Here is a 72,089-nt window from a genome sequence, read left to right as displayed (position 1 = left end):
TGAGTATATCTGTTCTACAGGAAAGATGTTGTAAACTAATTTACTGAAGATTAAAGTTCCTGAATTTGTTCTGTTTATTTATTTGTTTTCTTACAGACTGCTGTTAATAGGAAGTCACAGTATTGCTTCATAACAAATTCATGCAATGCAATGCCTTTATTTTCAGGCATGGCTTGCACTACATCCACAGGGTAACAAGTACAGAAGGTTCCGTGTTAATTCTTAATCAAAGCTTTAATAAGTCTAAAGCAGCTGCCTTTTCTTAGAAAAAGGGCAGTCTGCAATCCAACACTTAGGTTGTCCTGTTGAGAAGGAGATCAGAAACAGAGATGCAAACCCAAATCCCTGAAACGTGCATCTATTAATAATAATAATAATAAAAAAAAATTAAAATTAAAAGTACATGATAGCTGACATATTACTTTCCTCTCCCAAGTGAAAGATAATAGGCTGGATTACTCCTACAGTTAACAAAGGAAACTACTGCTTTTACAGATTAGGAAAACTTTGCAGTTCATTGCAGGCTTCTATTCTGTGAACACATGGACTGTAGATGCTTTATTACATGGGCAGCTTCCTTGCCTTTAAGTTCAAGCATGTATGTTTCAGTGAAATAATACGCATATATTTAGGCAAATAAATTAGGATTGACTGGAGTCTACCATTGGCTACTAGAGAAATAGTAGTTTGCATTGACAGCAATTCATTTTGACCATGTAGTTAGATAAACTGCATGACCATCACAACTAGCTTGGTTTCCACAGGTGTTTATGTTTTAAATGTATTTCATTTTAAAAATCTGAACAAAGATCTGATAGAAGTTATGGTTAAGAAAATAATAGCAGCAACTAAGATTTATCATGATAACATCATACTTTGAGATGTGGGTTTAAATCCATCCTTCATTGGCAGATAGATCTTCCTGAATTTCAGATCTACTGCTATAATGTCACAGTCTGATGCAATGGTAGCTTGATGCTTGATCTAAGATGAACTCTCACCATCAGTTCCCTATAGCTCTGTCCTATGTATTAGCATAAAAAAAAAAAAAAAGCAGAGGAAGGATTTAAACCAGCAGTTATCAAACTCTTGATATCAATAGGCTGATCTGAAATGTTAGCATTTCTCAGACAGCTATGCAACTTTAGCCTCAAACATCTAATTAAAAATACTATAAAGGACATGTATGTTTCATTAATATGGTTAAATGTGATTTACCATGAACTTCAGTATAAGAACTAAGTCCTAAGCTACCATGATATCTCAAGTGAAAAGTGAGTTGCAGCAAATGCACATGGGTACGTGACATGTATATAACAACTAGATGTATAAAATATGACTTAGTGCCATAATGAGTCAAGAGCTTCTCTGAAATAAAAACAGCAGTAAGTTTTCTCCAGTTGTACTTCTGTTATCCCAAGAAGATTTCTGTCTTAGAGTTGGGCAGCTGTATGCACTCCAAAAGTTGCATGCTGAACCACCCATACATCTGAGAGCCATTAAGCCAGAAATACTACATACCTAAGCCATCCATTCCAGCCCAAATAACCCCTGATCTCTTCCTTCTCACAGCCAGGCAGCCCCTGTACTTACTGCCCTGCCAGTGCCTGTGGCACAGCTTTAGCAAAGTAACCACGTATTTGACCTAATCGCAGGGCTCTGTTTTGCTCAAAAGCTTGAGCAAAAGTTAGGCTTTTTTTTTTTTTTTTTTTTTTGTAATTTTTTACAATTGCCTTGTAACTTGACAGAGTATTGCAGTATAACTGAGAACCTGCCCAAGGGTGTTACAGTGAAACCATTTCTGTAGTCTGGGGCTCTCTATTTGCACCAGGATATGGCTGTGATTAGAAGATCAAAGCCCAACACTGTAAAAGGCTTTTGTACTGCCAAAGCTAACAGGTATAGAATTACCACGCATATTTTTTGTAATCCTGATACTTTCCCCCTGTAAATAATTATATTTCCTGTTCGCTTATTCATATCCTTTAAAAATTCAGTTTTATTTATTATATTCAAATTTATTTGTGTGCACTGTGCCCTCTCAACTACTCAAATGTTAATAAAGATTCTGTTTACCATTTGCAATAATAATCATATTTTCATTCTTCCATCTTTATTTGTAGAGGCAGCTTTGTCTACTAGAATATACATATGATTCTCCTCTAGGCTTACCAGCAAGAGACTATGGTATGATGAAACTAATATATTTATGAAAATGTAATTTGCACTCTTTGTGTTAGCGAAAGTCAGTCACATTAAGTAATGTGCATTTTAGGGGATTTATTAGGTACCAGGAAAGTTATTCATGACAGAGAACTCCCCACTGATGAGGTGTAAAAGATTATTTTGTATCATTTGCAGAATGCCAATGCCTGGGACTGGGATCTCACTTCTGCTGTATCTATCATTTAAATTACAGTAAAGGAAGAAAGGAAATGATGGTTGGTGTGGAGGAATGGGGCCAGGTGATGGGCCCATTGGTGGGGATGGATTTATTATGATAATATCAGAGATTTGTCTTAGCTGTGATTTTTATTATTATTATTTTTTTTTTTCTACAGAAAAGTAATATGCATTAATGTATTCATTTCTGCTCCACATGATGACACTGGCAGCACAGTTTCTGCATGTGACAGCAACATTAACTTCAACAAAAGGAGTCTCCGTTTCAAATTCAGTTAGCCTGCCATGTTATTCTCACTTTAACATTTGTATGGTGAACTGGTGATACAGAAACCAAAAACAAGGAAATTGAACAGAAAATTCCTGCTCTTTTCATAATAATTGTATATTTCTATGAAATAGCATAGAAAACTAGAAGGTGATCCTCTAGCTGACCTTGAACTCATAAGTGCTGAGAAGCTTGTTACCAGGTTTCCTCATCCTCTGTCCTGAGAGAATGCATCTCCTTTACCACACCTTTTATGGGAAACATGGCTTAGGCTATTAGGCTATGTGTGTGGTGGGTATGATGGATGGAAATTTCAGTTCATGTCTAAAGGACGAGTATAAATACCTCGTGTACATAATAACTTGCAAAAGCTGGACTTCTAAAAAATAATACCCCCTAAATGATAATTTTTTTTTTTTTTTTTTTACCATTTAGAGTATTTTCTCAGTGGAAAAAGAAGTTGGAAGGATTATTTTCCTTATATAAAATTAATTCTGTTTTTAAAAGAATGTTTGTTTTTATATTCTCCAAAATGAGACAAAGGAAATAGGAGAATGGAAAGAAAGAAGGAAAGAAGGAAAGAAGGAAAGGGGAAGGGGAAGGGGAAGGGGAAGGGGAAGGGGAAGGGGAAGGGGAAGGGGAAGGGGAAGGGGAAGGGGAAGGGGAAGGGGAAGGGGAAGGGGGAGGGGAGGGGGAGGGGGAGGGGGGGAGGGGGTGAGGGGGGGAGGGGAGTGGAGGGGAGGGGAGGGGAGGGGAGGGGAGGGGAGGGGAGGGGAGGGGAGGGAAGGGAAGGGAAGGGAAGGGAAGGGAAGGGAAGGGAAGGGAAGGGAAGGGAAGGGAAGGGAAGGGAAGGGAAGGGAAGGGAAGGGAAGGGAAGGGAAGGGAAGGGAAGGGAAGGGAAGGGAAGGGAAGGGAAGGGAAGGGAAGGGAAGGGAAGGGAAGGGAAGGGAAGGGAAGGGAAGGGAAGGGAAGGGAAGGGAAGGGAAGGGAAGGGAAGGGAAGGGAAGGGAAGGGAAGGGAAGGGAAGGGAAGGGAAGGGAAGGGAAGGGAAGGGAAGGGAAGGGAAGGGAAGGGAAGGGAAGGGAAACAGGAGGCTAATAGAGAGTTGCCAGATTCAGAGGAGTAGCTAAAGGGTATGCAACTTTTCAGAACTGCCACCAGTTAAGACAGCCAAACCTTATTTGAGAAATTCAACCACTAGCACAGTTTACAATTAGCTAGAGGTGACCCCTGGTCTTGATGGAAAAGGCAACCTTTACCACCTCTGTGACAAGTTGCATGTACTCTTATGGGGCCTCTATTCCAACCCCCCCCCCCCCCCCCCCTTTCTTACCCTAACACGTCCTTCTTGACCTCTCCCTCCAAACAAGATTTCAGCTTCATCTCCTCACTTATCTCCAGCCTGTCAGTACCCAGCTCATCCTGCACCACTCTCATCCTGCACACTCTGTTATATATCCCTCTATGGGGATGCCTAGCCACTTTCCTCAACCCTAAAATTACTGGAGACATAGGTGTCAAGAAAAGTGAGCTAACAGAGAGGTGTAGGATGGTATAAAGCAAAGCACAGATGATAGATCTTCTAAGAACTTGATGAATACCAACTCTGATTCCTGTACACCCACTCACTTGTCTGCGGGATGAGGTTAGTCAGTCTGTAAGAGCCTACATTAAGGAACCCTAATTTCCACCACCTGCAGCTCACTTAAGAATTTGCAGAACTTCCAGGATATGAAACTCTGCAGAATACACCCTTGGGCAGAATAGGAAGATGGTTTATTTCATAGATCAGAAAGAAGTTTTGGAACTTACTCAAATATCTACCTTTCCTGATGTAGACACATATTGAAAACCCAATGGATAACAAAAAGAAAGACATTTTAAAAGGAGAAATCAATTTGTTCTGCATTCAGCACAGAAAGCCTTGGTTCAGTCCCCAGGCATGGGTGGGGGAGTACAACACTCCATAGGTGTTTCAATGAAGAACAGGCAAAAACAAACAAACAAAAAACAGATGAATGATGCTTTTACACTAATTTATGACCAATACCTTGCCCTTGAGGCCTTGATTCAACTTATATTCTACATAAGCCTTGGTAGTTCTTGTGGCTCTAGGCTTTCAGAGGCATGGAGCCAATAGGAAATGCTAGGCTCAGAGACTTAAGTGGAATTTAGGCTGGGGAAAAATTGGCTGAAGTATATTCATTATAGAATTATTTTTCTGTGATATTTAGATAACTATAAACTGTATCTGCTTTTGCACTTAGAATAAATTTTTTCAGGTTTTCTCTATGCCAACTCAAAAATATTTTCAATCCTTTTCATTTATTATAAAAGTCAGGCAAAACACTGATAATAATGACAAAGCCATGTAATGTATTTGAGTGTGTTTTGAAAGGATACCTTCAAGGTAACAGGAAAGAAGGAGCTAGATTGTGTTTGATTTCACTTCTAATAACATTTCAATGAGTAATAGAAGTTTCCAGGTGATTTTCATGAACTTACAACTAGGCTGCTGAAAAACCCTGATCAACAACAAATGATTAAAAGACATTTGCACTGAACAAACCTGTAAGAGTTGGCTCTAGGAGTCCACTAAATGTTTAGTTCCAGATTTTCCAGTGTATTTTTGATTTGAACATTTCAAAAGCAGTCTCCCCTCTAGTAACACCCTTATTGCAGTACTACTCCAATTTAATGGAAAGTGTATTGGTGAGAAATTTGCAGACAATGCTTTTACTGAAAATTTACAGGTCAAACATTAAGAAACTTAGGAAATTCATTGTGATGTCACTTAATTCTTCAGTATGTGAAAAAAAAAATCATAAAGGAGCATAATTCATCCTTCCCCCCCAAAAAAAATGAGCTTTAATTTAGTGATTCCACATAATCTAATAACAATTATTAGAAATATCTCAAATTTTTCAGACTGTGCTTTCTGTTACAAAAGCATGTTTGAGAAGAGAATGATACAGAGTGGGGAAAAACAAAAGGCTGCAATTCTCCAAAGTCTCAAACAGTGAGTTTAACAATGGCTGAGCTTCCAAGGACATTCATCTTTCATTTCAGTATACATCACAAAATATAGTTAAAGTGTAAACAGAAGAAGCATTTTACCCAGAATTGGAATTATTTCAGAAGCTAAAACCATATCATTTTATTTTAGTAATTGCCTATCTGCTGTAATTACCTATGTTTAAACAGTTGGCCAAGAATTTATAAATGATTATGTGGAGCCCCTCCTAGGACTGGAAAGTGACAATGACTTTAATTTCCTAGGCATTCACAGGGGAAGATGGCTATTGTGTGTCTGGGGAAAGCTTGCCTAACTGCCATATCTCCACAAGCCATGGACAGTGAACACAAATGTTGATGGCCTAGAATGGGGCAAATGGGCATTAACTCTCTTGGGAGAGATTTGATCTTGGCTTGACAAGAGCATGGTCTAATCCCAATGGGATAATTTAGGACACCTTTTTCATTTTTATATTTTCAAGAAAATGATGAACCTAAATTCTGATGAATAAATCACACAAAAGAGGCCACATGCAAACACCTGAGGCAAAATTCCTTACCTTAGACCAACGGATGGATTTCATCTTTCTAAGGATGTTGAAAATGTGTCATTGATGTGATCTCAACCTTACTATGGGTCGTACATGAACTCTGTGCTTTAGACCAGAGTATTTTTAATCAATGTTCTAGACATCTTCCTGAATTTTATTTAGTTTAGAAAAGCTTTTTCAGCTGTTCACTCTGCCACAGTGGAGTTTCATGATCTTTACAGTATACAACAGAATCAGAAGTAGGTGAACAGGAAGATGGGTAGCAAAATTTTGCCCAATCAGCACATCTCAGGACTGTATTTCATGCACATTTATGAATGCTACCTTCTGGGTGTTCGTTCCTATCAGTATTCCTTTGTAAATGACCCACAGTCAGTCTCAAGTGGATGCTTGAAGTACTACTACATCATCGATTGAAGGATTATACGCCCCCCCCTCCACCCCCCGCCTCGAGCAGAATCGAAACAGGTGCTTGAACTAATGCATTCTGGCATAACAGGCATTTTGGACACCATTGGGCCACCCAGAGCACTTCAAAAAGAGAACAGAATGGTAAGAGAAGTATTAGACAAGTGTTCTGTAAGAGCAAATACGTCTTAGTATTTGGTATAATACAGAGCAAAGTATTATGCATCCAAAGATCAGTTTTGAAAAATCCCAGTGTTAAAAACAGTTAAAAATCTTTCGTTCCTTCAGATATGTGAAAATACTGCAGCTACCAACACCAGCCTCCCAGGATTGCAAGGCAGAATCACATACATCTCAGCTTATCCACATGAAGAATTTACCAAGTATTTGCCGTCCTTTATGATGGTTATGAATTGCTGCCTATTTTCTGGTGAAGTTTGTCAGTAAGATCAATTACTGGAATACAGTCCCATTTTAGTGTGACTTCAAATATGCTAATTTTTAATGTGAAATAGTAAACTTGCTGAAGAGTAATTTTTCCTTCCAAAGAGGTTTAATTATTTAGCCTCCCCATTCTCTTTGATTGATGTATATTCCTTTTATTGGCTACCGTGACAATGAAGAAATCCAGGGTAGAATGTGAATAAAAACTGTCTGTTCCCTCAGGTATATAGCTTTTCTCTAAGTTTTCTTTGAAGTAGCTGAAGCAGCAGCAGTAGTCTGCTGAACTACTTAAGCCGACTGTAGAAGTATTTTATTAATAAGTACAGTTTTATTGAATTGTGGGGAATAACTGCTAAATTGACAAGGAACTCTGCCCCTCTTGAGTTATTCTGAACTGCCTCTGTTGATCACTGCATTATTTCCTATTAGCTTTAGACAGAGTGTCAAAGGGGCTGTTGGTCTTGTGAGTGTTGGTGAAAAATCAGGCTGAGTAGGGCTAAGCTGATGCTTCATGCAGTTCGGGATAGCCTCTGTTTTCAGAAGGTTGGTCTTGAGACTCCAGATCCAGATTTTCTTTAAGCAAAGCAGTTCATTTTATGTGATGTTCTCTGACCATTTGAGAAAGTTGAGATGATCTAGTGTAGTGTAATGCAGGAGTTTCCCCACTGCTGGAGTATAGAGAGAGCCAAGTCTTTTATCTTGCATGATGAAGCATATAGAGGTTTTATCTGATTGAGTATTTGGGAGATGGTCCTGGGCACTTTCAAAGATTCAGTAAAGCCAACAACAACAACAACAACAACAACAGAAAGGTTGTAAGAACATTCATTTTTTGTCATTATGATACTACATATCAGGCCATTTAAAATTTCTATCCATACTAGTGCAAGGAGCAATAACACCTGGAGCATTCTGCTTAAAGTGATGTCTGAACCACTTACATTTATTGGCATCACAGATTTAAACCCTTCCAGCTTTATTCCTGCTCTTTCTGTTTCTGGGCAGTACAGGTAAAGACATGTAATTCCACGTCTAGGAAGTGTTCAGCTGAGATCTTTAACCCTAATTCCAACCATCTCAGCATGACAGGATGAGGTAAGACTTTTCTCAGCTTTGGTTTGCATAGTTAAAGTCAGCTAAAGTGAACTTTGTGGTCAGGTACAGCTGCAAGGAAGAGGTTTTCATTTCACACAATGTTGGTTATGTCCAGTTTATCCCGAGACACTTTACAGAGTGATACACTTTTGTGCAGTGCAATGCTCCATACGAAGGTGAATATGGCAGCTATTATGTGCTCAGTAAAAGCTGAAAATTACTGTTAGTTTAGCCCTAGAAATGCTTAAATTATGTTCAGCCCTGAATGCATTAGTTTCCAAAGCTTATGCAAAACTCTGCATTATCTGAATATCCTAGTTTGCAAGCAGTCCTTTGTCTGTCTGAGTTTTGGGACCATACATTGCATTTAACCAAAGGACATTCACTACAGGTTACAGTAATAGAAGCTGGTTTATAACTAGAGTCACCCAAGCAATGGAACACATAGAAAAATGCATATATTTCACTCACCTGCCCCTGTCACCTTCTGGCATTGTGTACCAGAAGGCCGTTCACTCACAGTCCTATTTCACAACAAGATACAAAGGGAGATGTCCTAAAGGACTATATCTGTATCAAGAATTTAAGGAAAGATTCTTGAATGTTTCAGCTCTTCTTTGGTTCATAACTTGGCCTTCATAAGAAAAAAAAAAAAAAGTAGAATGGTTTATACTATTCCACTAAGAGATATTGCTTATCAAAACTGAAAGACTTCAGCTGGAAGTTTTATTTTTTAATTATTTATTATTATTATTATTATTATTTTGGGGGGTGGGGATTAATTTATCCTTTCGACAAAATCTACTTTTTTGGGTCAAAATTTGCTGTTTGGACATTTTCACATGAAATTATTGTTATTATTTCTGTTTCAAATTGCTTTTTTTTTTTTTTTCTCTCAAACATGTAAGCTACTGTGGAACAAAATATTTTTCAAATACTCAACTAAAGGAATTATTTAGATAGTATCAAAAATAAATGCAAAGAATGACTCAGACTGTTTGGGGGGATCTAAAGCTGGTAGGAATGAACCCTTTTGAAATTTTTGCTTTCTCTCAGTGTGCTGAAAAATCTGTATCCCCACTTCATTTATTTGGAAGTGAACTCATGAGCAAACACACAGAGAACATCTCATAACTGGAATTTGCAAACAGTTTGTACTGCAAGAAATGTTATTCTTAATGCAATAAAAATGCATTCTGGGTCCTACTGTGCAGCCATTCATTTCTGTAAGTCTCAGGACACAGCTAGTTTCTACAGTGCAGCCAGATTACTTGGAAAGACTAGTATATAATGATGCTTATTAAAAGTGTGTCCTTGACAGCAGATCAAATTCTAATGCTGTATTTAAAGCATTCAGCCTCCTTTTTACATGTAACAGAGAGCTAGATAATTTCCTACAGTCTCCACTGGCATCTTATGATGAAGGCTATTGACATGCTCAGTGGGTCTATAGGAGATTTGTTTTTCCTCCAAGATAATAGATGTCTGTGGTGTGCTTGAAATCCTTTGCACCTAGACCTGTAACACAGTGCCATGTTTTTGCCATTCACTCCCATATGACAGTTGGAAGTAACAGCAAAGAACTGGATTTCCCACAGAGATGAAAGCTGACTTAAGTGTGTCACACACTCCTGTGTGGACAACTCTCCCTGCTGTCTTCTCTCAACAAAAACACATTCCAGGAGGAAGATACAGCCTAAGTGGCATTCTTTATTCTCTTTAGTTGTCACATAAAAATGTAGATGGATAAAGGACTGTAGAGAAAAAAGTCCATCTTTAGGAAGAAATGGCTTCAGCTGAGGCAGCCTCTGAGGATTCATTTCCCCAAAATCAGATGGAATGAGTAACGTTCCCAAACTTTATTTTTCCAAGAAGCTTACTTATACATTTCATAAGATCTCTGCTAATCAAGCAGAGCAGTACTAGGTCTGTTAAAGTTGTTCTGTAGTCAGTTTCCAGAAAAATCTAACCACAATGTCTTAAATTCTAAAAGCAACTAATGTCATCTGATCACTTTGGGATAACAAGATCCCTAGATGAATCTCCTTAATAAACATAGGATCCTTTATTGCTTCCAAATCTCGGCAGTTTCTCCTTTCTATAATGTGTAACAGTAGAGAGAGGGCTAGGTACAGAATCAGAAAAATCTTCTTCTATGCCCCTGGAGGGACTGACCCATCAGACAAACGTCTGCAGTAGGCAGTCTGAAAACAACTCGGTTCCTTCTGCTACTCCTCCTCTTGTGCTGCATCTGTCAAACACAAAGGACAGACAGCTCAGCTCATGAGGACTGTGGTGGGGCAGCTGAAGAAGTCACAGCCCTGAGCTGCTACTTACTGCTCCTCAGGCAAAGAGGTTTGGAGATCTAGAGGACATTTTCACTGAAGCAGAATAAGCATGCTCACACAATCATTTATCACATCTCGGCTCTTGGGGCTGCCACTTCCATCTGCAGGATAAGAAGCAATGACTGAGAGCTCACCGTTATGGTTACCTGAATTGAGGCATAAACATCTTTATAGACCGGGGCCTGGAGGAGTATCTTTTGCTGACTATTTGAATCGCATAAACTAGTGACAAAATAGGACTCATTATTCAGCAGTGAGCCTGCTGGCAGAGATGCCTTTGTGCCTCAGCATCAGTAGTGCTCAGGGCCTATAATTTGCAGTTAGAGAGTCTCTGTGGTAGTTTTCCCTTGTGTTTCTGTGCTGAAATTTGGGAGTTAATAGCCTCACAACCTTGTGCCTGCCAAACCTTGATGCCAGTGTTATTGCAAGTTCTCATGGGAAGTTACTGCCACTAGCATAAGAAACACCTCTGTTCACTTCTTGCTTTACAGATTTTATTATACACGAAAGAAAAACACAGAAAAAATAACACAGAAGAAAATAGTTACATACTTGACAAATACTACCCAGGGCTACATGTGCCAAGTCTTAACAGCCAATCAACGTACAACATCTATGCATAATTAGCACTCTCCAAACAGTGCTAATAGCTTCACAACCAGAAACGATGAATAAGAAGCTTAAGTAGTTAAGTAGCTCACAACTAAGAACATATAATGCTACAGGAAAAGCATAGTGATTTTTTTTTTTGTCATCATTATCCTCATCATCATCAGTATCTTTGTTGTTGCTACTTGCTGATCTGGAGTGTCCCTAGAGAAGAGGACACTCATCCTGGACGCCCATCACTGTTCTTGCCTGAATAGGTTTTCCCTTTGCCTTTGCTGTTCCCATTCCCTTTCTCTTCTCCGCTCATACTCAATCGTTTGTTTTTTTCCCAGATATTATAACTATCAACATTAGAGTCAATGTATGTCATGTGCTATGGACCCTGCTAATACCTCTTTTTGCAAGTGGACCTCTCTCACCCTCCCTTGTGCAACCAACAGGAAGTATAAATAGTCATAGGCATGTCAGCACAATATGAGTGTGTATCAGCTTAGAATGTATGGCTGAAAATCACAAGCTTCCACCTTACTTATAAAACACCATGATTTATCAGTGTTACAGAATACAGACAACTTTATTATGCCACAGACCATACTGATTTCCAGTCTGTAAATCAAAGCCATCCTGTGTGCACCAAATTCACCTAATGTATTGAGTTATATGGTTAAAATGTTGTACTTGATCATTTATAACCTGCAATTTACAAGACTTTAATTAAGATACCTCTGTTATGTCCTTGCTATTTTTACTGTATCACTGTATAACTTTTTTTTCAGCTGTATCACATTTGTATTTAAAAATTCTCAAGATGCTTTTGAAATAATTGGAATGATTAACATACAGCTTCTCAAGGTTGCAAGGTCTTTTATTATACAGCCCTTTACACATTATGTTCATTGTTAACTCTGATCAAAATCAACTAATTAAGAATATATTTTACAGTTTCTGTAACTCAGGTTTCATTGGGCTCAGAAAATTTGCAACTGTTTTAAAAAAAGGGAGTATGGGAACCTATATAACGATGTGTATTACTTTCAACATAAATATTTGGATGAGTTTTGTGAAGGTTTGTCTGCATTTCATTCTTGAATGAAATGATAATGTTTAGAAGAAAATGTATAGGATCCTCTTCCAGCTGTAGTGTGCACTGCAATGATACATCACTAGTTAGGTACTTAACTCAGGTTTTTGACTGATTTTTCATTACATTGAGACATAGCATAACCAAAAATCAAAATACAGATCCTTCAGATTCTCTCATCTCCTTACTGAACTCTCTCCCTACCTCAGTCTTTACCCCAAATCACTGTTGCTATCTAAGTGAGGACAGGTTCTTGAAGTCAGATTTGATCTCCATCTCTCCCACTCCTTCCCCCCCCCCCCCCCCTTTTTATTTTTTTTAAAGGATGAAGAAGAATTATAGGAATGGCAATAGACAGGTTCAAATCCTGCTACTTGAGAGTTTTATTCATTTTTCATTGTCCTGAAAGGTTTTTTGAAATATTAGAATGGGGTCTATGACTTTGCTACCACAGTGGAATTAAAATGTCATCTTTAATTTCGAAGATATTTAAAGTTCTTTAACTGACTCTTTTCCATCTTTCACTGAATATTTTCACTAGTGGTTTCTACCTCTAACTAGAATTCCAGAGCAGAAAAATAACACCCATCTGATGATTAACAGGCATTTTGAGTATCAGCAAACTCAAAGCATAATCTTGTTCCATTCCCAAGTATTCTATGGCAACTTTGATTGCTGAAGAAGTGGGAGACTGATGAAACACTAGGGAAATCACTTCAATTCTTATTATTGGCTTACCCATCCTGGCTGACTAACGGCAAGCTACTAAAACATTTTTTATTTTTTTATTTTTTTTTACTCATGAGATATTTTCTCGGTTCCATTTTGTCTAAACACAGAGAATGGAAAATTTCTTAAGATATGCAACACATGCAGCACAATAGGTTCCAGTTCTGTCAGCATTCCATAGCTTCATGTTAAAAACATTATGTATACTTACTTATAAGTAAATACTTAGCTTTATGTAGGTTAATATCAGTGTATGATAATCTAAACCATAACAACACCTAAAACATGAAAAGTATTTGCCAAAATAAAAGATGACAGATTCCAACCAAAAATCTGTTCAAATGCATGTAAAACTTACTTTAATAATAGGCTGTTTCTGGTCTGTTAAAATACACATCCTAAAAGCATAGAAAACAGTAGACAGAGAATTATAAAGGAGGCCCTCATTTGCTTTATATTTATTTTTTTAATCTTTTTTCTTTCTGGGGAAAATTTGCAACACTTAACAGGCCCATTACATTACAACAGTGGACAACACGACATATTCCCTTTATCTTAACAAATCCAAAGGTAGAGTTTTCACTGCCCTGGCAGCAAATTGTCTGAGGTACATGATGCTTTGCAGAAAGTCTGGAAGAAATCCTCTTTGGCAGTTCAAAACTGAGTCATGTATTCTACAGAAGATATCATTGTTCCATTTACTTTCTGTTGCATGTAAGAGAAGAGCATTTCTGAGTGATCGTAAACCTATTGTGAATTAATAAAGATACCATTTATGGCAACATAGCAAGATTCTGCACTGGATCTTTCAGTTTTAACTTTTGTCTCCTAGTATCTGCTTCATGCTGTGTGTTTCCATTCATCTCAGCAAGTCACAGTGTCAGTGAAAGGTAAGCTATGGCCTGTGTGTGTATTTATGCTGTGGGAGACCTGTCATCTACAAGAAGCTAAAAGCTGTTTGAGGTACCCTTGCAATTCTTGCTATAATGAGAGCATGGACATTTAGTTCACCAGTGACACCTTCATGCATCCTAAATTTAGGTATCTCAATCTGAAGTAAAATTCACAGACTATTTCTTATGCTGCCATGGGACATCAAAGCACCAGGTGGATAGCAAAATCAATTAAATTGCTTCATTGTTTCATTAGATTTCCTCTCTCTCTCAGCTCTTTTTTTTTTTTTTAAATATTTATTTATTTATTTATTTATTACCCTTATCTTGTAACTTCTGTTGAGTAGCAACCATTTTATTTTGTAAATTAAAAGTACTGGTACTAAATCCATAACTAGGGCTTCTAAATGTGATAATAATACAGTTATATTCTCCACTTTTCTGAACTATTACAAAGTGCAACATAATAGTGCCCTTCAGTCAACTGAACATAATGAGTAGAAGAGAGGTTAGGATGCTTGGATGAGTAAAAACCCTGGTCTGATCTCATGGTCTTTATGCACTCCTATGCATTTTCCAGAAAGTATACAATAACAGCAATGCTAGCAAACATCACTAACTGTAAGTAAATCATGGAATGTATTCACAGAAATATGCCTAATCCCATTTTATGGGGGAAGAAACAAATTGTACAGAATTGAGGGGTTTATGCAAACTCACCCACAGTGCCTAAAGCAGAATTGAGAATAGAGTCAACATCTTCCCTTTCCTGTGACAACTTTAATGTATATTTAAATTACTTATATTCAGAATCTGGATTCTGCCTACTGATGGACACTTAATTGACAACAGTCATGTAGAGCACAGAGCCCCAAATATCCAAGAAAGCAACACAGCTCAGAAGTAATTTTTCCACCAAAAAGGGAAAAAATGAGAGTCTTCATGGGTTCTCAAGTCTCAGTAACCACAACAGCAGACACCTCTCCCTGTAAAAAACAGCAACAGCCCAGAAAATTGATTGTTTGCATCACAAATCTCACAGATTGACAAAAGGAAAACTGCTGAGACAAAGCAAGACCATCTCAGAAAATATGGCAATGGAGCTAAAAAAGTTCAAAATCAAAATGTAATTCTTTGAGTGCTTGGCAAAGAGAACAGTATACTAAATGCAGCATGCAAATAAAAAATCTTTTGGAGCCTGTGGATCTTAGATCAGTCCAACTGCCCCAATAAGAGTAATGATTTCTAAGGTCACATTCTGATCATGATTTTCATAATCAGAAAATCAAGTTCTGAATTAATACCTGCTGATTCAAAAATCAGTAGTAATCTTAAAATAAGTTGGTATTTACATATCCCCAGATACGAAGTTTTGCCCTGAAATTGTTATATCTAGCCTATATCTATATATATCTATAACACACACAAATTTCAGTATTTTAAGCAAAGCATATAAATCTGTATTAGAGAACCGAAGTGCTAAAGAATTGATTATGTCTATATTTAACTATTATATATCATGCGCAAGGACAAATTTTTTTCTGAGTAAATTTATCTTTGTTTACCGTAATTACAGATTTCTATTATTTCTTTTTTCTACGGATATAAGAACTTTCTATCTCAAAAATTTGTTTAGACAGCTATGGAATTTGATTAGAATAAGTCTTTAACTCCTCCGTGGTAACAGATGAAGCATCTTAGAAGGCAGGCTTCCCAAATATCAGACAATTAAATCATATAACTCTTTTATGAGTATTTTCAACATTTTTTAAAACTGCCCATGAAATCTGGGAACCAAGTCATGACATTCCTTTCTGGCAAACATCTGAGTAGCTTTATCTATCCACTTTCTTGAAAAGAGAACTTAAGGAAAACTGATGTTCCTCCCCCCCCCCCCCCAAATACTGTGATTTCCACAGTCTAGAAAGATTCATCAATCTAGCTCCCCCCAACTGAGGATTGTTATTCACTTATTGGAAGTATTCAGCTTGTGGACCACCAAAATCAACACAGTTCTAGCTAGTTAGGTGAATTAAAATTTTGAAATAACTCCCAACCATAGACTTTCTCTATGGAACTATTAGAATTTTGGTCTTGGTCTCCTCTTTAACTTTGTGTGCTTGTCCCTTTCATACTTTACAAATCAGTTGCACATCAAAAAGAGTCTCTTAAAATAATGCATCAGCAGCAAGTCTTTAAATTTTAGGTGAAAATTCTAATAACTTCCTTGAAGAAAAAAAAAAAAAAAAAGGGAAAACAATCCTGTAAAAGTAAATTCTTTACCTGTTTCAGTATAGCCAGTTTAGTCTTCCTCATTTTTTATCAAATATACACATTTCAATAATAAACTCTCCAAAACATACAGCTTTAGAGATTCAAGGTTCTGGCTCAGTTGGGTAGCTCTAGTTATGATGGAATTTCAGGACTTGGGATTGAGGTGGAATTTGCTCCAGTGCAAATGTAAATGTGTATTGTGTCATAAACTCCACTGCTATATTAGCCCTCAGATGGATAAAACAATGGGATTTAATTTCCTTCCAACGTGTCATGACCAAAACAAAGTCAGCTGTTTAAGATAAGAATTAGGGAAGATTAATGCCAAGAATGAAACTAGACTAGATTATTAATCAGTGCCTTTTATAGCCTTGTTTTATGCAGCTTTCAAAAGCCAGTGTTCAAAAGCCAATGGGAGATGATCTCCAAGTGACAGAATTATAGCCATAACATGATAACATGCTCTGGCAGGAAAAAAAAAAAAAAAAGAAAAAAGAAAAAAAAAAGACTTGGGCACTATACTATACTGCAATAACACATGCTCGCAACACCATATAGGGTAGACGTGTTTGACCAGTGTTAACTTGCATTAATGTGAGTAGTGGATGTAGAGACATATGAGTGATACTAAGGATCCTGAATTTGGTCTGGAAGTCTGCTTCCAAATGTGGTTAGGCTCATTTTTAATATGCACAGATACAGTCTCTGTTCCATTTAGCACAAGCACCATCTGAACAGGAGTTGGTTCGATTTTTTTTTTTCCCCTTTGGATTCTTTCAATATTTTAATGAATGTGAGGCTGTCTTGTCTTTACTAGTATTACCTCCTCATAGCTCTAGTTTTCCTTTGCTAGAACACTCATATGGGTATGCATATGAGCTCAGATCAGCAAGTAAAATGTGTCTTTAATTCCTCTAATTTAGTAGAATAAAAGATTTGTCCCCTGCCCTCCCCCCCTTTTTTTTTTATTTATTTTTTATTCTGGTTCATCTTTAAATAACTTGACAGTGGACATTTTCCCTAGATAAGTCCAACAGGATCTTGTTGGAAAGAAAAGAGAGAAAGAGAGAGAGAAAGAGAGAAAGAGAGAAAGAGAGAGAGAAAGAGAGAGAGAAAGAAAGAAAGAAAGAAAGAAAGAAAGAAAGAAAGAAAGAAAGAAAGAAAGAAAAAGAAAGAAAAAGAAAGAAAGAAAGAAAAGAAAGAAAGAAAGAAAGAAAGAAAGAAAGAAAGAAAGAAAGAAAGAAAGAAAGAAAGAAAGAAAGAAAGAAAGAAAGAAAGAAAGAAAGAAAGAAAGAAAGAAAAAGAAAGGAAGGAAGGAAGGAAGGAAGGAAGGAAGGAAACATGGAGGAAACTCAGGAGGGATTTATTAGGACAAAATTTTGAACCACTGTACTGCAGAGACATAGCTTTGTACATTCTTGTACAGCATCTTACCTTTAATCAAGATCAGACTATACTAACTGTAATGTGGTCAGGACTTGATAGGTAATTTGAGGCAATGCTACAATGCATATATCTAATAACCACATTAATAAAATATAAAATCAGAAGTCAATGTTTCCTTCCTTCTGTGGGGTTAGGTTTCATATGTTCCTCTTTGTCTGTATCCTTTAGGTTAAAAGGTCTCTAAGGGAAAGATTTTTTTCCCCTGAATGTATAAAATAATAGTACAGGCAAGCACAACTTCAGTTCCCTTTGAGGCTTTTGTGTTTTCTTTATCATTTTAGAAATGGTTGGAAATACTGGTATTGATTCTTTTCTCCAAGAGTTTCTTTTAATAAAGTTGAGATTTTTACGCACTTTTTTATGGCAGTCTGTAAAGGTTACAGCTTTAAAACTGATCTTTTTTATTTTATATTTTTTTTGTATTAATAGAAATCATTTTCTAATTTTTGTAACTCATCACAATTTTTAAGGAAAGAAATTAAGATTTCTTTCACTCAAAAAAGCAAATTGAAGTTTAATATTAAGGTATTGTATTTCCTCTAGTATGAAAAAAAATAGTTGGGAAAGTATATTCCTTCTCAAACCTTTATAGCTTTTTAAAAATAATATTTTCCCTTTACTCCCTGTTCTGTTCTGACATCTTTAATGGAGATTAACAAGAACATTATTTTTTTTTTTCAGATTTCAAAATTCTGATTTTTTTTCTTTCCTTTTAGAAACCGATTGAAATTAAATTTAAAAAAAAATCAAAAATTTCTGTGACACAACATTTCAAAGAATTTTTTGGGTCTAATCAAAACTTTCATGTTTTGCTTTCATTCCTGTAAGACATTTCAAAATGAAAAATCAAAAGATTCTTTTAAAACCACCAAAATGGTGGTTTTCAGCACTTCTGAAGCCTGTCGTTGTTGGTTTTGATTCTCAAAATTAATTTCATCAACCAACAGAATCAAGCATTACAGAACTGATGCACATTGGTGCCACCGGAGGGAGCAGTATGTGTAAACAGATTTTACACTTTAATTTCATAGTTAGAATGTTTCTCCTGCAATTTCATTCATATTAAATGGGACAAAGTTGCTAAGCGCAAAATTAACTTTAAATTCATGTTTAAGTGTCCCTACAAAGTAAATATTTAAGCGTGCACTTACCCTCTTTTGACCCCAGGAAAACATATGTTTCAATTCTTTGCTGAATAGAAATACACTCAAATTCCTCACCAGCATGTTACAGAGCTGTGGCCTCAAGCTTTTAATGAGGGATGCCTGGATATAAGAAGAAAGAGCATCAACCATCATCAAAAGCTCAGACTTTTAATTCCATTGCAATCACAGGAAACAACATGCTTGAGAAAGATCTATATTGGGTTAACGACTTCAATAGTGACATGATACTGATGTAGCATTACTTATTCTCATCAGTTACAGAAGGCCTGAATTGATTTATAATATACTGTAGTGATTCTTTTACAAACCATCACCTCTTTAACAGTGATTTAAAAACTGGGTTAGTTCCAAAAGGGAAAAAAAAAAAAAAGAGATAAAAAGATAAAAAAGTAAAAAAAAAAAAAAAGGGGGGGGGGATTCACTAAGAATAATGTTTATAAAAGACTAGGTCATATTTTTAGTAAGACATTTCCTAATCAAATTCTTATGATCAGTTTAGCTATAGTTTTTCATTCTTTTCCAATCAAAGCTTTTCTTTATACAAAAAAAAAAAGTTTTGTTTTTTTTTTTTAAGGAATGTCATCCACAAAATAAAACATTATGTCAGTGTCACAATATAATCTTATATGGCCATAATCTTAAACTCTTCTCTACATATCCATCATGGCCACTTAAAGTAACATGATATTGAGTCAAACGGATCTTTAATGCAACCTGATATAGTCAATTTCATGTTCTTATCGGATGAGACACAGAATACAGGAGAAATCTGACAGGTTTCGTTAAGAATGTTCTTTAACCTTATTTTCATTTTAAGCCATTTTGAAAGTTGTTTCTTAATGAAAAACTGTAATTTCCTTCTGAACACAAAATCCAGGCTTCAATTGGGTGACAGCTCTGCCAAGGTGCCCTTTCCACCTCCCTTCTGTACCAGAGCTGATCCACATCCTGTCAGTGCAATTTAAGCAACATGGAGGGTCAATATTACGGGCTGAAGGACTGTCCATAAAGAAGACAGATGTCAGTACCAAGACACTTCTCCTGTTGCCAGTGGTTTAGGAAGGTAGCTGGTTTTGCTACTGGAGGTTTCTTTTGACAAGGAGGATTGATGGATGTGGAACTTCTATTCAAAATCTGAAAACATAATCTGAAAGATTATCTATTATAATCTTTCTGTTAACAACTTACATGAGTAGGCAGGCACTGTAAATGTCAGGTATGTTCATTTATAAGACCTGATGAACTGTTGTGGATCTCTGAAAAAAAGGAAGCACTAAAGGAACTAGAGACAGCCAACAATTTCTTGATACTTTTGTCAAAAAAAAAAAAAAAAGTTGAGATTCATTTTAAGTGAACTCCTTCAAGTGAAGAAAGACAAATAAAATATTTGAGTCCACAGAGTCTCATTTAACTGGTAAGGTAAGTCTCATACAGCCTACTGAGGTAAGGCCCGAAGTCTGTAACTCTGTCAGGAAATGAGTCTTGCTCTAATCTCCTCCAACCTGTTTCCAGTATTGCTAGTATTTAATGAGCTACAATAAGGTAATTGAAAATGCCATCAATTGCTATTGTTTCTTCATATTTTAAAGAATCATTTATAATTCAATCCATCCTTTCTGCTCCTTTTCATTTCAGTTCCTTTCCATTCAGCTTCTTCAGGCATGCACTGTGTCAGAAACGTGCTTATAGAAACAAAGAAATCATCATACTGACCCAGCCAGTCCCATTCCCTGTTACTAACCAGATCTAATCAATACCAGAAAATCGAGAGGAGGCTTTAAGTAACCTGCACTGTATGTACAAGATGGGATAATCAGGCCCACGTCAGTTTGGGTCAAGTCTAATTGCTTTCGGTTATTTTAAATCCTGAATAGCAAGATTTAACAGAATTTTTAGCTTTGGTTATTCTTGTTATCCATGTATATCTCTGAACTATTTTTGAGATGAAATTATTTGTCTCAACTGCTTACTTTGACACGGACTGCACAGTCTGTGCCTGTGAGAAAAATATTTCTTATATTCATTTTTAATTTGCTTTGGGTGGCATTTATTTGTTCATCATGCCTCTATCCTTATGAGATGTTTTGTTGTTGGTGTCTGATTCTTTCCATCAGCAAAGACCATAAAGTTGAAAGAACACCTGTAAATCAGGAAAAGGCTTATTAGCTCAATACCTATCTCTACTAGTGGTCAAAACAGAAGGATACAAAATGTTTCTTCAAGCCTGCATTTTTATCATGCTGCACCATATTCTGAGTTTCACAAGTCATGTGAAGTACCACATTATTTTGATTTTCCAAACCTTCTACTTTCTAGTGCCTTTTCACTTCCCCTTAGTTCTTGTAATGGAAAAGACAGTAAATAATGATTCCCTTCTGGCTTGCTCCTTGACCCTCTTGATTATACAGACTACTGGCATATCTCCCTTGCCAAGTTGAGGCTTGTGCAGACCTATATGGAGGGAGTATTCCTGCCCTGATAGTTACATACAGCTTCCTGTGCTGCCCAAGCACCTACCCAAGAGGACTTTAAGGATGTTGCGAGGCTGTGCAGGGAGAAAATTAGAAAGGCCAAAGCTCATCTGGAGCTCAATCTGGCTACTGCCATTAAAGATAAAAAAAAACGCTTTTACAAATACATCAACACCAAAAGGAGGACTAAGGAGAATCTCCATCCTTTACTGGATGCGGGGGGAAACTTAGTTACAAAAGATGAGGAAAAGGCTGAGGTGCTCAATGCTTTCTTTGTCTCAGTCTTTAGCAGCAAGACCGGTTGTTCTCTGGATACCTGGTACCCTGAGCTGGTGGAAGGGGATGGGGAACAGGATGTGGCCCTCACTATCCATGAGGAAATGGTTGGCGACCTGCTACAGCACTTGGATGTATGCAAGTCGATGGGGCTGGATGGGATTCACCCGAGGGTACTGAGCGAACCGGCGGAGGAGCTGGCCAAGCCACTTTCCATCATTTATCGGCGGTCCTGGCTATCAGGGGAGGTCCCAGTCGACTGGCGGCTAGCAAACGTGACGCCCATCTACAAGAAGGGCCAGAGGGTAGAGCCGGGGAACTATAGGCCTGTTAGTTTGACCTCAGTGCCAGGGAAGCTCATGGAGCAGATTATCTTGAATGTCATCACGCGGCACTTGCAGGGCAAGCAGGCGATCAGGCCCAGTCAGCATGGGTTTATGAAAGGTAGGTTCTGCTTGACGAACCTGATCTCCTTCTATGACCAAGTTATGCGCTTGGTGGATGAGGGGAAGGCTGTGGATGTGATCTACCTTGACTTCAGTAAGGCTTTTGACACCGTTTCCCACAGCATTCTCCTCAAGAAACTGGCTGCTCATGGCTTGGACTGGCGTACGCTTTGTTGGGTTAAAAACTGGCTGGATGGCCGGGCCCAAAGAGTAGTGGTGAATGGAGCCAAATCCAGTTGGAGGCCGGTTACTAGTGGAGTCCCCCAGGGCTCAGTGCTGGGGCCAGTCCTCTTTAATATCTTTATCGATGACCTGGATGAGGGGATCGAGTGCACCCTCAGTAAGTTTGCAGATGACACCAAGTTAGGTGCGTGTGTCGATCTGCTCAAGGGAAGGAAGGCTCTGCAGGAGGATCTGGATAGGCTGGAGCGATGGGCTGAGGCCAACTGTATGAAGTTCAACAAGGCCAAGTGCCGGGTCCTGCACCTGGGGCGCAACAACCCCAAGCAGAGCTACAGGCTGGGAGATGAGTGGCTGGAAAGCTGCCTGGCCGAGAAGGACCTGGGAGTACTGGTTGATAGTCAGCTGAATATGAGCCAGCAGTGTGCTCAGGTGGCCAAGAAGGCCAACAGCATCCTGGCCTGTATAAGAAGCAGTGTGGCCAGCAGGTCTAGGGAGGTGATTGTCCCCCTGTACTCGGCTCTGGTGAGGCCGCACCTTGAGTACTGTGTTCAGTTTTGGGCCCCTCGCTACAGGAAGGACATGGACGTTCTCGAGAGAGTCCAGAGAAGGGCGACAAAACTGGTGAGGGGTCTGGAGAACAAGTCTTACGAGGAGCGGCTGAGGGAGCTGGGCTTGTTTAGCCTGGAGAAGAGGAGGCTCAGGGGCGACCTCATCGCTCTCTATAGGTACCTTAAAGGAGGCTGTAGAGAGGTGGGGATTGGTCTATTCTCCCACGTGCCTGGTGACAGGACGAGGGGGAATGGGCTAAAGTTGTGCCAGGGGAGGTTTAGGTTGGATATTAGGAAGAACTTCTTTACTGAAAGGGTTGTTAGGCATTGGAATGGGCTGCCCAGGGAGGTGGTAGAGTCGCCATCCCTGGAGGTCTTTAAAAGACGTTTAGATGTAGCCCTTAGTGATATGGTTTAGTGGAGGTCTTGTTAGTGTTAGGACAGAGGTTGGACTAGATTATCTTGGAGGTCTCTTCCAATCTAGACGATCCTGTGATTCTGTGATTCTGTGATATCCAGGGTGGCACAGGGCCACCTGAAAGCCAGGAGCAATACAAAGAGATTAGTATGTGCTTCCTTTGTGCCAGTTAGCTTTGCCACGATTGAGAATGTATTTGCTTCTTTACAGCATTGTGCAGAGCACTCAGAGTTAAATGTGATATCTTAACATGGAGGTATACACCAAAGGCAGTCTGTCTGAGAAAAGGACTAACCTTCCAACCGTCCTTCATGACATTATTTTAGAAGAATTGTTTCTAAGAAAGGAGAAAAAAAGGTGTATTTATCTGGGGATTTTTTTAATCCTCCAAACCCCTCTGATAATTGAAGATGTTTTGGGAAGGTATGTGGCAATTGTTTTTCTTTTCAGCAGATTAGCAAGTTCCTATTGTCCTCTGTAAATATCCAAAGAACTGCATATCCAATAGAGAAAAAAAAAAAAAAAGTCTGTTTTTTTTGGTTTTGTTCATTTAGTTTCCCATTCCAGTTACTAAGATCAACTGAATAATATTGCTGGCCAAAGAACTGAGTTGTGTTCCTGACTGACCAACTAGTTGACTTTGGGCTACCTTATGTCTCACTTTCCCTGTCTATAATGTAGTACACCCTTTCTGAAAGACAGTCACCTTCTTCACACATTTCTTATCCTTTTCTTCAGTAATATTTATAGTTTGAAGTTGTGATGGATCTCTCCAACATATCAGTGGATTGTTGAATCCAACATGCTGACACATTTTAACTCCAGATTTTCACATTTTTCTGTTCTAACTCATAATTAAAGTTGAATTTTGAGGTCAATACAGCAATATGAAAAAAAAAAGCAAAGAAAACAAACAAACAAACAAACAAACAAAACTGATTCAGGTAGAGCTGAGATTTTAATTTAAAAAATGTTAAAAAAAGTATGATTTTCATTTTATTAAAAAATAATCATGTAATCTAATATCAATCTTATTATTTCATTTTTTTTATATTTCAAAAAACATTTCAATCTTTAAACTAAAAAACATTGTTTTGGTACCAAAGAATCGATAGATTTTCCCTAAGAAATGTTGAAAGTAACATTGTCATGTTTCCACCCTAAAGTATTTAACTTCATATTAGACACTTAAAAATGTCAAAATGAAATTATTCAGGATTTTAATTTCTCTCCCTCTTTATTTTTCAATTGAAATTATTATGAGTAGATTCGTTTCCACTTACCTTCACTCCAAATCACATAAACTGGTAACTTTTATGTTCCTCAAATACATACTGATTGCACTGGGGCTATCCCACAATTAGTAGAATGGCTACATCCAGCCCAGCCCTCAGGCTCTACATCATACAGTGCTCCTGGTACTTTGAATGCCTCAGACTGTGAATTTATCACAGCAGTAGAGAAGTTTTAATGCCATACTGAATGGTGCACACAAAACAGCAGGAAACCTGGGCAACTCTCCAACCTTAGCCATTTCTATCATGTTCAGCTGCAATAGACACTGAAAATCTTCCGTTCTATCACTGTTATAGTGAACAACCAGTTAGTTTCTTTACATGAAAAGTCCGATTTAAGACAAATCTAGGAGTATCATTATCCTGTAAACAACACATCAGTGAGAAAGAAAGCAGGAAAGAAATGCTCAGCCAGGAGTAAAGTAAGAGGGTTATTTTTTCAAGTAATCCATTCACTGATCAATTTTAGCGAGAGTTTTGCCTAAATCAGGACAGCAGTTCAGAATGGGTCTAAAACACCACCATCTGCATAGCAATGTTTCTAAAACATCCACTTTTTAAGCTTTTTCCACCAGCTGAACAAAATCCATACAAATCATTTCTCAAGGGATTCTTTCCAGAAGTACTGCTTTTAGTATGTATCGTACCAGTTACTACTTTCTGACCTTGCATATTTCAGGATCTCTGGCATATCCTATAACATAAAATAAATATTTTCTTCACTAAAATTGCCGTCTGCTTTAGATTTAGGGTTTTATTTGAAAAAAATGTGCACTAAGTGATTTTTCCGCCTCAATTTTAGTTTAACAGCCTTTGGTTTCTCGGTGTATTTCTTGTAATACAATTTCATCCAGTTTCTGTTAGTTCAGGTAAATTCGTATTTTTGCTTGTTCATAATAGGGTCATTCAGGTCTTTGGCATTCCAAGGAGGCTTTATGCCATTCATTTAAGGGTTATTAAATCTTACGATTTCTCCTATTCTTTTTCTTTTATGACCTAAAATGGCTGCTCTCCCAAGTTCCTTTATTTATTGTAACTACTTTATCAAAACTCCCTACTCTTTTCAGTAGCTAAACTATTCGTTCTTGGTTCAGCTCCTTCCACCGACTGTTGATTCCAAAAAATCAAAATTCTCAAAGGAAATCTCCTTCAGTTTTCCTTTCAGAAGGTAAAGTGCAGTTTTTTTTTTTTTTTTTAATGCAAAGTCATTGTACAGGTTTATTCTGTTTCTAGTTTCTTTTTCTTTTCTTTTCTTTTTTTTTTTTTTTTTAGTGATCAGTTTAACATTATGTATTTATTTATTTTAATACTCCACATATTGTATGCTGTCATCTTATAACACATCAAACACATCATGGGGTTTGACTGTCCCCAGCATTAAGTGAAATTCATTCCACAAATGGTGCAGCCTGAACAGCAGAGTACAAACTTGGTTTCTGAGTATAGCAGTATTGCTCAGTGGAGTTCCACCCGCAGCAACCTCTCCTGATCCTGAGTGTGCTCGTGCCCATGCTGATGTAGATGAGTGGGCTCGTCTATGTGATGGTCTGGGTCAGAGTCTGGAAGAGACCACTCTGGCACCAGAAGCAGGTAGCTGCTCTCTGGCTAATTGTTCAGCTGCTCAGTTGCCAGCTCCAGAAAAACATCTGCAGGTAGCTAACAGATGCCTGAATCCAAGCTGTTATCCATCAGGTTTCAACACAGTCTTTCATCCAACCATAACAGATATGACCTTGCCTTGATATCTTTATGTCAAACTTGCCACAGAAGCAATTTCTACTTTGTCCATGACACATCTCTTATAAAATCCTTCTTCCAGCTGCCTCTTTGCTGCTGTCAAACAAAGGCTACATTGCAAAGCCCTCACAATCCACCATTATCTGTTTCATATTTAAACATCTGCCTCCATTTTGCTAAACTCCACTATCAGCCTCCACTGTTTATTAACATGCAGTGTTCTGATTCCCTCATTCTGCTCCTCCAGTGCTGTAACACTCAGGTGTTATTTTCAGGTATTTTCACATTTTCAGGTATTTTTTTTGGCTTCCTTCCCAACTTCCTCAGAAGTCCCCTGTTAGAAAACTTGACAGTGGTTATGCCTGTAGGATACAGGTACCACAGACTTCTACAATCCCTACAATACTGTATTCCATGTCTCTCTGCATGTTGTGTCTTACAGGTAGATGGTATCTCTTTGGAGTGTTGTCATGGGCTTATGAGTCACAAAAAGCCATATTTAGGGATGACCTAAAACAGGCCTAATGACATCTCAGTTCTGTTTATCTTTCATCCTGTTGAATCCCCATGATGAATTAGTTAATGAATCACAGCTTTTGTTCTCAGTTTAGTGTTTGTGTAAATAGTGTTTATGAAAAACTATGTAAATAAACTTGTGTATAGTTAGAAATGATGTGTATTGTTATGTGGAGCACTCTGCCAGGAAGAGGCACGGTCATGAACTTGTATTGTGAATACATTTGTTCATTACATGCAAAGCATCAACACAAGTAACATTCACTCAGCTGGATATGGTAACCTTTTTTTTTTTTTTTTTGAAAAGAAAGTTGTGTCAGACAATTACTAGTTTAGATGATAGGAATTAAGAGGTGAGACATTTTTATAATTAAATCAGTAATCAAGAATCTGGGATTGAAGAATTTATACTCAAAATAAATGTGATTGGAGGAGTCAGGAGTGTGCTCTTGCTGCAAAGAAGCCTAAGAGCATCTGGACTTCGTTAGCATGATCATAGCCAACAGGTCAAGGGGAGTGATTACTCTCAAGTCTTTAGCACTTGTGAAATCACGTTTGCAATTTTTTAACTCCCAAGAATTACAGAAAAAAAAATGATAAACTGGAGCAAGTCCAATGGAGGACCACTTTGATGGCTGAAGCATGAGACACTTAGGAGGGAACTGAAGCATCTGGGTTTGTTCAGCCTCAAGAGAAAGCTGGGTAGTTACCTAACTGGGTAGTTACCTACCAGTTACCTAGCTGTCCTCAGCTTTCTCAAGAAGGAGATATAAGATATCCAGATTCTTTCCAGAGATGCCCAGTGAAAGCAGAAGAGGCACGAGTGAAAGTTCTGGCAAGGGAAATACCAGCAAGGTATAAAGAAAATAAAATTCACAGTGAAAATTATTAAGCACTGAAACTGGTTTTCCAGAGATGCTGTGGGATCTCCCTTTGGCAACTCTCAAGGATCAGTTGTGGAAAGACCTGAACCCCAATCCCCCAGTGATCCTAAATACTTCCACTGGCCCCACATCTCACTCGGGGAAGGCTAAGGAGTAGCAGGATGCTGCTCCACAAAGTTTTGGGAAAAGAGCATTTGGGACTTGGTGATGGGGAGTCATCCCCAAGGGCATACTCTTGCTTGCCATCCTAGCTGTACAGCAGCACAGTGGCAAGACTACCTGTATCATAAGGGACTCTTCAGAAAATAACAATCATCTTTTATTACTCACAGCATAAGCGCCTTGTGACTCCTGGCCCATAAAGAGGCCTCCTCTGTGCTACAGCAGTAAAAATTACAATAAAAAGAAGATTGCTTTGCATCAAAAAGAAAAGAACATTTGTTGAATAAGCTGCTCTACCAGCATAAATAATGATGTCACAGTCTAGCTCTCTGTCTCTCTTTCCGCTCATTTTTAATTACTTTTGTCTAGTTTCCTTCTACGGTATAAAAAATGGTCTTTTTCCTCTCTCTGTATCCTTTTGTACTACTTTTTTTTTTTTTTTTTTTTTAATTCTATGATTCCAGGTGTCACTAACCTCTGTATGTTTGCTGGAAAGTGCAGATAGGAGTCTGTTTGCACTCAGCCGGACAGAAGCCCTCCATACAATTGTTTCCTATTTCATTTATTTTCTATTCTATTTAGCATGTTTCGTGGATTAAAACTGGTTTATCAGAAAACATCTCAGCTACTCTCAGCTCATCAGAGATGCCAATGCTGGAAACATACGACAATTTCACCTTGCAGGAATCTATACAAAGCTACACATGTGCACATGTATGCATAGAATCAGAGACTTTCAGATCTAGGAGGCAGTTTTGAAGAAATAAAATTGAGAATGTATTAGACATAAAGCAATCTCTTTGTTTCTCAGTACATAAGGAGAGAAATAGAAGCTGAAACATTCTTAAATAACATAACTTTCTATTTATGGGACAACTTCTCTGCCCTTGCTCTGATAATGCCAAGTTCTTAGCTTTTCCAAAAATGTTTTGTACTTGGGTTCCTGAACGGAAACTAAACTTTTCTTTAAATATCTTTCTAATACTGTGCTTGAAATTCTGTCCCTGAACAAAATCAAATATCCGACTCTCAAGCATGTAGAACAGCATACACTCAATACAACAGTTTTTTTCTTTTATTGTGCAAAAGTTAAATGACCCTTACTTCCTTTAACCTATAAACAAAGGACCTTATCCTTTCAATCCCTAGTAGCACAATAATAATCTCCTGACAACAGATAATGAACAAAACCTTCCAAACGTCTCTTTCTGCAACGACTGAGTCACAGCACTCAGAAATATTATTCCTTCTAGCAAAAAGGCTAGCAATTCCCATCTGCTTTTTTCATTAAGTTTCAGCAAAGAAATGTGAGAGTCCCATACATTTTCCTTTCTCATTTCCACTCTCAGATCTCATGAAAAAATGAAAAATGTCTGTAGCCAAAAAAACAGTTTTGTATGATTTGTTGATCTACGAAAATTAATTGTAAAATATCTTGACTTCTTCCTGAAAGGGAACACAAATCAAGCTTCCTTCATGTCAGCAAAATCTTAATTCTTTAAAACAAATGGTAAGGGATGAACTGTATGATTTTGACTGATTAATCAAACAGATTCTTTCCTTAGAAATGCTTGCATAAAATTACAATAAATCCTGTGACTTCATTGGTTTTTCTCGAGTTTTACTCTGACTTGAAGAAGCACAGCGTCTCAGTGAGAAGCTGATATCCTTCTGGCATGACACCATTTAACTCAGTTTATTTCAGTAGAGCTACATCTGGTGATATGGACTTGAAACCAGACTCAAGCCCAGACTGCTGATTAAGGTATCAAAACTAAAAAAGAAGGCTTTTACTCCATCCAGGCTGCAATGTTCCCTTCCGTTTGCCTTCCTTTTAAATTAGATCTGAGAAAGATAAAATGCTTCAGAAAATTCAAAAAATATATATCTTTATTACAAATTAACTCCAATAATTGTGTACTTGTTTTTAATTTTGAGACCTAAATGTTTTAAATCCTCAAAGAAATATAAGGGTTTCTGTTAAAACCCAACATTTTTCAAGTAAGTGGTAAGTATAGGTACTATGTATGCATTTTATATTAAACTGCTGTGTTCAACCATGCCACAGATGGGACTGATTTGGGGTTTTAAAATGTACAGGTTCCTGGCTGTCTTTACATTTTGGTTTATGTTCTCTTTTGTTTCCTGTCAGAGTATTTGGGGGGAAGAGGCAGACTACAGGATTATGTTTTGGGAGTCTGAGGATTAGGTACCTATGTGAGAATAAATCTGTGATTTGCAAGCAAGGCAAGATGTAATATTTTGTAAATGAAAATATCTAGGGAGACAATTAAATGCATATGGGGCGCTGACTTGTTGAGTGCTGGGAGATCCAAACTGATGACTTTGAGAGTTAATTTATTGTAGCGGTATATAATATTTACAAGGCTGAGGCAGAGAGTTTCTTTCAGTTCAGGGAGAGCTATACCATCAATAAATGACTTTATCTGGGTAGGGTGGAGCACTGGCTGGGTGCTGGCATCTGAACTAAACAGGCCAGGCAAATGCTTTATCGTTACCAGAAACTAGGAATATAAGCAATTTTTCTTATTTTCAGCAGGGTGGTAGAAAAGCTGATAATCAGCCTGCAGTAAGGCAAGAAAAGTCTCGCACAATTTGTAACCTTGAGGTGAAGCTCTGACAGCTTGTCTAGTTACAGCAGTTACTATGTAGGATTTTTGGCTGTGAACATATAATGCCCAGGCAGTCTGCAAGAGTGTCTCTTTCTGACCACTCTTAACATGCAATTAATACCAGGTGGTCTAATTCATTTTCAGATTAGATTTTGCCCCTATCTTCCCTGTCCAGACAAAACCTGGATGATAAGACTTCAGACTTCATCTGGAGCATAAGGACCTGCTCTATATACTCCCAAGTCACTTCAGCAGGGCGCCATTCCCTGCCACCCTCTGGCTCAGCTGTGTTGCCTGTCACCGTGAGGTTCAGTCCCATTTATGCTGCTCTTTGATGTGTAGAAGCTCTAAAGTACAACATGCTGGCACCCGCCCTGGTTCACCCTTCCTACAGTTGTTTACCCTGTGTGCTGTGGCTTTTAAGAATGTCCTTGGGATGAAGCCTAAAGAAAATCTCCCGGATATCTTCAGCCAAAGGGATGGGGCTAACCCAGCCAGATATGTCTTTCAGGATCACCAGGGTAGGGGGACAGATCCAATGTGAGAGACTTGAGAATTTCTACTACATTCATGGGGAAGTGGTTATCTAGATCCATTGTAAATACTGGAATGGAAAGGGGAATGCAGAAGTGATCAAGGGTTCATCTGAGCAGAGAATAGACTTTTTGTGCTTTTTGTGAGCCCAGCAAGTTTACTGAAAGGAACAAGGCACGCTCTTGCAACCTTTGGTTCTCGCTGTTAACAGGTCAAGCTAATGGACATAGAAGATGAGGCTTATGAGTTCAAACACAGGTTGCATTGCAGTCAGTGGCAAAATTCTCAAAGAGAGCAACTAAATGAAAGTGGAGAACAGACAAAGGGCACATGGCATGAGCAGGCAAAGTGAGTGAAAAATGTGCATCCATGAGAAAAGAGAGAGACTTCTGACAGAACAAAAAGCAAAAATGTAAGGGGTTTTTATATATATATATATATATATATATATATGAAGAAGAAGAATAGAAGCAAAAAGAAACTTTCATTAATGTCTTTTTAAGTAGATGCTCAAGACAGCATGCAAATGCAAATGCATGAAGCATGGGAAATAGAGGAATAATCTAATTACATTTCTAACATGGGTGAAAACAAGCCTATACGGGAGAAAAAAATACAAGTGTTCGATTTCAGCAGAGCAAGCTTTGTTAGCATTGGAAGCGTAGAGCAAAACTGAAAGAAATAGAATGACGAAGAGAAGGGGCAAGTAAGGGAAATTGGAAGGTGTTCAAAGTAAAATTCATGTTTGCCTCAGGGAATGTTGTTTATGTGTATACTACCTACTTAGTACATATAGCATAAAGGAAAATGGGTGCGAATGTGAAGGAAAAATGCTTTGTAAAAAGGAATCAAGGTTAGGAAGGGACCAAATGTGAGGGATAAAATGTAGATTATGGAAGAGAGAGATGAGAAAATGTAGAGAAAAGAAAGGGGAACTCAGCAAAAAAAGACTAAAAGCAAAGTAGTACAAGAGGAGAAAAGAGAAGCAATAGAAATGTGTGAGGGCAGGAAGGTCATCCAAGGAGATTATAGACTAGGATATTGTAAATGTAAGGTATTATTAACCAAAGAAATAGATATGGCTACAATATGAAATTAATTCCCTGCCTCAGTTTTCACAAAATAAAAATAAAGGACAAATGTTAAAAGCAGACATAAAATTTCCCCAGGGAGGAAGAAGAAATATTAGAAATATTACAGGAAGTCTCGGTCATGCCAGAACAGGTAATCAAAAATAATGGTCAAAACCATATACACCAAGAATATATATATAGAAAAAAAAAAAAAAACAACCTCAAACTACCTCTACTCAAGTATACTTTACAACTTTCTTTGTAAGAAAAAAAAAAAAAGGGTTTAGAGGAGGGAAGAATAAAAATTTCAGCTCACAGCTCTCTTTTAAAGCATATCGATGACAAGCTAAAAGCTATATTTAAAATACCCAGCCCACCAATTCTTCGCTTTTCTGATAAAATAAATGTCTTTGGAAAAGAACACAATAAAACCACTCCTCAAAGCCTGTATGTTTCACTCTCTTGTAATTCACATACCCATTAAGGACCTAATCTGCTACCACTGAAGCCAATGGAAAGATTTAGTGCTGATTTCACTTGGCATTGAGTCAGGTTACAGCTAACAGAGCAGCTTACATGCCTACAGTGAAGAAATGGTAAGGGCTTCACATCTCTGCATGCTGAAAGTGCCTCCGCCACCAAATGCATGCTCAATCACCGATGCTGTGTGTCTCAGTCTTCCCAGATGGGAAATGGGACACGCAACTGCTGTTGAAGTGTTTTGAGATCAGTCAGCGAATACTTTGGAATTTTATACATACAAGGGTCACCCAAAAACTGCTTCTTGGGACATATAGAGGAAGAAATGACTGAGAAGCACCTCTTCATATCTCTGTTTGGCTGCCTATCTGATATATATATATATATATATATAAAAAAAAAAAAGGTCAGAAGAATCGTTGTGTATGGGCATCTACGCTTTTCCAGTGTCCAAAGTCATGTCCCCTTGTGTGTACCATTCAAAGTGCAGGTCAACAGGAGGAAGAAGTGCTCTTTCTGTCAGAAAGTTGTTCATTAATTCCTTCTGTATTACCAGTTGAGTATAATTACATGCTGACACTTCCTCAGGGAAGACTGCAAATCCTGTATTTTCAAGCAGTACTGAGCTAAGATTTCTATAGACTCTTGAGGGATCCCGATCATCACTCATCTCCACTTGGACATTGAGCTGTTGGCTGGAACTCTCTGGATGCATCCATACAGTCAATTCACAGTATCACAGTATCACAGATTTCTAGGTTGGAAGAGACCTCAAGATCATCGAGTCCAACCTCCGACCTAACACTAAGCACTCCACTAAACCATATCACTAAGCTCTACATCTAAACGTCTTTTAAAGACCTCCAGGGATGGTGACTCCACCACCTCCCTGGGCAGCCCGTTCCAATGCTTAATAACCCTTTCGGTAAAGAAGTACTTCCTAACATCCAACCTAAAACTCCCCTGTCGCAACTTTCGCCCATTCCCCCTCGTCCTGTCACCAGGCACGTAGGAGAACAGACCAACCCCCACCTCTCTACAGCCTCCTTTAAGGTAACTGTAGAGAGCGATAAGGTCGCCCCTGAGCCTCCTCTTCTCCAGGCTGAACAAGCCCAGCTCCCTCAGCCGCTCCTCGTAAGACTTGTTCTCCAGACCCCTCACCAGCTTGGTCGCCCTTCTCTGGACTCGCTCGAGCACGTCCATGTCCTTCCTGTAGCGAGGGGCCCAAAACTGAACACAGTACTCAAGGTGCGGCCTCACCAGAGCCGAGTACAGGGGCACAATCACCTCCCTAGACCTGCTGGCCACACTGCTTCTTATACAGGCCAGGATGCTGTTGGCCTTCTTGGCCACCTGGGCACACTGCTGGCTCATATTCAGCCGACTATCAACCAATACTCCCAGGTCCTTCTCGGCCAGGCAGCTTTCCAGCCACTCATCTCCCAGCCTGTAGCTCTGCTTGGGGTTGTTGCACCCCAGGTGCAGGACCCGGCACTTGGCCTTGTTGAACTTAAAGTTCAAGGCAAATTCCTTAGCCACTGAATAGTCTGTCTGTCAAATCCATCCCTCTCCAATTTACAGACAAGGATGTAGCATGGGACTGTGTCAAAGGCCTTACAGAAGTCCAGGTAGATAATATTGGTTGCTCTTGCCTTGTCCACTGATGCAGTCACACCGAAGTAGAAGGACATTATATTGGTCAGGCATGGTTTATCCTTGGTGAAGCCATATTGGCTGTCTCAAATCACCTCCATCTCTTGCATGTGCCTTAACATTGCTTCCAGGAGGATCTTCCCAGGCACAGAAATGAGTCTCACAGATCTGTAGTTCCCCAGGCCTTCCTTTCTACCCTTTTTAAAAATGGGAGTGATGTTTCCTATATTTCCATGTAAAACAGCCAGCACTGATACAAGCATCTGATGGCTTTATTTTTTACTAGTTAAAAGTTCTTAAAACACACTTGAAGAGTCCTTAAATGCTAGTGAATAGATTAGTCACAGGGTACTTCTCTTCTTCTTTCTTAGTTCCCAAATACGATACCAGATGTCATTTCAAAGAAGCACAAGACAGTAGTTTTTGTTGTTTTTTCTTAAATATAAATGGTGTCTCACGTTTTGAGGGAGAAAACATTTGGGGAAATAGAACATGGACAGCAGCAGGGGTATCACTGCTTGGATTTCTGGCTTCAGATTTCTACTGAACACAGAGAAATGGTTGTCTTCCATTTTCTGTGTTTCAAAGAGTAACCTCTGAGCCACCTAAGAATTTAACCCCCAGGGTTTCTGTGAATATTTTCAGAGGTGTGAATCTCAGCTGGTGAACTGACACTGGCTATACTGAAGTTAATTACTGACACCAGATGTGAAAGATTAAGCAGCAAATCAGCAAACCAGAAGCAGAATCCAAGAATCCAGACTCCCTTGAATCACATTCCCACCTGTATCTTGAGGGCCTTTAGCCTTCCCAAGTGCTCAATTATTTTCATTAAACCTTCAGGTATATTTATTTAATTGTGTCCTATATTTAAGGCAATATTTAAGCTCTACTGTATCTGTAGACAAATTCCAAATTCACAGTAGGAAGGAACTGTATACATGAACCAGCCCTGAGTTCAAACAAGAGCCAGAAGAAAGTGTCATTCAATAAACAAATTAAATTTTCAGTGAGCTTTACAAACAGACAAACCTCCAAGCTTTTGTAGCAGAGGCTTCACTGCTAGTCTCCTTTTGAAGCACTGGGACATAAATAGAAGATATAACTCCACAAGTGCTCAACACATAAAATGCCAGAGCACAGCAGAAAAAGATTAAGTATTTGAGCTGCTTTCAAAAGACAACTGAAGAAGGTACTAGCAATTGATAGGTCAAAGGGCCATGGTGCTATTGAACAGGCTATGCTGCTTGGGCAGAATCCAGATCAGCACCTGAGCAGCTGCATATTCTAGACAATCTGTTGCTGATTAATGAAGGAAGAGGGGAGGCCAGCCACAGTCATCTCAGCCCAGTGTTATGAACACATAGCATAAATCAGGTTTTCATCATCTTTTGTAAATAACCTAGTGCAAAACACGGGATAACTTTCAGGTGGCAACAAGGGCACTGTGGAAACTCATGTTCAGTAAGCAGGCACATTGGTCTAATTTTGCTCTATGGAAGCATTAATTGTAAACAAAAAGGTATAATCATAAGAGATTGAACAACAGGCTGAGGAAAGTTTGGGAAAAAATACCTAAATGATGGGACAACTGTTTTAGCTCATTCATCAGCTTGGGAGGTCAGCATTTTCATGGGAAGAAGTCAAACCATTTAGTGTGGGTGTCCATTCCTGATATCCTGATATAAGTTTCCCTTATATTCACAGAAGAAAAGAAGGCACTACAAGGGTCAGTTCCTCTTACATATTTTAGATGACTACACTAGGATGAGCTCAACCATACCTTGAAATGTCCATTTCTCTCTTTTGACCTTAAAGAAAGCTTTCAGTAAAACTACCTCAGATGTAGATGACTGCATGCAAATGCCTCATGCAGTCAGGTGAATATCCCTCCCTCTTACACCAGTTTGAAATGTTTGCATTGGGCATTAAATTTTTGATGTTAAGCCTTGGAGTTGAAGTTAAAGATCTTTGGGATGGAAAAGGCTGGCTGTGATTCTCTGCTTGTCTTGAAGCTTTGGTGGTTCTATTTACACTGAGCTATGGAGTGTGATCCAGAAATCCTCAAGCTATCAGCAACCCATGTGTGTCAATAGGTTCACACAGCAATGCATCGTGCTTAGCAGCTCATCTTCAGAAGTAGTATAATCATGCTGTCAGAGCTAAGAAACAATCTGAATAGGAAAACACTGTTTTCAAAACATGTTTGATTGCTCGACAGCATGCTTCCCAGTGTGTTGAATTTCAGGGCATGAAGAACTAATTTGAATTTCTTTGCACTCATGGTGCAAAATATACTGTAGGCCTTGTTTCGTTACTGCACAGACTTCAGTATAATCTCCTGTCCCTCATTTTCTTCAGTAGTGTTTTGGTCAACGAAGGTAGAGGGAAAGGTAGGAATTATGTAGTATATTCTTTTTTTTTTTTTTTTTTTCCAGAACTGAAACATTGTATCTATACTTTTTAGTAGCTTTAAACTGGAATAGGAAAAAAGGAACATCATGGGCTACATTTAATTAACCAGATAGTTTGGCTGAAGTAGACAAAAACAAACATATACTTTTAAAAACTCTCATCAGGAGACAAGGAAGATTCTGTTTTAATTTAAGGGTTTAATTAAAAAACAAACAAACCAAAACCAAAACAAAAACAAACAAAAAAAAACACTGTTCCTAAATTTACATTGCATTTTGCAGAATATTTGCAAAGGATAAAAAGCAAGCTAAGTATTTTCATAAAAAAACATTTCATTTGAAACAACATATTTTCAAATTATTTTCATTTCTGATTCATGAATAACAATTACAATGTTATTATTATTAGCCATACCTAAGAATGACATATGAACGTGGCTATCTTCATATACGCCTCACTGGTGTAGCCAGACTCTGAGAAGAGTGGGACTGTGAAAGAACAAGGAGACAAGATCCAACACACAAGCTGGGACATGGTAAATTCTGTTTAGATATTAGGAAAACAAAACAAAAAAACATTTTTTCATCAGAAGGGTGGTCAAAAATTGTAACAGGTTGCTCAGAAGATTATAGGAAATATTCATCCTTGGAGATATTCAAAATACACCCTGGAAAAGCCCCCGAGAGCCTGATTTAATAGGATCCTGCTTTGAGCAGGAGGTTAGACCAGGTGACCTACATAAGTTCCTTCCAAACTCAACTCTTCTGTTATTTCTCTTGGTCATGTCACAGTGTTGCTGATCATAGGTAGCAAATCAGTTTAAGTGCTGTGTTTCCAGAATCACAACATCCTGTTCTCATCCACCAGCTGTCACCTCTTAAGCTGTGACAGAAGACTCAGCGGATAATAACAGGGTTGTCCCACAGCCTCTTTCTCCAGTCCTGCACATTCCAGAGCCACAATATGGCTCCAGAAACTCAGAGCTGTCTAACACAATGAATACACAATGAAGAGCATGTTCACACAATGAATATACTAAGGCCATATCCAAAACTCAGTTCATCTACAGACAGAGATCTTCCATATACACCTTCACAGCTTAGGCAACTCCTCTCCATGTGTAGGCAAAAAACTTGTCAGAAGAGTACTCTGGCCATGAACTGTGACTTTTAGGTGCTACAATCAGGGCTAAAAGTAAGTGTAATCTCATTTTTCTAATATTCAGCCTCCCTATTCTTGTCTTCATTGGCACACTTCTGCCCATATGTTGAAGGCTGAAAAACATTTGTCACACACAAATTTTGCTTCTTCATTTTCCATATGGCATGATGTTCCCTAGACCCCAATCCTTAAGGAATAATACTGTGCTCATTTTGGTCTCAAATTTTATTTGAAATGAGCAGAAATTTCTACAATTAAGACCATGATGGAATAAATAAATGAAATGATAGTGTTTCTAAACAGAAAGCCTATATAATTTTTAGATCTGTGTGATCTTTCAATCTAGGGAGGCCCAAATAATTGTATTGGAACTAGTCTACCAAAAAGGCTTCAGACTCAGTTTAAGATCAGCTAAATCTTGGGTGCCTTGCTGCCTGGGATAAAACTAGGCATTCACAAACTTTCTAATATGGATGGGTAAGGGATGGGCACCTTAGAAAACCTGTTAAAAAAAAAAAAAATTAGAGAGAAGCTGCCAAAACTAGCAAAGAGAAAATCCCTCAATTTCTCCTCACTGTGGTTTGTGTTTTGATTTCTACCTCCTTTCTCTCTCTCTCTTCCTTCCTTCCTTTCCTTCCTTCTTTCTCTCCTTCCTTTCATTCTTTCTCTCTCTTTCCTTCTTTCTCTCTCTCTCTCTCTCTCCCTCTCTCTTTCTCTTTTCCTATCTTCCTTCCTTCCTTCCTTTCTTCCTTCCTTCCGGAAAAATTAATTACTGCTTATTTCTAAAAATCTGCCAGTTTGGGCCATGCCAGTGTGACAGGCAAGTATATGTCTGAGAATCCCTTTGGGGTTTAACCACTGTTATTTTCAGACTTTGTATAATTGTGCATTTTACCAGTGTCAGAAACATATGACTTGACAGCATTTAGATGCTGCAAGTACAAGGTAGCCAAAGGAAACAATCTGTGAATTTCTATGGATGCATATTGTGGTCATGAGGTTTATTCAGATAATTATTAGTAAGAGATAAAAAAGAGTAACTTTTTTTTTCTGTAAAGTCTCATTAGCCCACAGTGCAGAACAATTGGAAAACAGATGTCAGCAAACCATGAATCTGACTTTGCATTCATAAGATTAAGTTTAAAAGAAGAAAAGGGCACTGCTTGCCTTCAGTCAGTACGGTTCACTTGGTTCACATTTTCTGTACACCTGTGACCAAAGAAATTTTATTTTCTTAAATGAAAGCTGAGAATCCCACTTAACCACATCATTTTGCAAGCTGGATATGGAACACTTAATCCTTTCCTTCTAAGTATTTTCATAGGCTTTTACATGATGGTCCTGTTCCTCAAAGTAATCTCCTGTAGTTTTTGCCTAATGTATTGACTGTAATTGAGCTAGACCACCTTATATCTGTTCCCAAATCTCATCTTCAAAGCAAAATTTTTGTTTAATCTTTCCTCGCAGATTTGCTAACTGACCATTTTTAGTCTTATGTCATGTTCTTTAACTGTTCATATTCTTTCTGTTCAGGATGAATTATTCATCATTTGGACACACTCCAAAATGCACAGAAACATTTTAAAGATTGAAGATAGTTCATACCATTAAAGGTAGCCATCTTTGGAAAGCATGCTTTTCTTTTCTGACTCTGCCTTTCCTGTAGAAAATGCTTTCATCTTTCAGATTCTTTTCCCTGAGTATGGTCTTCATTCCTCATGAAATTACCCAGTCATTGCTCCCCACCACAAGCATGTGGTCCCACGTTGGTCTGGAACATATAGAGGGTTATTGTATTACATGGTTATTTGTGACCTGTAAAATTGATACCAAGTTTATTATAGTGCAGCTGACTTGGTTTCAGATTTCAGACGTTATTAATCATAACAGAAAAGAGTGTAACAGCAGGAGCATGTCTGATGGAGGAGACTTTAGACTGTGATTAGTCCTATATGTAGGTTGAAAAACAGTTAACACTATCCATATTTTAAACTGAGTTCCTTACTTGTGACATCTTTTAAGGCTTCTAAACATACAAGAAGAATTATGCCCTTGGAAGCTTAGCATTACTTTTATCAGTGAAATAATAAAAATAAAAAGGCAAATAAAGCTCAAGATAGACAGAAAAAAAAGGAAAAATCCTAGTTCAGGACTTCCTCAATGTTTGTACTAATTGTTGAAATAGCTTCACAAAAGGGAGTTCTGTGAAATACTAAAGGATAAATTCTGATTAAAGTTACCATAGGATAAACTGTAATTATTCCCATGACACGAACAAACAGACGTAAATGTAAATAGAATCCAAATTTAGGTGAAATCGGTTGCCTAGAGAGGCAACCACTCTAACAGGTCCATGTCCTTGTGCTGGGGACCCCAGAGCTGAACACAGGTCTCCAGGTGGGGTCTCAACGAGAGCAGAGCAGAGGGGGACAATCCCCTCCCTCACCCTGCTGGCCACACTGCTTTTGATGCAGCCCAGGATAAGGCTGGCTTTCTGGGCTGCAAGTGCACATTGTTGGCTTATGTTAAGCTTCTCAACAACCAACACACCCAGTTCCTTCTCCTTTTGGCTGCTTCCAGTCCATTCTCCGATATGTGCACAATCAACCAAAAATATAATCTTAGTTTAGCAAGCTATTAATCACTTATCAGGGATCTGTTACAGCAAGGAATCTCTCATGAGGAGTAAGGGATCTCTGCAGCAGGTGTGAGAGGCATCCCAGCTCAAGGGGAGATTTACTCTATAGAATTTCATAGAATGGCTTGGGTTGGAAGAGACCTTAAAGATCATTTAGTTCCAACCCATCCTGCCATGGGCAGGGATGCCACCCACTAGATCAGGTTGCCCAGGGCCTCATCCACCCTGGCCTTGAACACCTCCAGGGATGGGGCATCCACAGCTTCTCTGGGCAACCTGTGCCAGGGCCTCACCACTCTCTGAATGATCCTATTGTGCAGCCAGCTGCCACGCAGAAGACCTCAAAGGGCTCTTGGCCTGCTCACTATTCATGGGGCAAAATGATGGACTAATAGTCATATTGAGTTTTTTGTTTGTTTGTTTGTTTGTTTGGTGCATGCTCTGTTGGCCTGCAACTGCTGAGCAAGAAGTCTGTCTGACAGTTTCTCCAGTACCAAGTTAGAGCTGATATTGTGGTCACCATGTGCCTGAGCAAGGCCTTGTGTGTAGCCAGGACACTGGTTGCTATCTGACTGATCAAGGCCTTGCAAGCAACAGTCATTATTTGAGCAAGGCAATGGCCAGACTGAAGGTGTAGGTGGTGGTGGGCAGAAGCACACCATCACAGAGACTCACCAGACACTTACAGAGGTAGTTCTAACTTCTAATTATAATATTAAAGATGACAATTTTGAAAAGAGACAACTTTTTATGCCTCAAAAGCACAGGCTAGCAGAAAGACAGAAAAACTTTCCCCCTGGGCAGATACCTTTAAAGCTGCTTGCTTGAAGCTTGCTTTGAAATCTGCAGTATCAGCCGTTCCTGCAATCTACGCAGAGACAAAAGATGTTGCACTCGCTATTATGCTGCTATGCCTTTTTTTGAAGGGGTCGCTGTAAAGAGCTTCTGCATACTATGGACCGGGACAGGTGATTTGCCACAGAAAAGGTTTGGTGCTTTTAAGCATGTACTTAATTTCAAGCCTGAGATTAGTCTTACTGAAGGCAGGAGGCACCCTTTTACAGAGTAGTTAAACGTTTTATTGAAGAGGCCTGAGCTTTGCAGCCTTCCTGCAAACACAAACATTAGGCCAAATTTATAGAGTGAATCATTAAAAATTATTTGCTCAGCTCTCTTCAAGAGCTCAAAGACAATGTGTTGACACTACAAACAGAGGAGTGAAGGAAAACAAAACATAACCATTTATACAGTGTTTCTTTACTCTGTCAGATCCTCCAGACTGTAGAAGCTCTTAGAAACTGCCAATTTATTTTAGGGGTGTGCAGGGATATTCAGCACTGATAGCAAATAATTTTGCATAAAGCTTAAAACTCCAGTACATACAGTAAGGCTAAATCCCCAGAGTGCTTCTCAGCTTTGAACAGTGCTGCTTTGGAAAAGAAGTGATTGTATATGCAAGAGGAAATCAGAAATAAAACCCATCTATGCTGAAAAATGGAATACCAAATGTGGAGATAAATAATATGCTGCTTCAAAGTAAGTCTTGCCACACAAATCCTATAATCGCTGTGAGAAAAAGGGATTATGTAAATATATTTAGTGATTAGCAAAATTACATATTCATAATTATTTAATTTCATTATCTACTGAAACTTACACAAATAAATACCTACTATACCTGCATTTTTCCCATCTGTCACTTTTGACAATTACTATCTACAAGCTAGACAATGTATGGCCCAGATGATGAGCTAGATTTTGTTTAGCAAACATTTATCATGTAGTACCATAAATTATTTCAGAGCAGAAAGGACAAACTGATGATTGAAGTCCATGAATAAGTATTGAGAAATCTTGGCACTGTTGTCATTTGGTTGGTTACTCACAGAAAGTCAGTTATTTTTGTGTCTCGTTTTTGGGGCATGCAAAATGGGCTGATTGCCTGGCCAGGGGTCCCCTTGGTCAAAATTTGTTGCATCACAAATGGGAGTATGACACCAGCAAGAGCTGGGAGCAGCTGGAAAAGGGGAAGAAGGCTGTAAGGTATGGCAGAAATGACAGCTGTAACATGCGTAGCCAGGTAGCCAAGGCCAGAAAGTAAAAGAGACAGTTTTGCCCCTTTCTCCCATCCCAAGAAAAGGAAAGGGAATCTGAAGTCCAAGAGGCACTCTCTGGTAAGGCTACATGGAGAGAAATAAAAAATGAGTGATAGACAGGACTAATCATCTTGGATCACACGGATCAGTGTGGGAAAGATTGGTTTCTATTAAGAAGGGGATTCCAAAGCAGAGAAAGAAGTATAGTAGTAATTGTGTATAAAAATCCAGGTCAATTAACTCTGTCTAGGTGTGTATAGGTTGAGTAGTTATCCTAAGAGGAGGGCAACAACATGCAGTACTGGGATGCAAATTACAGAGTCACAGAATGGTTGAAGTCAAAGGGATGTCTGAAGGTTATCTGGTCCAACCTCCTTGCTCAAGCTGGACCACCTACAGTATGTTGCCCAGAACCATGACCAGATGGCTTTTGAATATCTCGAAAGAGGACTCCGCAGCCTCTCTGGGTAACCTGTGCTAGTGCTAAACATACAACCTGAAGGCGAAGAGACTTTATATAAGAATCCTTCCCGAGAGGACAGAAAATAAGGAAACTACTTGAAATCTGTGAGATGGGAGACTGCCTTAATTCTCAATATAACACAAATACATACATGTTATTTGGATACAAAATAAATAACACTGCTCTCTGGTAGCCACAGCAGCTACCAGAGCAAAGCAAGGAATGGTGCAAGACAGAATATGCAGTAAAAAGAAGAGCATAACAGGGAGGGGAATAGTATGCAGCAAGGGGGAGCAGGTAGCTTGCATCTCACCAACTGCTGAACTTTCCTTAGATCTGGCCTTGCTATCCGGAAAGACTTAACAACCTCCAGGTCCAGCTGAAAGTAATGCAAGAAGAGCAACCCAGGGCTTAGTTGTTGCTTCTCCAGAGGAAAAAAAAAAAAAGTTATCATGGCTTCAGTTTTACTTAAGCATTAGTTAATCATTACTGTGCCTACCCACCTGTTAGAACTGCATCGTCTCCCTTGATTACAGGCATTGTTCATTAGTCCTTTTTCATTAGCTTTTTTTTTTTTTTTTTTTTTAATTCAGTGCCTAGAGTGTATTACAATATGTATTACAATAACCCAGGAGACTAGGCAAGGTCTTGCGCTAGGGATTTGCAAGTGAGGCCTTCAGATTTGAATCTGATCCTTGACACTGCCAAATAAGTCTCACTGAAAGTTAAATGTGGGCATTCAAAACCTGTGAAGTCCCAACAATATCTGAACCCCAAATAGGGTTTATATAGTAAGGGTTGGATAGGGGGGAAGGTGTTTTTAGGTTGCTTTTAGTTCTCACTGATCTAGTTGGTAATAAATTACATTAATCTCCTTTATGCTGAGTCTCTTCTGCCCATGGCAACAACTGGTGAGTGATGTCCCTGTCCTTAGCTCAACCCATAACCTTCATTCATCATATTTTCTCCTGTATTTTAAAGGAGTGGGAGAGTGGCATCAGTGTCAACCCACCACAGGCATTTCACACTACATCTGTTCCAGTGTAGCTTCAGGTTGTTGCCAAAAGCAGCAGTTCTCCTCTACTCACTCCACACCTTCAACTGTGTTTTACGTCTCCATGCCTGTGTAAGATCAAAAAATAAAAAATAAAAAAGATGATTTATATAATATTTGACGGAAATGCTTTTGCTGTTGTTTATGTGTACGGTAGGTTTCTACAGATCAATTGGAGCAGCTGACTTATACTTCAGTTTCAACTCTAGTACATGGGAAACATCGGGAGTGCACAGCTGGGGACACAAAATAGAACAAAACACCACCTCGGGGTGCACTGCCAACTCATCTGAGTTTGAAGTGTTCATAAAGTTACAGACCACATGTCTCCTATTTACAGTTTCCTCTCACGAGGACAGAATAAGGCATTTTTCCTTCTGTGTAAGATGGGCAAACACAACTCCATAATGACTATGGACCACTAATGATCAGTGAAGATAAAAGCAGGTGCAGGTATCAGATAAATAGTTATAGACACATTCTTCCTCAAGGCCCTTTCATTTTAGCAGAGCTTTTGTTTGACTTTTTGACTCATGTCTTGCTACAGACAATTTAACAACAAAACTTTTTTTTTTTTTTCCAGAGTGAAGCTTGGAAAATAAGATTTCTCATCTGAGAGCAGTATTGACTTTTAGGGAAAGAAAATAAAAGAGAGAGCAAGGAATCCTCCTGAATCAAGATTAAAACTGTAAGAAACAAAGCACAAGAGGTCTAAAAGAAACCTAGTAAGAGCACTTTGGAATTACTGTATCTCACCTGAACAAAGTGTTGACAAACTGAATGTCTGTCAGCCAGCCACCCTGAACTCTCTTTGATCACCAGAGAGAAAGAGGCTGTCTAGAGGTTGTGTCAAGGTCAAACTCTTATCTTGAGAGGAAAAGCTCACTCTTCCTTGCATTGACTACTTCAGGCCTAAAAGTCTAAGTATCCGAGTTTAAATACTCAAGTTCAAGCATTTGTTTTTCTAATCTGTAACATATCTATAATACGCTGGTCTAGCACAACATTAATATCAATGACTAGGTTTAATATTAAAGCTAGATTGAAGCTAGAATGTTTAAGATAAATATGTTTAGTATAAAAGCTAGAAAGGACTGAGAAAATAAAACAACTTTCTCCCACCTCCAACACCACTGGGGCTATCACTACAGTCAGTGCAGTATGTTTCTCTGACTCTTGCCACAGTTTATTTTCCCCATTTGAGCTAACACAGAAGCTTTTCTCACAGAATACAGGCCACCTTGCCAGCAAGTATCCACCCAGAATACAATGATTATTCCCTAATTTATCATTTCCATACAGCACCAGCACTTGGCTCCCTTAGATGAGGCATCCTGATGTTATTTGCCCATCTCCGTTTCCAGTGCCCTAAGCAATCATCCGTATCCTGCTTTTTAGCATTCATTCAGAATAGAAAGCCTGGGAAAAGAGCTGTGGCCACTGCATCTAAAGGACCACATTGTCCTTTGTCCTCTGAAGTGCCTGTTGCCTGGGAGAAGCTCAGTTTAAACATCTATAAATCCATTTCCTTCTTCCACTGTAAATCTATGAAAGAACTTACTCTGCTGCAGTGACCACATTTTTTTTTTTTTCAGCCATTATGCCACAATATGTTTTCAGTACAACTTACTGGGTCATGATCATAATGGTAGCTATCAGTTCAGTTCCTCTTGGTGATGTTCTCCACTTATGGGTACCTGCCCTTATCTTCTCCATAGTCTTTATGCACTGAAGATAGGGACTTTTTCTGCAGTAGCACTGTGGATCATGTTCTTTGTCCTTAGCTGCATCTCAACCTGAACAATGTAGTGGAAACACATGCAATATGCAAAAAATTCTGAGTCATATTTCCTTCAAACAAAAATTTATAGATCCTGATTCTGCACTGTCGAGTCTCTCATGCTAATAAAATATTTTACCATTATGCTCTATGTAAAGTTGGCCTTTTGAATGGGCCATCATCTAGTCTTTAACTTTTATATACGGTCTGTATTGATGCCTGAAGTTAATATCACACTTACATTTCCATTCCTAAAGCTCATTACAAGAAGCTTATAAATTTAACCTTTACAAACGAAGTAATCTGTTCTCAGACAGCTGTCAAATAGCTTTCAAAAATCTGAATATAAGCAGTTGTGTTACTTTTGAGGATGCAAAAAACACATTTTATCATTGCAGGGGTTTTGCGAACCTTCTGAAACACTTCTAATGGCTTAGCAGACGAAGATTGAGACTTGAAACTTGAACAGTGAAGCATGACTTGCAGCCATGGCTTATTGTAATCCCGAGGAAACCTGTTTTAAGTTGGCTGCTTTCTAGAGGTTTAAGATGTCTTTTCCATATGCACTGTTCTTCGTATTTCACCTGTAAAGGACCTGCCAATGCTCCACTGGTACAGAACATGTGTGGGAGTTGAGCAGAAATAGCAGAAATTTCCATTAATTTGTCAATCTATGTTCAGCACTAGAGTTTGAGATGGGGAAAAAAAGTAATCTTTTTAATATATATGCTTGCATGGAACAGAAAACCGTACCTACATACTTGTGTGTGTTTACAGAGCTATTTACATACAAAACTACAAAGCCTCAGGAGGAAGATTTTCCATATTGCATCTAAAAGAGACATCAGCAATTTATAAAACTGCCAAAAATATATTGATGCAATCAGAATTAATTTAAGTAAAAGCCAATACTCTCAAAATGTAAAAGTTTTTCCTTTAAAGTTTTGCATTCTCTTAAAGAAAAACTTTTAAAGTTCATTTACCATTACACAAAATTTATAGCTTTCCTAATTACTTTGTATCATAGCATATTTCATAGATTTTAATTCTTTAATATCTAATTATGAAATCAGTATAATTCATAGATTACAATGTTTTAGGGCCAGGAAGAATCAATAGCACAATTTAATTTGAGCCCTGAATAATCCATGTCATGAAGTGTTGTCCAGTTGTTTCTGTAAGAACGGCTTTCATTAAACTTTTTTTGAACAAGAAACATGGCTTTAAACTAGAAGAAGGTAGGTTTAGATTAGACATAAGGAAGAAATTCTTCACTCAGAGGCCGGTGAGGCCCTGGCACAGGCTGCCCAGAGAAGCTGTGGATGCCCCATCCCTGGAGGTGTTCAAGGCCAGGCTGGATGGGGCTTTGGGCAACCTGGTGTGGTGGAAGATGTCCCTGCCCATGGCAGGGGGTTGAAATTAGATAATCTGTAAGGTCTCTTCCAACCCAAATCATTCTGTGATCCTAAGAACACACAAAAGTCACTGGTATTCATCATAAGCTGAATTGTTCCCTAATATAATTTGCTCTTTAAAATGCATATTTTTTTCCATTTAAATTTCTTTGGCTCTATTTTTTAACTGTTAGATTTTATTATGCTTCTTTCTGCATAAAATGGGTCACTAAAATAGAATCAGGACATTTATTCTTGAATAGATTAGGGTCAGGTCATCTCTAAGACTGTAATTTCATTGTCATTCTTTTCTACAGCTGCCCTAACCCTTCCAACCAGCTGTTTTTGTACCCACACCAAATAAATGGTTCTGATGGGTGAATATAAGTTAAAAATTAAACAGAGAACAGCACAATAACGTGAAGGAACAGCCAGAAATGAGAATGGGCTTTTTAAGCTGACAGTTTATTCTTTGTTAGGTGAGTTTATTTGACAAGAACACGTACTACAATTCCTAATACACACGAATGCAGAGAATACTTAGCATGTAAGTGGGGAATAGGCTTTTAAAGGGGAGAAGACTTCTAGATGTCTTAAGAGAAATCTAATCCTTTTTATCTGTTTTTAAAAAGTGGCATAAAGAGTGTATAATGTAGAAAAATTCTTCCGTCAGATGGCCAGCCATAAATGTCATTACAACACTAAAGAAATATAAATGCCACCTAACCTTTAAACCATGAAATATTGGGAGTAGGAGGAATAATAAAGTGTTTTTTTTCTTTTTCTTTTTTAAAATGTAGCTTTATGTTTTAATGCCCTCCTGCTCTTTATCCCTTCCATCTATGTTTTGTTTGATTCTCAGAATCACAGAATGGTTGAGGTGGGAAGGCACCTCTGGGTCCATCTGGTCCAACCCCTGTTCAATCAGGGACACCCAGAGCAGGCTGCCCAGGACAATGTCCAAGCGGCTTTTGAAAATCTCTAAGGAGAAAACTCCACAGCCTCTCTGGACAACCTGTGCCAGTGCTCCCTCACCCACACAGTACAGAATTGATGCCTTATGGTCAGAGGGAGCCTCCTGTGTCCCAGTTTGTGCCCACTGCCTCTTGTCCTGTCTCTGGGCACCACAGAAAAGAGCCTGGTCTCTGCACTCTCCCTTCAGGTATTTATACACATTGGTAAGATCTCCAAACCTCATCAATATTTTTTCATAAATGAAGCTTTGAAATTAAAAAACAAAACTGAGAATTCACTTTTTATATTTTTTGTCCTCCTTTTCGCCTTGCAGTGTCCTCAACATTTATGAGAGGTCCAGTTAACCAAACACAGTACTTTAAATACAAAAAGATTTTCCATTACAGCCCTGTTAACTAGAATGTATCATCATTCAACACAGGTGACCAGAAGATGTGTATGAGTGCTTATTGAATTTAAAAGGAATATAAACTCTTTTTTAAGCACTAGGAATGACATTAGGGTTGATGGGTAAAGAAGTTTAAATTAAGCCCTAAAAATATTGCCTACTGTGGTATGTCTGTCTTTGGTGAGGCAAATGAAAAGTTGACTTCCTTCTGTGCAAGGGTCCAAGAGTATACAACAAATATTATCAGAATTAAAGAAAACAGACCCCTCCTTGCCCATCACCCTTCCGTTGCCAGAAGGCTACATCCACAGATGTCCCTGTTGTAGCCCCCAGAAATGTTTTAAAAGTGCATCAGATACAGTCATCCCCAAAGCAGATTCTAATACATGAGAAGTCCTGATGTGCTGACACCAAACTCCAAAGAATGGGAAGACACAAACTAACAGAAGCCTAGCAATATGCTTCAGTTGGCAAGGCTGAAAGATTGGAAAATGTTGAGAGAGCAGATTTAGAGAGAGGAGATTATCAGCCCTTACAAGCTTCCACAAGGTTTTAAAGGCAGTTCATGGAATTAAGGCAAGTAAGTGGTCATTACATGGTGCATGCTCAAGGTGAAGGAAGGCCTCTCTTTGTGTAAATACTTTGATATAAGCTGGTGCAAGAACTGGAATCCAATATATCCCCTTAATGCCTGTGCACCTCTAGCCAACAAGCTACGAAACTATTCCCAGTCTCGCTTTCAGTTTTATCTGCATGTGGACGAGTGCCATGCACAAAGATATTCCATAACAGATAGATAGCATATGCACACCTGAAATAGCAACAGTGGCATCTCAAATGTAGAGCTGAAACACCAATATTTCCACCAAATTCAATAAATTAAAGTAGACCTCGCGTAGTGAATTTAGCTGGATTTCAATTAGGAAAAACACCCCTTTTTCTTCTGAGAATAGAACTTTAATACTCATAAGAGGGAAAAATTTATTTATATGTTTTAAATATTGTATTACATAGGTTTGCCCTCACTGCATTAACACTCTGAAGTATTAAGACCTAAAGTCTAGATGTGCTATAGTAATAAAACTAACCCACTGAGATTTAATAACTCTTGGACTAGATTTCAGAGGCAAAACAGTAACTCCATGCCATAGGCACTTTTCGTACTCTTCATCCTTTAACAAGGGCTAGGTTTATTTGACGGCTACATGACAGTCATGGTTTGATTCTTTTGCAAGAAAAATACTGTAAATAAAGCTTGATATTCAGTAAAATGTGAGTAAAAACTGCCTTATAAGCATCATTTTAATCCTAAGGAAATTTCCTGTTTCTGTATATTACAGACAAAAATATAACTGTAATGAGAATGCCCTTGAGAATACATTAAAAAAAATAAATAAAAAATGGCAACTTTTGAAATGAAGTGTGAAGAAATACCTTAAGAAAACAGATGTGTCTTTTCCTGATGCACTGAAGGATACTGGAATATCACCGAGCTGTGGACTGATAATTAGCTTAGTCCAGAAGTACAGTATTTTCACAGATACATAAACAGGTGAGCTGGATAGCAAAATGCACATGCTGAGTCTGCCTCTCCTCTGCTAGTTTATCTTCACTTCTTCAGAAAGACACAAGCATGATCTCTACAAATCAGTGATCCAAAAACATCTCTTTTTGGTGTAACTGCATGTTCCCTTTGAAGCAGCAGCACATAGAGTGACTCATGCATTAAGGAGAAATACTGCTACTGCAAACCAGCTTCCAAATCATTCCTCTTCCAACAATGTCTTTGGTCTTACCGTTTTCTCACCCACTCATGTTTCCATTCTGACAGTTTATAAACTCCTCTTGATTCCATTTCCTATTATATTAGATGTTCTCCAACTATTTTCCAGTATATACAATCCAATACAAAGGCTGCTGAGTGGAAAACTACCTTTGCTATCACAGGCGGTACCTTTTCACCGCGTCTTCCCTTTTGATTCGTACTGTAGTGACTACAGATATTGCAACCACACCGAAATATTGTTCAGTTAGCCTTTAATCCCCTTCTTATCTGTCTAGATTTGATTTAAGGGCAGCAAACTAGGAGAAGCATTAGATTATGGCTGGTTTCAAGAGACTGAGTTAACATTGTGTTAGTAAATTACTGACCATCAGTTGAGATGGTGTAATTGACTTTGAGTATTCTCTAAATGCTTGGCTTCATTTAAAGCACTTCAGTGCTTCTCTGGGTCTGATATATAAATGGTGATTCCAATCAAGCCCTTTAACTTTCAGTTCCATCACACTAGGAGAGCAGGCACAAACATACTAGTCTCTGCTTTTCTCTCCACATTCTCCACCTTTAGCCATGCTCACAGCTAAAGCCTGTTAATTCACCCTTCTCTGAGCATCCCTTCTAACCTAAAGGTAGTAGCGATTTCTCAGGTCTAAATATGCTCTCAAATCACTCTTCTCCCTGCCCTCTTACTCCAAGGATAGATCAGATCAGAACTGGTCTACTTTAAAATTTGAACATTAAAAATCTTTTTTTTTTTTTTTTTTTTTTGTGGATAAGGAGTAAAGTCATAGTAAAAAAAAAAAAAATCTAGTTGTAGGAAGGTCAAAATTCCCACACTTGTGTTATTTGTATGCCCAGCCTAACAGGAGCATAAAGTGTTGGTAAATGCCTCTTTATACCAGGTCAAGTCATTTCCTAAAGAGGGGCCAGAAGCAACTAAGTTGATGGCATGCAGGTGTCTGCCTTACGGAGCTGATGGGTTTATAACTGAGGCACAGTTTAGCCCTGGATAGCTGACTGAGTCTGCTTCCTGAAGCCTCTTCAGACCCAAAGGCCTCGTGTGCAGCAGAGATCAGGTTGTTTGAACACTGGATCTGTGTCTGAACCCAGTGCTGCAGACAGGCTGTGTGCAGAGGCCATTCAGTGCTGAACACCAACATAATTTACACCTGTCTGTGTAAGGTGGAAAGTGAGGCATTTTATACCCCCACTTACAGCCCTAAAAAGAACAGTAGGGCAAGGCCCTCCAAAGCTCCTGAGTTCAAGCTTCCTGCTGACACAAGCTCCTTTAATGATGTTTTGTGACTTGTCCATTCCCCTGGGTGCAAAAGAAAAGGCAGCATTTGATCTGGTCAGCACTATGGTACATCATAACCACACCATTTTCCTTCATCCTTCCAGCCTCTGGCATCATTTCTCCTGTATGCTGAAGCCTCTTTTACAGTAGGCATGCTATCTCTTTCTTCAGCCTGACAGGGTTAACCAAAGTTTATTGAAAGTGTCTAATGCTCTGAAGAGGCTCCTCAAATCTGAATTCATGTTTATTCACAGCCTCTTCAAATGTGAATTGCTTATGTAAAGCCCTGCAGCCCTAAGACTCAATTCGGATTACTTACAATTACCTGAAATTATTTGAACAGAGTAAAGCTCCCTCTTTTGAAGCTTTTTAAGATCAAAGAGTCAGTCTTCACCCTTTACAGCTTGTCACTTTAAAGCCCTGAAGTAACAATCAAAGGGCACCTTTTCCCAAGCATTTCCATTATATCCAGACTACAAAACTGTGCTGCAATAAAAATAGGTGTGGAAAGATATTGCTTTTTTTATTATATTTCATTAGATGACTTTAGCTTCTAAGAATGAGTCAAGTTACCCAACAAGCCCCTCTCTCTCTCCCTCTCTCTCTCTCTCTCTCTCTTTCTCCAAGACAGCTCCATTTGCATGGAATACCCAAACATTTCCTTCAAAGCTCCAAAAGCAGCCTTAAAATGATCTGCATTCCCAGGGCCATCCCAGTTGCAGAGGTCAAAAATGGAGGCAACCCAAAATCAGAAGTCAGTTGCATGCACCTTAACAAGCAGTTTTGTTTTCCGCTGTGACCGTACAAAGCAGAACTCTCTCTTTTGCTTCCATTGTAGCTCACCATTCTCTTTCTGCTGGACAGTAATGCCTTGTAATCCTGATCCTCAGGACTGTTTCTATCCCTTCCACCTTCTATCTCTTTCTCCACAATCCTTTGATTACAGTTCTCTTTTTCTTCCTGCAAAAAAACTCTTAACTGAAAACAACCGTTTCTTTGCAGCAAGTTGGGCTGGTAGCAATTACTGCTGGGTTTGAATTTACTGTTCTCTGATAAAAATAGAGAAAAATGCCTATTGCCTGTTCTGACAAGGTAGCGACAGTAAGACAGTCTAAGCCCTCAAGTCAGACTTTATAAAATCCAATCACAATCGGAGCTTGGAATTTTGACAATAGCTGCTGGGGCCCTCTGAAACCCCTTTTGTGCCATCAGATAGATTTGGTGCTGTAGAAAGGGTCAGGTGACATTGGTCACTGAGACAGAGGAGTTAGAGATGGCAGTTCCAGGCAAAGGCCACACTTCTAATACAAGAATCAGTGATAGAAAAAAAAAAAGTAAAAAAAAAAAAAAAAAAAAAAAAAGAAAAGTAAGTGTATCAGATTTTGGCACCGTGATCCTCTTGATAGGATAAACCATTAGCTTTGAATTGGATGACGTGTAAGGACAAAATGAATTACAATAAAAATCACTGAGGACCAAGGAGGCATTTGGTGAGATCAGAAGACGAAATTACCTGTGTCCTATCAGCTTCTGATTTGGTGTAAGTCCTTTTTAAAAATAAGATAAGAAATGCAAACCACCAGTCAGGATGTAAAAACCTTAGTCTAAATTTACAGCATTCACATCATGGGGAGCTGGTGAGAGAACTGAAATGCAGATTTCCTTCCATCCCAGTCTGTTTTGTAGCTCATCTACTGCACTGGATGTATTTATACCACTTTAGATTCATCAGATTTCTTCTCCAGGAGGAGAAATATACTGTTAGATAATGGTAGCAATCATCGTGTACGCAATGCTGCAGTATGGTTGCATATGTAAGCACCTGGCTTTTAAGGAGCACTAATTAAGGCTGAATATTTTCTCTTCTATTATTTTCCCCACTTGTGTACGTACATTACAACACAGACGCTAATTATGTGACATAGGGTGTATTAACTGCAAAATACAATAAAATCAATGTAGAATATTTTCCCCCACATTTACAGACAAGGGACAATTTCATAAGGCTCCTTCAGCCAAATCTCAGAGCACTTCTGGAACTTATTCACCCGAGTCACTTAAGAAAAAGCTACTGACAGAGAGCCTGGGGTATTTTTCATCCGTGGTGCCACATGGCCCCATCCTATCTGTTCTGCATGGCTTTATATCCTCCTCTCCTCCCTACTGCCAGGCACTCCCTCTGCCTTAGGCCTGTTATGGGATTTTGAGTATGGACCTCAACTGCTCTTTTACTTACACTGATGGGTAAAAAAAAAAAATCATTAACTTTAGAAACTTGCCCACTGGCTAAAACCAGTCAGAGATGGCACAGCACTGGCACAGAGTCAACAGACCAGAATACACATGGAGAGTTATTACCTGAGAGCTCAAGAGCCAGAAATGATCCAACAGAGGGATTTCTGCTAAGCGTGTCACTCCAGGGTTAGTGGCAGTGGCCCGTGCTTTAATGGCAGGCAGGTTTGCATTCACTCCCTGCTCTTCCCAAATAGCTTCCAAGTGGATGTGATTTGTGGTGAAGAAACAACTGTGACATTTTTAAGCAGCAATATTTTGCCAGAGGATTGTTATACTTTTTACAGGTACACTGGAACTGAGGCTCATAACAGCCAGGAAACTAAATCTTTACTTAGGCAACTCAAGCAGTGGCCTGATTTTCTACAGTTTTGACTCCCCTGAAGAGAACAGGAGCTCTGGGCACTCAGCAGGACTGAAAAAAACTACCCATTAAGTTCTAAATCTATAGCAATTTCACAGCTGTATCTCTACTTCATGCCATGCTGCTCAGTTCTCCTCAGCAGCAGAGACAAGCCTCTCACACAAAAGAAGGCAGAGGGCTGCTGAGTGCACTGATCTCTGGCCTCCTGCTTTGGGAAATGTAGCCCACATGGCTTGGTCAAGGTCACTCATCTTGCCTGCTGCGTCCTTCCCATCTCCCACTCCTGCACCCCACCCATCCATCTGCTAATCTTTCCCTAATACTCTTGCTGTATGTAAGACAAAAAAAAAAAAACAAGTAATAAAAAAATTTCCCTTCATTTACATATAAAGTATAGAGCAAAACATAATTAAACCACATACTACAGATGCACTATAATAAAAAGGAGAAATAGTAAAAACAATTACAGGCTGGCATACTTACTGCTTCACATTTAAATAATAATGTGAACTATTAAGTAAACTAGAGCATAATCAGCTGAGGTTCATTAACTTATCTTACTGTAGAAATAGTACTACAGTTCAGTACAATTAGGTACATACTAGTAGGAAACAGTGCTTTTGCTGCATCATGCTGAGCCCAGGCTTAGAGATGCTGAGGTCTTTCATTTCCCATTGACTTCTCAGAGCATGCATCGTCCCTTTTAGGAGGCACACAGTACCACTCTGGATCCATCCCCTTGCAAAGAAATGCTTATCAAGTATATGATTTCACTCCTGTGATATCGATAGCAGTGCAATCACCAAACCTCTACAAATAGGCCACATTCACTGACCCCGTCCAGCTCTAGACCTGCTTCAGGTAGAGAAAATTCAGGCCACTGCAGGCTCACAGAAGCCCCAGGAGAATCCAGTTCTTGATTATTTAAAACCATCCAGGAAGATCAGAATAAGCCAAACAATTTACTTCAGGATATCTAAAGTACTTCTTGGCACACGCACCATCCCACAGTAACTTCCCTCTCGATGACCTTTTCAGTCCCAACAAACCTTCCTGTCTGCAGAACGAAGAGTTAAGGCACTGAAATCCTGAAAGGGTGTCTATAAAACCTCATTACTTTGCAAATTAGAATCTTCACTACACATGTGGTGTTCCTGGCCGTGTCCATCTATAGTAGAAAACCAGAGAGCATTAGGGCCTGTCCTCTGACCCTAAGGGCAAGTGGCATGCACAGCTGATGTCCACCCACATAAATTTCTTTCGCTACAAAGCAGGATGGTCTTGGCCTGCACAAGCACAATCTGGGATAGTCGTAGGGGGATATTGGCAAAATAGTTCTGGGGAACGTTCAAGTAGTTAAACAATATGGAAAATCACGTCAGTGTTTGACTCAATGCCTTAACCCCACTTACTGGTTTTGCTTCCCTCAGAGCTATACAAGGCAGAATTTTGATGAAAGGGATTTGGCTTAAGGTAAAAGGGGATGCTGATAGATTGGAGTGAGCATCTGGAGGATAGATTGTGAAAAATGTTTGAAGAATTTCTCTAATCTTTCTTGAAGTGTTCCTTACTATCTGAATGCTTTTGAATCACTCATTTCCTCAGTTTTCATATGAGTTTGATCAGTAGATATTCTTTTCTCTCTTCCATCTGTGTTTAGCAAGGAGATGCAATGTTGTACCAGATGGAGATGCTGAAGATCTCCCTGAGACCTCCAGATGGAGAGTGGTCAAAAACCTATGCGGAAGGACATCATTCTTTTTGGACACCACTTTAATCACAATTTCTATGGGTGAAAATAACAGCATATGGCACAAGAGAATAAAGCACACAGCTGTTGAGGGAAAAAATATTCTGTCAATACAAGCTAGGGTCCATAAATATTACCTAGTAATTTAATTTAAAGCGTACTCTTAAGGTCGCAGCCTTTATGTATCCCTAAAAAGCTTTCAGTGATTTCTCCAGGCTATATGAAAAGATTATGAGTTACAGCTGCCAATGTCTTCAAGCAAAGTGACTTAGAAAGAGATGCTCCATGGCATCTTTACAGCAGGTGTCACACAGAAAGCAGCTTAAAATGGGGATGGTTTTAAACCTTGGAACTGTGAGCAATGCCAAGTAGAGTGTGTTACTGAGAGCTCGGATGAACAGTCCACAAAAAAGTCCTAAGCAAAGATCTGTTCGATAAAGATATGGGTCAAACAATGGGTCATGTAACTGCTAGCAGTGAAAGAATTCATGTTTAAATTAAATCCCTCTGTGCATGTGCAATTAGGGATTGGAAAATGAAGCTTAATTGTCTGAATACATTCATTCCAAATTTCTCACTTTGATGCTTATACCGGGGAGCTAATAAGCTGGAATTTTAACTTCATGGACAATTCTACAGATCTCCTATGCTATTTTCTTCCAGACTGGGGTTAAAAAAAATAAAAGAGAATTTCATAATACTCTACAAAAGGAAATTTTAAGAGATGGGATGTTATTTTTGTTTTACTGGAATACAGAATTTTGACAAAATACTGAGTTTCCTTCATTTTTAACTTTTTGGGTTTCCAAACTAAACATACAATGATAAAACCAGGCTGAAATTAAGGAAAAAAGCAAGCAAAGAAACAAACAAAACACACACACACACAAAAAAAAAACTTTAAAAAATGAAAAAGATTTTGAAAAGGAATAGCAGGCAAACCCTATTCCAAGATGAAAAGTTGTCCCCAAATTATGTAAGTGACATAGCATTTTCCAGCACAATAATGCTCCTTTGGAAAATACATGTCCAGAATATATCCAAGGCACTTCTCTGCAGCCTATCTGTGACAGAGTTTGTTTCTATGATTAAGGTGCTTCAGAGGAAGTTCCTGCACTGTATATTCTATAGACATACACCATAGCTCTGTGGGTAAACATAGGAAATCTCAGGTCAAACTGAAAAAAAAATCTAAGTACATTTCAGGAAACAGAAAATAAGCAGCCCCTCTGGATTGCCATTCTCAAAGTTCTTGTCCAATGCTGCTTCCGTGATGTCTTGCAAATGGATTTACCAGGACTCCACAGGCCCCAGGTGATTAAACTCCTGAAAACAGGGCAGAATATTCCACTGCACATGTGTGAAGTCAATTGCTTAATCGTATACAATCTCATAACTTTTAGAAGTATGTTACAGGCAATTTAAAACTGGTCAAAACCCAACTGCTTCTTTTTTATTCACTGCAGTTTACCATACCCAGGTCAAACCTGAGCATTTTCTTTTTTTCATCTATTCATTCCTTTTTAGGCTTGCAAAACATTTCAGCTCCCATTATTCACTTTCTCCACCCCAATAAAGAATTTAAATTACTGACTCACCTGCACACACAGCTATCTGCTTTTATACCCTGATCATACAAACCTGTGCAATATTGCAAATTAACAAAACTAATTGGGTTTTCATTGTGATGCTGATGAATACTTCCTTTATGAAGTGTTTTGAGATCCACTAACACAAGGCATTATATCAGAGTTGGCATTAACATTTACTATGTATTTATGATTATTATTTCTTATAAATATAATTGATTTTCCATGGTATTAAAATTCTCTGTACACTTGTAAAAATGCCCACTCAAGCAACTCAAAATCAGATGCATTGTTTCTCATTTTTTGGACATTCTAATTAATCTGTTACATTGTTGTGATTAAAGCTTTTCAGAGTTCTGGTTCTTGTGATATAATCACCATCATTTTTATTCATTAGTTGTTGATGATAGTGACCATAAAGTGCTCAGCAATTTCCAGACATTCATAAGAGAGAATAAGTGCCATAAGGAGCTGAGAGTCCAAAAAAGAGCTCATTAAAGCTGTATATATATTTTCTGGACTCAGTGAAAATTTGTATTAGACCCATTCATCTTTTGCTTTAAAGGTTTTGCTCTGCAGAAACCACAGTCTGGTTCTTAGTCAAGAAACAAGCAAGTCCAGCCACGTGTGTGACATGTGCTGGGGAAGGCACTCTAGCCTCTCATAACAAAAATCCCAGTTTCTATGTCTGGTGAGGTTGGAGCACATGCTGTCACAGTGATAACGTGCTGGTCTTGTGTCACGGGCAGGCTTTGCCTGCTGCCAGTCGCTAGGGACCCTTCCCAAAGCTTCGGGTGCTTATGTGGTGCCTGCATCTGGCGCAAAATTACTCACTTCCAGTAACCCTTGGTCAAATGCCTGTCCTAGGAAAGGATTTTGTCCAGCTTTATATGAGCATAATGAAATCCCTGCATAAAACACTTCTTAAAAGTCAGCTGCCCACACCTGACCTGCTCTCTCCAGAGACTGTATCCTGTCAACTGCAGGCTTTCAAGATCATCAAGGGCTGGGAAGGCGTGTGTGGTGGGGCAGGGAGGATTTTATGATTCTAAAATAGATGAAGGGATTTTCCTTTAGTTTTACAAAATGTATTGATTTAGTAGTCTTAGCCAGGATATTTTTTTTATTATTATTATTATTATTTTTCAGTCTGAACATGGAACAATTTAGAAAGGAAACTGAGCTTTGGCTATAAATTGCTATAAATTGATTTTTTTTTTTTTTTTTGTAACTGACCACCAGTTTAGAGCTGCAATTCAAACCAAAGGACAAAGTACGTCTTTTTGAGTTTTCTTTTAACATTTGCAGTTATTTGATTAACATAGTTTTTATTAGTCTGGCAGCATCTGGGTTTTGATTCTGCTTCTTCCTCATTCTGCATCTTTGCTATTCTTAATAAAAATGCACAGACTAGAAAATATGGATTATCTCAGACAACCAGAATGAAGAGTTTGGTCTTTTATATTTAGTTGATATAAATCAGCAGCGTGATCCCCAAATCTTAATATTCTACGCCTGTTTTTATTCTTTCAATCCAGACAGCAGTTCTCTAGCCTTCTACTACCCCCTGCCCTGTATTTACCTTTAACAGTGATTTTAATGTACCTTTTCTGAGCAACAGTACCTCATTTCCTAGAACTACATGTAATACCAATTTGTAGTAAGTTAAAAAGAGATTTTGCAAACAGTCACATATTTAGGGCTGGAACTACAAATCATATACATTCCCATATCTGCCATTTCCAACCAATTTGACATATTTAATTTACCAAGTCAAATATTTTTTTAAAGAATTTAGATAATATTTCTAGAAGCACTTTTAATCAGGTGCTGAATCTATTCTGTACTCTTCCTAATGGGATTTAGAGAGCAGGGCTAGCAGTAAACAAAGAAGTAAATGAAATAAACCCCATTAATTAGGGTGAAACAGTAATGGAGCAGTTCTGGTTTTACAGATGGGCAAGATGTCTGATTGAATTTCCCAGGCTATGCAGATTGGCTGCAGATGGTGTGGAAAATGGTCCAGAACTCAGAATTCATATAATCAAAAACACTCTTAGATCCAAACAAGAATGTTTTCCCATGTGATGCTACATAGCTTGCAACCTTATCACAAGCATTTGGTAAGTTTTCAAATCAAACCATAACATAAACCTCACACAACACAGTACTGAGCAAGGCTTCTCATTAATGGTGCTATTATATCTAATAATTCAGTAACAGCACAGCTCCTGGAGGCAAGTTAATTTGGCCCTAAGTTATAATTTCCTAGTGAAAATGACTGATAAGTGCATGGGCCAACTGGAGATCTCAAGAGAAGAGCATTAACTGAGTAGGCTGTATATGAGCAACACCCATTATCATTAAGAAAATAATACTGGAAGAACTTATTACCAGTGAAAATATCATCAAGGATTCAGCAAAATATTAATATATCGTACACCTCAAACTCTTAGGAACTTTATCTAAATTTTTGCAGACCCTTTTGGCCTAGAAATTAGACTGTCTTCTTGAAATTTTGTTTGCAATAGCTAGACATTACAGAACAAAACTCTTTTGCAAAGGGAACTGTGCACATATGGTAACCTCTTCCCCTCTGCAAGGATGCTGAGACTAACTTCAGAAATCAGCAAATAGATGATTGCCCCCTTCAACCATGTTCAGCTTGCAAGGCAATAACCCTTGTTACGAGGGTGTTGCTCAGGTTTTAATTTGATCATAATAAAGCTTCTCTGAGTATCTATTACTCGTCCTTTGATATTATTTGAGTGTTGTAAAAAGGCAAGAAATATGTGCAACATCTACCTACATTCTTTCCTGACATAAAAGCTCTTTTGCTGCATTATCCTCTTCAGGAAGAAAGAGAAAGCCTTCTGAATGCCTGGATATAATCCTTTTGTGCCCTTCTTTACACCCTCACCCAAATCTGACCTTGTCTTAACTCAGACTAGGACAACAGATGTGGAATTTCTTCAGTGAATTTAACTCACCTAATGCAGCCTTCACCTCTGCTCTACTTAATTTAATCTATGGAAGAACTTAATGGAAGAAAGATTGGGATTCACTGAGAACCAGGCCCAGTAGCTTTCCATAGGTGTAATTAAGACTTTAGTTGTGCCCTTAGGCCTTTTTCTCCTCCCTTCTTTTTCTAGCAAGAGATGAGAGGTACAGTCTTCACATTGTACAACGTTTGAGATAAATATCAACCAGAAAAATTAGCACACCAAGTTATGTAAGACATTAGATCACAGTAAGAAAATACACAGCAAGACTTAGGTGATAAACCAGCATAATGAGAGTTGTTAATTTACAGTAAGAATTTTTAAAGTTACTCAAGTCCAATAATTTGTCACTGATTCTATTCTAATAGACTGATATGGCTTCTAGGTAGCTAGACATATAGAAGTAGAGGAAGAAAGAAAATAAAAATGAATCACATTTTACTTTGTACACTCAATTTCAGAGGAGAATCAAATTTTATGTAAAGGCAGTGAGCCTTGGTAGAGAGGTTCACAAAGAATGAAGTATCAGTGGAAGTTTAACTTTTATATTCCTCTCAAAAGGTCTTAATTAGCAGGGAAGGATGAAATGAGCTTGAAAGAAAATCACCAAAGGCACTCTGGGAAAAGAAATGTCATTAAATAAATCCCCATCACTTGGTACTTTAAAATTGAACTTGACGAATGATGGCCTAAAATACAATTGGTAGAAATTCTGTGCTAAGGCTTCTCTATTTAGGCCTTAGCAGAGTTACAGCTGGGAGATGGGAAAGACAGAAAGTCTTCCAGGGGAAAAAAAAAAAAAAGAAAAAAAAAAGGGGGGGGGCAGGGAGAGAAAAAGAAAAACCTCTCCATGTAGAAAGGAAATTCACAAGTGAGAATTTTACCTTGTGAAAGGGACTTCCAGGGGAAACAGAAAATCTGTTTCAGAAGGAGCTGTCGGCTGCCAAACACCAGCCAAAAAGTCCCTGTCACTTTCAGTGAGTTTCTAGCAGAAGGTGAAAATGACAAATTTCCCTCCAGCCCAGTTGCAGTGCTGGGGCACTTGGGGAGCTGCTTTCCAGCAGCTGTGCTTTACTTCCTCTGCAGGCCTCTGGAAGATTCAGCTCAATTTTGCTTTCTCCTAAAAGTAGAGGTAAATACAGCAACAGTCTTCCCAGTCAAAAAACATGGAGACATCACTTTATTTTTCTTGAATTACAAGCAAAATTCTCAGCAAAATTGAAAATTAAATTTTGAACAAGTCTAGGTTTCCCTAGTTCTGTGAAATCAGAGGAGTCTTAAAATTTCTTCTATAAAAATCTATAAATCTCTGAATAAGAGACAACATCTGTGGCATATGATATAGTGCTATGTTAGTATGTAATGAAGAATGAAGAAACAACACCCAATGCATCGGACAATCAGGCAGCAGGTTAAAAAGGAAAACAAATGGAAATACTATTTTTGTACTAGGGGTATTAAACTGTGAAGGTCGTTAACAGAGTTCATAAGAGACAATGGGTTGATTACAGGGTCCTTCACAGTGATGGAGAGGAATTCCTAATTAATAGGGTGGACCATAACAGGGAGGTAACGCCTTCTAGCTCAGGAAGATCTTATAATAATGAATGCCAAAACACATGAAAGTTTATGTTACACTGATTTTTTGATTGTTTGTTTTTCTTATTCTGTTTCTCTAAGCATCTAACGTTGGCTACTGTCAGAAAAACGATATTAGAAAGATGGACGACTGGACTGAGTTGGCTTGGCAGTTTGTGTTTTAACACAAAGTGATAGAAAGTGGTTTGCCAGCCCAGAGGCCATTGAAGACTGCCCCACATAGTAATGCTGGAAAAACCAAAGCTTAAACTCATTTGTAGCTGAGACATATCCTCAATTCGTTAAGCAGAGTTCATATGCGTGAATCATCACATATTAACAGGAAGGTTGACTATTCCCAGAAGACAAAACTGCCTGCTAGGTAGGTTTTACCAATCTCCCAGCTCAAATATTACTCATTTTCTCACTTGTTATTAAAAGTTCTGAAGACTCAGGAGAGGTTTTGTTTTTTTTTTTTTTGCATAGAAAGATTCATGATTACCACATTCCTTTTCCCCCTTTGGCTTACCATGGTTTCTTCTAAGACTAGAAATGCACCAGTCTTCCAAATTCAGAACATAATTGCATCTGAAAATGTTTGACTTGAATCCAGATAGGGTCAAGTATTTTTGAGCTGAGTCTCATTCTGTTCTTTCAAAAAAAAAAAAAGTAGCTAATAAACTTTTTTCTTATCAAAGTGATTTCAAAACAAAAACTAATACATTAAGCATTATCCTGGAACACTGAAAATTAGATAAAAAAATTTCACTTCAGTTACAAAAACCACCGCTTTTACTTTGGCTTACTTAACTTTGCTGTGTATCATTTCATCATTTATAAGATGACACAACTGTTTCCCACACTATTTTAAAAATCTGAGTACTTATGAAGCCTTCTGAGGACCATACAGCAAGCAAGTGTCACGGTTTTGGCTGGGATAGAATTAATTTTCTTCTTAGAGGCTTGTATGATGCTGTGCTTGGGATTTCTGATGAAACTAGTGGAGATAACGCACCATTGTTTTAGTTATTGCAAAGCAGTGCTCACACAGAGCCAAGGACTGTTCAGCTCCTGGTGCTGCCCTGCCAGCGAGGTATCTGGGGATGCACAAAGAGCTGGGAGGGGACACAGCCAGGAGCTGACCCAGACTGGCCAAAGTGATGTCCCATTCCGTGTGGTGTCAAGCTCAGCAATAAAAGCTGGGGTAAAAAAGGAGGTAGGGGGGGACGTTTGGAGTGATGGTGGTTTTTCTTCCCAAGGAATCATTAAGTGTGATGGGCCCTGCTTTCCTGGAGGTGGCTGAACACCTGCCTGCAGATGGGAAGCAACAAACTAGTTCCTTGGTTTGCTGTGCTTGCATGTACAGCTTTTGCTTTACTTGGTAAACTGCCTTTGTCTCAGCCCATGAGTTCTTGCACTTCTATCTCTGATTCTCTCTTGTATCCCACCTGGGGAGAATGAGCAAGTGGCTGTGTGGTGCTGAGCTGCTGTGGTTAGACAACAACAGAAACAAACAAACAAAAAATAAATTATAAATTGTTTCTATTTCATAAGAAAACAGGAAAAATATTAAAAATTGTGGATGGGATTACTTACATAAATTCACGGAATAACCAATGCTTACATTTTTATTTTTTTATTTTTTACAGTGGTAATCTGTACACTTTCAAACTCCATGATGTTACATAATATAATTTCATGGGGATGATCAAGGCTTTACTTTTCTTTAAAATGAAGATTTTGGACAAAAACATTTGCATGAGACAAAGAAGACTTTTTTGAAGTTTCTTATGAATTTCATCCTTATTGCGTGTTCTGGAAAAAGGCCCTTGAGATGAATGCCAAATAGCTAGTAAAACTCAGAAAAGTGTTCTAAGTTCAAAGTAGCTGATAATAAATGTTAATGATGGTCACTGCTTGTTTGCTTTTCTAAGCAAAGATCTGTCTGCCTATACACAGGAGAATGAATGTTTGGATCTGGTTTAATAATGGTGTACAAAGTCCTCAGCACCGTTATGTAAGTATAAACCTCATTAAAAAGCTCGGTTCTTAAGTCAACCATAATATAGACGATGTCATAAACCATATAAACCGTGTCATAAGCACAGCTCCTGGCTTCTCCATCCAGAAAATGATAACCTTCTGGCAGCTTGAGCATGCCTTGTTATGGTTTAGATTTTATAAAGGTAAATAAAATGAGTTCTGAAACCCAATACAATAAGTGTTGTTAAAAAACAAAAGCAAAACTTCTAAAGGTAGACATAAATGTATGCCTTTGTATGAATATATGTAGCCTAAAAAGTTGAGATCATTAACAGCACACAGAGATAAGGGAAATAAGAAGAAAGTCCACAAACTTTGGAATTATACTCACCCCCCCTAAGACCCAGGGTAGACTTTGACCATAAGAGTGTTCTTCCACTTAAAAAAATGCCTCTTTCCAATATATGCCTAAATCCTTGTGACTACAATGCTTTACATCACTGGAGTTCATAATCCTTCAAGTCCTGGAATATATTTTTTGTGCTAGCACTTTTCCCCGGCATCCACAAAAAGGAGAATATTGGTTTATCCTGACTGAACACACTCAAGTGAGATGCTTAAATTAGCATTATGGTCATTTTAAGATGTTCATTTTTTGTAGCTTTAGTCATCTGAAAGTTTGGCACTTGTCCATGATCAACTCTGAAGCTGGTGGAAGCAGACATTTCTAGAATGATGTTCTTCCCATTCTAGACCACTATCTTAAACAGATAAACTATGTCATCCCTGGTGATGACTCTCTATTGAATACTGAAGACATTTGTTCTTCAGGCTGAAAATTACATGACTTTGATAGATAATATGAAGTGAGATGAATGCTGCGCTACCTTCTTTTGTAGTCAAGTGACAAAGACACTGCCAATAGATGAAACAATCACAAACTGAATAATACTCTTCCACATTACGTTGCTTCTTAGTGAAATTTATTTTTGATAGATTTTCTGTTATAAAACTGCCCTGTATATTTTTAATGAAAAATATAGCCTGAATTGATATTTCTTTTTAGATTAAAAGAAATCAACCAAGACCTCACTTTCTTCCTCATTTTTATAGTTGATCAAAACATTTAAAAAAAAAAATCAAAACCATGTGGATTCTACTAAGAATATTTATTGGTTTTATTTTAAGATGGATTTTCAAAAACCTGAAAAATATTCCTTCAATCATCTTTAATCCAATCATCTCTAATTTGAAAATCCTTCCAATTTTTTTTTCATGTAAGAAGTACACTACTCCAGTGGTTAAAAAACTACAGCTGCTTTTGTAAGAGCATGGCTAGTACTCTGTCTATGGTGTTTTGGCCGAATTCCAAGGCAAGTAATTACATTTACATACCTAAATTCACCCTGGTTGTTTCATCTGGGTACTGTAATACTCTGTAAGCTCGTTTAGCTAATTTAGAACCCACATGAACAGCATAGGTTCAAAAGTTCAACTCAAACTTTATTAGGTTTGTGGTCCGCTTAATAATACTTAGCACTTAATTAATCTGCACAACACCCTTGTGAGCTACTTAAGTTAGTATTACCAGGAGAGTCTGTGAAAAAGGAACAAAAAAAGAGCCAGGAAGAAAAATGTCCATCCTATAAAGCCATCTCTCATACTCACATGGGTGTTCAGGTGCCTATGGTACTCATTTTTAGTTCAATGGTATTTAGTCTTGAAAAGCCATTAAATCAGAGAAAAGCACACAAAAGGCAATGTGACAGTCCGACCCCCTTTCTGATTTCAATGTGCCTATGCACATGTCCAACAAAAGTCCAAAGAAAATGAACTCATTCACATTTTCCCTTTCATATATGGAAGGACCGGATTCATACATGGAAAACAGGAATCTTTGCAATAGGGATAAAAGTCAATAACAACAATAAAGCAATAAACAAATTATTTGAGTACTTGACTGATGTACTCACCATAACATTTGAGAGGCATTCTACAAGGATCCCAAAGACCATCTGAGGTGACAAACAGTGATTCCATCCTCTGAAACAGATGAAATCCTCTATTGTCAAATCCTCGTGCTTATTATGTCAGTACCATGTGTGATGGTTTTACCCAGCTGGGCAGCTGAACTCCACCACAACCGCTTTCTCACTCCCCCTCCTCAAAGAAAGTACAGGAGAAAATATGATGAAAAGGGCTCAAGGGCTGAGATAAGGACAGGGAGATCACTCAACAATATTGTCATGGGCAAAACAGACTTTGCATAAAGGAGATTAATGGAAATTATTGCTTGTTACTAACAGACTAGAGCAGTGAGAATTAAAAGCAAACCACGAAGACCTTCCCCCCATCCACCCTCTACCACCTCCTCCCCCAGAGCGGCGCAGAGGAACGGAGAATGGGGGCTGTGGATGCTTCATCTCTGCCGCTCCTTCACGGTCACTCTCTGCCCCTGCTCCCCGTGGGGTCCCTCCCACGGGATGCCGTCCTTCCCGAACTGAGCCTGGGGGGCTGCCCACAGGCTGCAGCTCTTCAGGAACTGCTCCCACACGGCTCCGTACCACGGGGTCCATCCCCCAGGAGCAAACTGCTCCAGCACGGGTCCCCCACGGGCGGCAGCTCCCCCCAGACCCCCTGCTCCTGCGTGGGCTCCTCTCCACGGGCTGCAGCTCCGGCCCGGGGCCTGCTCCTGCGGGGGCTCTCCATGGGCCGCAGCCTCCTCCAGGCCACATCCACCTGCTCCACCGGGGGCTCCTCCACGGGCTGCAGCGTGGAGATCTGCTCCGTGTGGGACCCGTGGGCTGCAGGGGGACAGCCTGCTCCACCAGGGGCCTCTCCACGGGCCGCAGGGGAACTTGTGCTGCGTGCCTGGAGCACCTCCTGCCCTCCTGCTGCACTCACCTTGGGGGCTGCAGGGCTGCTTCTCTCTCAGCTCTCACCCCTCTCTCCCAGCTGCTGTAGCACAGCAGATTTCCCCTTCCTTCAATCTGCTCTCCCAGAGGCCCACTCAGCGTCGTTCATGGCTCAGCTCTGGCCAGCAGTGGGTCCGTTTGGAGCTGTCTGGAGCTGGCTCTGCTCTGGCATGGGGCAGCTGCTGGGCTCTGCTCACAGAGGCCACCCCTGTAGCCCCCTGCTACCAAAACCTTGCTGTGTAAACCCAATACGCCATGACAATAAACAAACTGGCATACTAGTAAGCATGTCCAAATAGAGAAGTAGGCAGTGCATTCACAGGTTGTCTGAGAAGCTACTATGCGAAAAAGAAGCAGGTGAAGGAGTGATCATATGCACTTCTGAGATGGCTCAAATCTTCAGCACTTACAGAAGTGTTCATGGTGCCAAAAAAGTTGTTGCCTTCTGTTTATTTCTCCTGTACTGTGGGATTTTTTCTCTCAGTGCTGCCTTGAGATCCTACTGTTTGATCCATCTCCATGTATTAGAACATACTATAGGTCCTTAAGTCTGGTTTTCCAACTAATCAGTCCCTACCATCTTTTCCATGTGATTTGCAGGGACAAATCCTTTCTATATTGCAGGGTACTCATTAGAAGAAAACTGGATAAGCCTAAATCTAAGCTGTTAGGGAACTTGTTGAGCTGTTGATATGCATAATATGTAAATGAGAAACATAAGAAGTCACAAAGATTTTCTTTTCTTCTGAAGCTTATAACTGCAATTACAGTCAATGACAGACACATGCCACAGTCTGCATGGACTTCTAATTAGGTTTACATATGGTCTCTATCACAGTAGGAACCTCTTGCACTTTCAATAACTTTATTGTCACAACATTCTTAATAAAGGTAAGTACTATCTTCTAATCAGTTACAGTGAATTGACACAGGAAGTTAAAATGATTTTCCAGGGAAACCATGCAGGATATTTGTGACAGATGTGAAACAGTCCGAAGCCCTCAACCAGAACTCTAGTCACTGCCATTTTTCCTTGTCACTGGACTCCTGATTTTTGCTGATTTTTCTAGTCATGACTCTTTTATGCACCATTGCATTGCCCATGGCACAAACAGGAGAAACCCAGGACCTTATCCTGCCAACAGATCAATGCTGGCAGACCTATATGCACAAGGCACTCTTTAACTTCAGGTGGGCCATGCATGGACACGAGGGACAAACCTTTGTTAACATAAGCAGTAGACATAAATATTTCCACGGTAGGGGTTTTATGAAGTGTCAGGTATGTATTAAATAGGGTAACAGCAAAGCCATATCCTGACATGGTATTGTGATTACATTTTGTTTTAAGTGGTTCAGTTTTGCATGTCCCTTTACTCTCCCTCTTCTTCATTGCTCTTGGGAAATTAATGTTTTCATTTTCTTGAATTATTTGCTCTGGGACAATCAAGACAAAAACATGAATGATGGTCACCAAAGCTGATGTCTATTTCCTCAGGCGTCTATGTACATTATAAGTCATTCTGTCTGAGGGAAACTCATGTGATCCATGATCCTCTTGAGACAAAGGAGAGAAAGAGGTGCGCTTGTCAGATAATGCCATCTTAAAAGCATTAAATTAGACAAGAAATGAGCAAGGACAATCAGGATAGTCCAGACTTTTCCTGCCGAAGATGTCTTTCTTCCACTCATTTAACTGAGATCCTAAACTCACCTTTCTTGCTTTAGCATCAGTTCTCTCACTGAAGGCTGAAAGAAAGGTATGGTTACACCTTTTGATTCCCAAGACATTCAGCACTTCAGCAAGCTTTTCTGGCAGAGTGAAGAGTTCTCATCCTTACACTGAGTCAACAACATCCTCACAATAAAGGGCTTCTTCATGCCAGTGGCACTTGAGGCTGAAATGAATTGCAAAACACTGTAATTAAAATACCAAGAAAAGTACATTGAGAGAGACTTTACAGCCATTCAGGGTACCTGAAGGCATGATAAATTTTCCATCTTTGTGTAAAAATGCATCCTACTATTCACTCAAACTCACAGCAAGAAACTACAGCTGCAGCATAAGTTTAGGGAAAGTCCTAAAGCAAAGCTTCTCTTGTACTTTGAGGCAGGTATCAGTGAGCTTATCCAAGGTCAGGAGAAGATCTGAAGTCTCTTCAAACACCTGTGTTTTGCTGGGTAAACTCAGATTGCTCCAGCCAGGCTTAAAAGTTCGTATTCCCTGCAGAGTCTGCTGAGACGAAAAGAGAGACAAAAATGATATACCCGAGACAGGGGGACTAGTGTTTCCTTTCCTATCCAAACAGTTGGTCTTCTCTGTTCTGCACATTTGGCTGGGGACACCTCTCTGCCAGTAGACAAGGCTGAAAGAATATAGCTGCATGGGAAAATCTGATGAAATCAGTACAGCTCAGAGACTGAAAAGTAACAGGGATAAAAAAATAAATAAATAAAAAAAAAAGAGAGAGAGAGATAACTTAAGAAAATTGGAATTATTATTATTATTATTATTATTATTATTATTATTATTATTGTTATTTTGAAGATGGAATAGAGGGTGGGAATTCACCATACTTGAAGCCAGCACTAAAGAGTCAGGAGAACCACCAGGCGGTGTGGATGCCTACCACTGTCCCCCTTTCCTTCCACTAAAGGGAGGAAAAAACAAAAACAGAATTTCTTCTCAATTTTTTGCCTCTTCCTTATTTAGGCTGCTGGCTTCAGGACACCAGCTCTGAGACTGGGATGACTATCTAGCTGACTCTTACTGAGTTTGTCATGTAATTATCTTTGAACTGTCTTCCCAGTTTTTGGAGCCAAGTCCTGGCACTGACTGGTCCTCCAAGATAGCAGCAGGATTTAGTTACTTGGTTTCTGGAAGTTGCCTCTGATGTGATAATATCTGTATCCCACCGGAGAGACTTGTGCTCCACCAGCAATACTTCTGCCTTATCAACTTGGAACTTCTACTCTGTGGTCAATCAGTGATGCATTGCATAATTAGGAAAAGGATATGCTTTTGTTGAGAAGCATATAATGAAAGGAAATTTCATTGGACAAAATCTAGTCCTGGCAAGTTACTACCTAAAGCAGTACCACATTTCCTCTTTAAATTGAGGGTGGCCTATAACCAGCAAAATTTCTCAAAAACTTAAACCTCCAAAATAATAAATTGGCCAGAACAAAATAACAATAATAATAATAATAATAATAATAATAATAATAATAATAATAATGTAGAATTCTCACAGGAGTGCAATCCAAGAATTTACCATATTCCAGGAATGAAGAATTTTTTTGTTGTGAATTTTTCAGTTTGTACAATACATTCATCTTATAGGCCTTCCTTTAAGGCTTTATTTTTTTTTTTCCTTCTTCCAACTGTTTTTGTCTTTGCCCTGGATGATGCAGCTTGCCTTATTTCCACCAAACCCTCACAGTATTCCCAGTTCAAACAGGACCAAGGAGATTGCCAGCAGGTCTGACTGGAAGGGGCAGGCCATGACTCTGGCCGGGCTTTTGCTGTGTTCTGCCACCTGGTGTGTCATTAGCATCAGCCCTGCTCCTCACGATCAAGGGTGCCTCCGGAGCTCCCTACCCTTACAACTTTCTTTCCAAGGGAACCAGCTCTCAGGTGTCGGAGTGCCCAGCAATTCCCATCTCCATGTGCAGGTAGGATGCCACCAGCCCAAACACAGAAGAAAAAGACTGCAGTTACACCACATGGTAAATACGGACTTTATGGAGTTTCACAGTGCCATACTGCCATTACCATTCCCAGTTTAGACAGCCCTGTGCTATTCCACCTCTTGGTCCCCCCACTACACGCATACACACAAAGTCTCACTGAGCTTTTTCACATTTTGGAACTTCAAATTCTCTCATTATTACCTATTTACTTTTCTCTGACTGCGGCTCAGAACCTGATCTCTGCTCTCAGGTGAAGGTCCAGCTGGAAAAAATAAGCTTCCTCTTCAAGTCCATCCTGTTTTTAATCTGCTGCTGTCACACTAAATTCCCTTTGGGGGTTTTCTTACTTCCTATTGCTTTCCCTCTTTTTCTATAAACCTCACAAATATTAATCTCTTTTGGTCCCGATTTTCCCTTGCCTCCCATCTTTTATTTGTCTAAAATGCCTGCCAGGACTTTTCACACTTCATCATGTCTCCAGCAATACCGGCCCTGGGCCAATGCCAGAGACTGCAACTTGACAAAATGTGTTGCAAGGTGGCTTTCCTTCCACACCGTCTGCAGCTGTCATCTTCTCTCAGGGCCTGATACTACAAATTAGCCAGAGTTGGCGGGAGACCATAAGTTTTTACCTCCCAAAGTTAGATTGGAAACAGAATTGCCAGTGAATTTTCCTTTCAGGTCCCTGCATGTGGGATAAGCAGCCTAAGTATCATTTCTCTGCTTTCTCCTGACATTTTCCCCTTTTGTTTACTGTGCTGTGCCAACTCTCTGTCCTATAACAATGCAAAGCCTAGTCAATTTGCATCACCTCATGCTATATTAGTCTGGACTGTGAAATCAATTAAACAGTGGACTGATCTTAGAGAGAAAATAGTAGAAGGCCAGCAGTTTCATGCTAGAATGAGCACAAGAGTAAATAACTTGGGGACTCCTGGAGGGTTTGGTTCATTGGTTTGCAAGGACTGATTCCATATGAGCACAGAGTTAGAATAGGTGTTTGGATATCACAGGAATTCCTTATTCAAGCACATCTAGTAGGTTTTTTTGTTGTTGTTTTTGTTTTTCGTAGCTCTGTGTTTTTGTGTTTTGGATCAATGGCTGGCAGTGATGTGCTGTGTATATTTTAAGTTGGGAAATACCACAATTTCTTCTTGACCTTCGATAGTCTGCATGTATACAGAGTGGAATTGATCAAGATGCATTAGTGAGAGAATAGAAAGAAAAAAAAATCTTTTTTTCTGTTGCTTAAGTATTTTTCCTTCTTGAAATCAAGGTAAGAAACCAGGGAATATGCAAAAACACTTAAAAACAAACAAACAAACAAACAGCAACAAAAAAAAACACTGTGAAACACTGTGTTACAGAGCTTTGGCTGATCCAGCACTGAGCAGAAAAGAGTTTCCTGCATAAAAGGCTCTCACAGAACTTCCCAGCAGCATG

The 72,089-nt window shown here is 38.9% G+C and overlaps 1 long non-coding RNA gene across 1 annotated transcript; it reads right to left on the bottom strand.

Moving 5' to 3' along the window:
* Positions 1–36,564: 36,564 nt before the first annotated feature.
* LOC106034151 (uncharacterized) lies at positions 36,565–42,211 on the bottom strand. Its single transcript, XR_001205830.3, has 3 exons — positions 42,140–42,211; positions 39,221–39,386; positions 36,565–36,996 (listed from the first exon to the last, which is right to left on the bottom strand). It is a non-coding gene; the product is annotated as an uncharacterized lncRNA (long non-coding RNA).
* Positions 42,212–72,089: the final 29,878 nt, after the last annotated feature.

The sequence above is a fragment of the Anser cygnoides genome, chromosome 1, assembly GCF_040182565.1.
Source record: "Anser cygnoides isolate HZ-2024a breed goose chromosome 1, Taihu_goose_T2T_genome, whole genome shotgun sequence".
NCBI classification, from domain to species: domain Eukaryota; kingdom Metazoa; phylum Chordata; class Aves; order Anseriformes; family Anatidae; genus Anser; species Anser cygnoides.
The sequence above is the reverse complement of the archived record's forward strand: the minus strand, read 5'-3'. Positions and strand labels throughout refer to the sequence as shown.